At 44.7% G+C, this 72089-nt stretch overlaps 2 protein-coding genes across 2 annotated transcripts; one reads left to right on the forward strand and one right to left on the reverse strand.

The window, feature by feature from the left end:
• The first annotated feature begins 27880 nt into the window (after positions 1-27880).
• On the forward strand, positions 27881-42354 carry LOC138790087 (putative ferric-chelate reductase 1). The gene is made up of 12 exons (XM_069969041.1): positions 27881-28017; positions 28467-28558; positions 29937-29991; positions 30996-31026; positions 31519-31635; positions 32963-33075; positions 33882-33968; positions 37419-37516; positions 37759-37817; positions 37902-38036; positions 40363-40403; positions 41524-42354. The coding sequence occupies exons 1-12, from the start codon at positions 27955-27957 to the stop codon at positions 41611-41613; spliced, it is 981 nt and encodes a 326-aa protein (XP_069825142.1). The 5' UTR covers positions 27881-27954; the 3' UTR covers positions 41614-42354.
• A 7069-nt stretch (positions 42355-49423) lies between these two features.
• LOC138789046 (putative ferric-chelate reductase 1) lies at positions 49424-69021 on the reverse strand. The gene is made up of 16 exons (XM_069967561.1): positions 68878-69021; positions 65588-65789; positions 63946-64079; positions 62278-62369; positions 61213-61276; positions 59916-60101; positions 59104-59205; positions 58593-58740; positions 58380-58490; positions 58140-58252; positions 54270-54356; positions 53441-53532; positions 52505-52563; positions 52268-52405; positions 51536-51555; positions 49424-50128 (listed from the first exon to the last, which is right to left on the reverse strand). The coding sequence occupies exons 2-16, from the start codon at positions 65781-65783 to the stop codon at positions 50039-50041; spliced, it is 1632 nt and encodes a 543-aa protein (XP_069823662.1). The 5' UTR covers positions 65784-65789; positions 68878-69021; the 3' UTR covers positions 49424-50038.
• Positions 69022-72089: the final 3068 nt, after the last annotated feature.

The raw sequence follows: 72089 nt of genomic DNA on the forward strand, positions 1-72089 counted from the left end.
GATCAATTCAGAGGCCTGAGAAAGCTGAGTGATACAGGCTGCCATCTGACAAGTAGCTAAATCCATTGACATTACCACTTCATCTTTTCCAGGCTCCTGAATGGTATACCCATCTAGTAATAAAGATAGGGGGAAGGTGAAGCAGACATGGCATCACTTATCTGTCATTCTGTGATCAGGGAAAGCTGGATGATAACAGGAGAGAGGTGCTGGGGCTAGCCTTCAAAGCACATGGCCAAACCAAAAGCCATACATCCAATCACATAGCAGCTTGTTACCAAGTGCCCCCTCTGACCTGGAGCATGTACCCACACTTATCAGCAGCCTAAACTACACTTGCTGGGAAGGGGGAAACAACTAGGTAAGCAGACAGCCCAGCGGCAGCATGCAATGGGCCAGCAATCAGCAAGAAGCCCACAGCACACCAGGCCCCAGCGGCTGGTGGGCGGTCCTGACTCACAGCTCCTTCCCTCATTGGTGGAGAAGGAGAGCAGCTTGAGCGCTGCTGCTTCACTAATGGGAAGAAGGAGGCTGCAGTTTTGTCTGTGCGGCCTCCGAGTTACCACACCGAATTAAGGCTGCATTCACACGTTCAGTGATTTTCCCGGTCCGTGATTGTGGTCCGGCAGCTACCTCCGTGATCCGTGCAAAACAGTCCGTTTTGTATCCGTGTCCGTTTTTTTCACGGAGCAGCACCCCATAACAGACAGATACAGCGCCACAGAAAGACCCCCTCCCCCCCTCGCACACACACTCACTCATCCACCGATGCGGCCATAAGCAGCAGGCAGATAAGTGAGTGTGTATAAAGGTACCTAGTGGCAAATAGGGTCCTGCTCAGGGAGGCCCCTGTCATGTGACTTTATCCAGTGGGCCCACTGCACGTGCACCATGTGCCCTCTGGTTAAAGCGGCCCTGGATATGGCTACATTACTAGTTCAATTTTTTTCTACAATTAATAGCAGATCAGTTGCTCCCCATTATATTGTGTTATATTACAGCATTCTCTTTTGTTAGGACGTCCACCTGTGTAATAACCACATTAGTGATGAGGGTTTTTTATGCTATTTATCGGTATCTTTAATATATTAGAGAACAGTGTCTATATGATTTAACCCTTTGAGGACCAGGCCCAAAATGACCCAGTGGACCGCGCAAATTTTGATCTTAGTGTTTCCGTTTTTCCCTCCTCCCCTTCTAAGAGCTCCAGCACTTTCAGTTTTCTATCTACAGGGCCATGTAAGTGCTTGTTTTTTACAGGAATAGTTGTACTGTGTAATGGTGTCTTTCATTTTACCATAACATGTATGATGGAATTCCAAATATATTATTTATGTAGATATAAATTGGTGAAATCGTAAGAAAGAATGCAATATGGTAATGTTTGGGGGGTTCCTGTGTCTACGTAATACACTATATGGTAACAGCGATATGATACCATTATTCTATAGGTCAGTCCGAAAACAACCGCATGCAGGTTACACAGATTCTCTAATGTTATATATATATTTTTTAATGAAATCCTTTTTTTTGGCAATTAAATATTAATAAAATGGGCCTATTGTGACACTTATAACGGTTTTATTTTTTCACCTATGGGGCTGTATGGGGTGTAATTTTTTCCGCCATGATCTCTAGTTTTTATTAATACCATATTTGTGAAGATCGGACGTTTTGATCACTTTTTATAGATTTTTTTAAATATATAATGTAACATAAAATCGGTAATCCGCGCACTTTTTCCCCTCTTTTCGTGTACGCTGTTCACCGTTCGCAATGACACTTGTTATATTTAAATAGATCGGACAATTACGCACGCTACGGTATATTATATGTTTATATATTTATTTATTTTTATATGTTTTAATTATATAATAGGATAGGGGGGGTTATTTCAACTTTTATTGGGGGAGGGGTTTTGGGGTAGTGTATTAGTGTTTTGAACTTTTTTTTTACACATTTGAAGTCCCTTTGGGGGACTTTTACATACACTACTTTGATTTCTACACTGATGATTGCTCGTCCATAGGCATAGCATTGATCAGTGTTATCGGCGCTCTGCTCATTGAGCCTGCCTGTGCAGGCTCAGTGTAGCAGATCGCCGATAGGACCGCACGGAGGCAGGTGAGAGACCTCCGGCGGTCCGTTTCAACGATCGGGACCCCCGCAGTCACACTGCGGGGGTCCCGATCGGTAAGTGACAGGGGACTCCCCCTGTCACTTACACTTAAACGCTGCGGTCGCACCGCGGTCGCAGCATTTAAGGGGTTAATGACATGCGGCAGCGCGATCGCTGCAGCGTGTCATTACCGGTGAGGTCCCGGCTGCTCACTGCAGCCAGCCCCCACCTGCTATGAAGCGCGCTCCGCTCCGGAGCGCGCTTCATAGCGGGAGAAACACCCAGGACGTAGAGTTACGTCCAGGGTCGTCTGGGGACAGACTTCCATGACGTAACTCTACATCCTGGTTCGTCTAGGGGTTAACAGTGGATATGTTTTTTGCATTATATGTAGACATCTGTGATGTCACCGGATGACGCTTGTAATTATCCCCTTTTGAACTTTAACCCACTTTTGGAGTTTTTCTTTGCTCTTATATATGCATCCTAGCAAGGCAAAACACTTAAAAGGGTTAATGCAAAACACATGTCGAATCATCCCTCCTCCTGGAGAGTAACAATTCCTTACATACTTGTTATTATCTTTCCAGCCTACTTACCCCAGTTCTGAGCTGCTGCTGCTTTGCACTGAAGATACAGAAAATTGTATGTGAGCTGTTCTCTCTGTCTCCCCTTCCTCCCTCTCCCTTCCGAGACAGCTCACACAAACAAGTTCCTGGCAGGCTGACTCTGCACTCTGTAATGCCGGGAGGGTTTATCTCAGGTAAAGTTTCTGGTGACCTCACTGTGATTAACCCTCCCAGCATCACAGAGTGCAGAAACAGCCATCCAGAGACACTGTTACATTATCTGTCTCCGCTTGGAGTTATCTGCGCCATTTACTCAGTGTGCATATACCCTAAGAGGTCAATATTAACCACCTCACCTGATGGTGGTTTTAGGTTGGTGTTGTGTATTTTTTTAAGGCAGATTCAGAAGTGGATCCGACAGCAAGAGGTGGTATACCTCTGTCCTTTATACTTCACATTACTTAGGATGTACTTCTAGCTTTTGCCAGTCTGCCATTTGCAGTAACTTTTGATATGTCCTAGAAGTTACTGATTACACCGGGTCTCACTGCTTAATCCTGCTGCGATCCCACAGCCGGGGGGAGAGCGTGCCTGTACTCCAGCAGGGACATCCATAGACTCTAATGAAGGGAACAAGTTGGAGAGAGAAGCCCACTGTCCTTATGTCTATGTACTAGTTTGGGCCTCAAAGTATATGGTGTAAAATATAAAGGGTCCGGACCCCCTTTTATTTCAGAAATGAAAGAGAAAATGACGTACCTGATACCCCAACAGGTAATGGGTGAGGGGCCTATCTTTTAAGCCACAGTTAGGGAACCTTGGCTAAAGCTAAAGCTTTGGCTCTCCAGGCATAATGAGAGTTGTAGTTTTGCAACAGCTGGAGAGCCAAGTTTTCCTAGCCCTGCTTTAGGCTATGTTCAGAACATGGCTCTCATCTTGAAAGCCGCCATATTGGATCAAGGGTAAGTATTTCTAATGGTCAGGTGGTCATGTAGCAGAAAAGACCAGAATCGTCTTAGAACAGATTTGCTATATCTCTTGCGGTTCACAAGTAATTAAAAGTTCCTATCAGTTGGTTCCAGCACCTTCTCCTCAGTGTTCAGCACCATGGACAGCAACACAAAGCTGAAAGCGCTGCATCCAGTCATTCCAAATTACTTCTCATCTCCAACATCTGTGCTCCTCCTCAGTATCTCCCATACTCCTCCCTGCATCCCCACCATCCATCATGGATTCCTGAATACTGAAATACAATGCATTACACTGTGCAAAAATGTGTCCAGGCCCCCATGTGCAAACCAGGCCCCTCACTCCTCCCCCACCCAACAGCATAGCAAACAATGCACATCTATATCTGCTGACAAATTTTCACCTTTGTAGTGTTTTGTACAAACATTTCCTACTTTTTAACACTAGTATCAAAGTGCTCCAACTGTTCACTGTCTATGGTGGGGACCAGCTCTCTCACACACTCACTGACACACACACACACACACACACACACACACACACAAACGCCACTGACACACACAGAGGCTCCACATATATATATACAGGTACACCACTGACACACACAGAGGCACCACATACATATATACAGGTACACCACTGACACACACAGAGGCACCACATACATATATACAGATACACCACTGACACACACAGAGGCACCACATACATATATACAGATACACCACTGACACACACAGAGGCACCACATACATATATACAGGTACACCACTGACACACACAGAGGCACCACATACATATATACAGATACACCACTGACACACACAGAGGCACCACATACATATATACAGATACACCACTGACACACACAGAGGCACCACATACATATATACAGGTACACCACTGACACACACAGAGGCACCACATACATATATACAGATACACCACTGACACACACAGAGGCACCACATACATATATACAGATATACCACTGACACACACAGAGGCACCACATTCATATATACAGATACACCACTGACACACACAGAGGCACCACATACATATATACAGGTACACATTGACACACACACCTTTACACTGGAATGTGACTACACTAGTATACACCATGAATAGACTATGAATTTTGTAAACTTTAAAATTTAGGTAGACTAGGGATTTTGAGAGGGGAAAAAAAAGCCTTCTGAGGAATGATATGAACAGCAGATGTGAGAACACTCGCCATGGAAAGACCAAGTGGAGAAACATAATGGTGCAACTAGAAAGATGAGAATCAACGACTCCAGCTAAAAAACTGAAGGAATTCACGTTCCATTGAGTTTATCAAATTTAAAGTGGATAAAGTGTGCCCCTGCGGCCCTGGGAAACTGCTGACAGTAAGCTAGGGATGCCTCAGAGGGTAACCAATGTATGTAAGAAGGGACTAGCACATCTGCACCATGAGGATGAGGCAATAAGGCAACAATGTGTTCCTGCTATGGTCGGAACCATATTGACTGTGCAGCTGCTCTGGGGCTTGTGCGGCATGGTATGGGGCCCTCAGGCTGGCACAGCTTGGCTTACGGGGGCTGGGTGTTGCTGTGGCTGTGACAGCCCCCTCTGAAGGGCTGCTTCGTTCTGAGGGGGGCTGTTGCTGCCATGAAGACCTGTGCTTTCGGGGGGGTTGTGTGTGTAATACACCACCCTTTAGAGAGCTTGAGAAAGGCCCTCTCAGATTAGAGGGCAGAAACGCGTTGCTACAATAAATAAATTTTATTTTTTATATGGTTCACCACGAGCGGCATTAATCCATATAATACCGTGTTCACCGTGTTCTTAATGGTTACGGATGAGTTAAAGTTTGCCGCTTTCACCACCTGCGCCCGTTTGTGAGAGGACAATCCATTATCTGCTGGGTCCTGGCAGAAAACTACCTTTGGTTACACCACCCTTTAGACACTAGGAATCATGGAGGCGCCCGGCTACTATCAGCAGCTGGGATTGGCTGTTAAGAGCCAGCAATGAATAAGGTCTGTGCTGGCTATTTAACTATTTAACTGCTGCTGTCAAAACTGACAGTACCATTTAAATGGCCTTAGCATAGCTTCATTGGTGGTCCGGTGACTGAATCGGCTCCCCACAGCGAGACTTGGGGAACTGATCTGATATTAGTGCAACCTGAGGCCTGAGACATTGTTTCAAGGGAGTGCAGAAATGATGGCTCAATGCAATACATGTGTATTGCATTGATCACTATGAACAATCAATTATTATTGCTAATAGAAGGCTCCTAGGGGGTCTACAAAAGTGTGTAAGAAAAAAAAAAGGTTTTAAAATATAAATAAATCCATCCTATAATAAAAGTGTAAATCACTCCCTTTTGCTATTTTTTAAATGTAAACACCCCTCCAAAAGTTATTTGGTATTTCCGCATAGGGAATCACCAAAATCTTAATCACATTCATAAACTCACAAAATAAACAGTATAACCGCAAAATACCGCCAAAGTGTAAAATTGCTGATAGAAAGTATAGATCATGGTGCAAAAAAATGCCGCCTCACACACACAGCCCCATAGACCAAAAGCTAAAACATTATAAGGATCAGACTGGAATAAAATAAAAGTTATATAAACCGGCTATCAACATAATCAGGGGTGTCAAACTCAAATACACAGTGGGCCAAAATAAAAAAAAATTGGACAAAGTCGCAGGCCAACCTTAATTATTATTGAAAAGTGCATATGGCAGTCATGGCACTGTCAGAGCAGCGTGCAGTATTTCTGGTACTGTCAGTAGCCAGCCGTCCCCAATAGTTTCTTTAGTAACCAGCCCTCCCCAGTAGCCTCATATAGTAGTCAGCCCTCCCCCATAGTGCCATATAATAGCCAGTCCTACCCATATTCTCTTGTATAGTGCCAGCCCTCCCCCATAGTCTCTTATATAGTAGCCAGCCCTCCCCCATAGTCGTCTATATAGTAGCCAGCCCTCCCCCATAGTCTCATATAGTAGCCTGCCCTCCCCATAGTCTCATATGGAAGCCAGCCCTCCCCCATAGTCTCTTATATAGTAGCCTGCCCTCCCCATAGTCTCATATGGAAGCCAGCCCTCCTCCATAGTCTCTTATATAGTAGCCAGCCTCCCCCATAGTCTCTTATACAGTAGCCAGCCCTCCCCAAAGTCTCTTATATAGTAGCCAGCCCTCCCCCATAGTCTCATATAGTAGCCAGCCCTCCCCATAGTCTCATATAGTAGTCAGCCCTCCCCAATAGTCTCAAATAGTAGTCAGCCCTCCCCATAGTCTCATATAGTAGTCAGCCCTCCCCATAGTCTCATATAGTAGCCAGCCCTCCCCCATAGTCTCATATAGTAGCCAGCCCTCCCAATAGTGGCTTATATAGTAGCCAGCCCTCCCCCATAGTCTCTTATATAGTAGCCAGCCCTTCCCCATAGTCTCTTATATAGTAGCCAGCCCTCCCCCATAGTCTCATATAGTAGCCAACCCTCCCCCAATAGTCTACTATAGTAGCCAGCCCTCTCCCATAGTCTCTTATATAGTAGTCAGCCCTCCCCCATAGTCTCATATAGTAGCCAGCCCTCCCCCATAGTCTTCTATACTAGCCAGCCCTCCCCCATAGTCTCTTATATAGTAGTCAGCCCTCCCCATAGTCTCATATAGTAGCCAGCCCTCCCCCATAGTCTCCTATAGTAGCCAGCCCTCCCAATAGTGTCTTATATAGTAGCCAGCCCTTCCCCATAGTCTCTTATATAGTAGCCAGCCCTCCCCAATAGTCTCTTATATAGTAGCCAGCCCTCCCCCATAGTCTTTTATATAGTAGCCAGCCCTTTCCCATAGTCTCTTATATAGTAGCCAGCCCTCCCCCATAGTCTCTTATATAGTAGCCAGCCCTCCCCATAGTCTCATATAGAAGCCAGCCCTCCCCCATAGTCTTTTATATAGTAGCCATCCCTCCCCAATAGTCTCTTATACAGTGGCCAGCCCCTAGAACAATTGTTAAAGGGAACCTGTCATCCCTGGATACAGCTCCCATACTTACCCATGGCCGGATTAAAGGGGGGGCACAAGGGGCACGTGCCCATGGGCCTCCACCACTAGGGGGCCCCCACCAGCTGGAACCCGGAAGGGGAGTTCCGGAGCTATTTTTTTTTTTTTTGTTAAACCCCTCCGCCGCCCGAGCGCTAACGTCCGCGCCCGGGCGGTTTGGGGGGGGGGGGGGGCTCAGGGGAGTGATGGGTCGGCCGGGGGATCAGGCTGGAAAGGTCTCCCCCATGCAGGGCCGGCATGAGCTTCCGGTACAGACAGGCCGGAAGCTCACAGTGCGGCCCCGCGATGCCCGAACCTCTCTCCTGTTTGGCAGCGGCGTGATGACGTCACACGCACGCTGCTGAGCAGGGAAGAAGTTCGGGCATCGCGGGGCTGCACTGTGAGCTTCCGGCCTGTCTGTACCGGAAGCTCATGCCGGCCCTGCATGGGGGAGACCTTTCCAGCCTGCCTCTGTACCTGCCGCCCTGCTGATCCCCCGGACCCGCGGCTGGTCTCCCTGCCAGCCGGCTAATCCCCCGGACCCCCGGCTGGTCTCCCTGCCACCCAGCTGATCCCTCAGCCCCCCGACCGCTCACTCTTCCCTCCCTGCCTGTCACCTCAGCTGCCCCCACCCATCCTCTCCCCCTGCCACCCCAGCTTACCCCGATCTTCTCCCCCAGCCCCCCGATCTTCTGCCCCTGCAACCCCAGCCCCCCTCCCATCTTCTCCCCCTGCAACGCCAGCCGCCCTCCCATCTTCTCCCCCTGCAACCCCAGCTGCCCCCCATCTTCTCCCCCTGCAACCCCAGCTGCCCCCCATCTTCTCCCCCTGCAACCCCAGCCGCCCCCCATCATCTCCCCCTACAAAGCCAGCCGCCCTCCCATCTTCTCCCCCTGCAACCCCAGCTGCCCCCCATTTTCTCCCCCTGCAACCCCAGCCGCCCCCCATCATCTCCCCCTGCAACGCCAGCCGCCCTCCCATCTTCTCCCCCTGCAACCCCAGCTGCCCTCCCATCTTCTCCCCCTGCCGCCCCAGCTGCCCTCCCATCTTCTCCCCCTGCCGCCCCAGCTGCCCTCCCATCTTCTCCCCCTGCCGCCCCAGCTGCCCTCCCATCTTCTCCCCCTGTTGCCCCAGCTGCTCCCCCTGTTCCCCAGGTTCTCCCCCTCCCCCAGTCGCCCCAGCTGCTCTCCCTGCCACCCAGCTTCTCCCCCTGCCACCCCAGCTGCCCTCCCATCTTCTCCCCCTGTCACCCCAGCTGCTCCCCCTGTTCCCCAGGTTCCCCCCTCCCCCGGTCGCCCCCGCTGCTATCCCTGCCTCCCTTCCCCATTCCCTCCAGCTGCCTCCCTTCCCCAGTCACCCCCAGCTGCCTCCCTTCCCCAGTCACCCCTAGCTGCCTCCCTTCCCCAGTCACCCCCAGCTGCCTCCCTTCCCCAGTCATCCCCAGCTGCCCGCCTGCAGATGAGTTGTGGTCGGAGAAGTCTTCATGATGGCTGCTCCAGATGGAGAAGAAAGCGAAGTGTGAGCGACGGCAATAGGAGAAGACGTCACCTGTGAGTCATTAGTAACTGCACTATTATCACTTCTATAGTGTGCAGAGCCTGTGCACCATTGGGGTCTTAATGGGTCAGTGTATCGTTTGCGGTAGTGTACTGACACAGCCCCGGGGTCACTACAGTACACTAGCGCAAATTTTTAAACTAGGACCCAACTACAAGAGCTGCAGGCACTACAACTCCCAGCGTATGCTGAGGGCTGAGGGCTGCAGACTGTCAGTAAATGCTGGGAGTTGTAGTGCCTGCAGCTGTTGTAGTTGGGTCCTAGGTGAATTGTACACTGGATGCTTTGTGGGAGATCAGAATACATAGATCTGTGGGGGCTCAGTGTTGGGAAGTGACCCCAGAACATCACTAATAGGGGATAGGGGAAGATGTTTTTGTTCTGTCCCCTATTAGTGATGTTCTGGGGTCAGTTCCATACACTGAGCCCCCACAGATCTATGTATTCTGATCTCCCACAACGCCTCCAGGACCCAACTACAACAGCTGCAGGCACTACAACTCCCAGCATGTACTGACAGTCTGCAGCCCTCAGGATATGCTGGGAGTTGTAGTACAGCAGTACAATCCTCTCATAACTGTAGACAGATTTATTGCTGGACCTTCAGGGCTGATGGTAGTCACCAACAGATTGCAGCCACCAGGACACTCTGCACACAGTGATTTATTCAGAGACTACAACTCCCAGCATACCCTGAGTTTTAGTTCGACTGAAAATGTTATTTACAAGGGATCTGTCACAGATACAGATGAATCTAGGAAAGGAGCGGGTCAGCATGTTGCATTTTACTGGTTCTATACTGGTGGGCCCCAGGTGCCCCAGCCCGACACTGGACAGAAGCGGTCCCCAAATTAAGTCCCCGGCCTCCTTCCTTCCTCCATCACGTCTGTTTGATGAGAAGAGCGGGCATCAAGCAAAGCGACACCCCAGTACCTAGTACTACTGCCAGTCGGGGGGTGCCGCTCAGTAGTACTGGGTGCTGGAGTGCCGGCCTCCAGCACCCAGTATACACCATGCAGGTAACCTGTCAGTGCCGATGGGAAGGGGGGGGGGGACATTACAGCAGGGGTATATATACTATGGGGGACATTACAGCAGGTGGTATATATACTATGGAGGACATTACAGCAGGTGGTATATATACTATGGGGGACATTACAGCAGGTGGTATATATACTATGGGGGACATTACAGCAGGTGGTATATACTATGGAGGACATTACAGCAGGGGTATATACTATGGAGGACATTACAGCAGGTGTATATATATTATGGAGGACATTACAGCAGGTGTATATACTATGGAGGACATTACAGCAGGGGTATATATACTATGGGGGACATTACAGCAGGGGTATATACTATGGAGGACATTACAGCAGGGGTATATACTATGGGGGACATTACAGCAGGGGTATATACTATGGAGGACATTACAGCAGGGGTATATACTATGGGGGACATTACAGCAGGTGGTATATACTATGGGGGACATTACAGCAGGGGTATATACTATGGAGGACATTACAGCAGGTGTATATACTAAGAAGGACATTACAGCAGGGGGTATATATAATATGGAGGACATTACAGCAGGGGTATATATACTATGGGGGACATTACAGCAGGTGGTATATACTATGGGGGGCATTACAGCAAGGGTATATATACTATGGAGGACATTACAGCAGGTGTATATACTATGGAGGACATTACAGCAGGGGTATATATACTATGGAGGACATTACAGCAGGTGTATATACTATGGAGGACATTACAGCAGGTGGTATATACTATGGGGGACATTACAGCAGGGGTATATATACTATGTATGGGGACACATATCAGAGCAGGAGGTATATACTATGTATGGGGGCACATATCAGAGCAGGGGTATATACTATGTATGGGGTCACATATCAGAGCAGGTGGTATATACTAAGGAGGACATTACAGCATGGGGTATATACTATGTATGGGGACACATATCAGAGCAGGGGGTATATACTATGTATGGGGACATTACAGCAGGGGGCATATACTGTACTATGTATGGGGTCACATATCAGAGCAGGGGGCATATACTATGGGGGCACATTCGAGAAGGTGGTATATACTATGGGGGCACATTAGAGCAGGGGGTATATACTATGTATGGGGACACATATCAGAGCAGGGGGCATATACTATGTAAGGGGGCATATACTATGGGGGCACATATCAGAGCAGGGGGTATATACTATGTATGGAGACACATATCAGAACAGGGGTATATACTATGTATGGGGACACATATCAGCATGGGCCATATACTATACAGGCACATTAGAGCAGGGGGTATATACTATGGGGGCACATTACAGCAGGGGGCACAGCAGGGCTGGACATTATTACTATATGATGGCACAGCAGGGGGCAATATTACTATAGGTGGGCACAACATGAGGACTTTATTACTATACGGAGGCACAACAGGAGATAATATTACTATATGTGGGCACAGGGGACATTATTACAGGGGACAACCCACACACTCATTAAGAAAAAAGGGAAGGAAATTGAAGGAAATGTGCGGAGCCTGAGATGTTTGTCTTGCAGGTTGTAAAGAGAAGAATTGTAGCTGCAAGAAATCATCCTGGAGGTCCAGGCCAGATGGAGAGGAAAAGGAAAGTGACACCTGAGATTAAAGAAGACGTCACCTGTGAGTCACTGAATTACATGTTTTTTCTTAGTTTTTTTGTAGAAAACTATTTGGTAGGGAACCCTGAAGTGAAAAGGGAAATATTGCTCTTTGCCATAATACACACGCTGCTTTTTAATAGCAGTTTTACTGTATCAGCTGAAATTGTGGCAAAACTGCATGAGATAATAATTCTGTAGTCTGTGTGCAGCATATGGTATATACTGTATATAGTCTGTGTGCAGCATATAGTATATACTGTATATAGTCTGTGTGCAGCATATGGTATGTACTGTATATAGTCTGTGTGCAGCATATAGTATATACTGTATATAGTCTGTGTGCAGCATATGGTATATACTGTATATACTCTTGGTGCAGCTTATGGTATATACTGTATATAGCCTGTGTGCAGCATATGGTATATACTGTATATAGTCTGTGTGCAGCATATGGTATATACTGTATATAGTCTGTGTGCAGCATATAGTATATACTGTATATAGTCTGTGTGCAGCATATGGTATATACTGTATATACTCTTGGTGCAGCATATGGTATATACTGTATATAGCCTGTGTGCAGCATATGGTATATACTGTATATAGTCTGTGTGCAGCATATGGTATATACTGTATATAGTCTGTGTGCAGCATATAGTATATACTGTATATAGTCTGTGTGCAGCATATGGTATATACTGTATATACTCTTGGTGCAGCATATGGTATATACTGTATATAGTCTGTGTGCAGCATATGGTATACACTGTATATAGTCTGTGTGCAGCATATGGTATATACTGTATATGCTCTTGGTGCAGCATATGATATATAGCCTGAGAGCAGTGTATGGTATATAGCCTGTGTGCAGCATATGGTGTATATCCTATGTATGTCATATGCTGCACACAGGCTATATATGCCATATCATGGGCTGCACACAGCTGTGTATTTTAATCCTTAGGGTACCTTCACATGTACCATATCCGCTATATATTCTATAAGTACTTTCTGGTTGCTCCTTACTGCTTCAGCTAGTGTACATGGTTGGGAACTGCAGATGGGACTTAGACTTGCATGTCCAGGTTCCTTCAGCGATTCACATCTGCATCTGCTGCTGTGGGGGCTAACACAGGGGGCAAGAGAGCACAGAAAGTACTGAAGTGCTGTGTTCTCGCATTATGCATTATTAACATAAACACAAAGTGGGAACACACCCCGAGTGGGAATACACCCCTCCCCGTCCTGTCTCTAGGGCCTGGCATCTTCCTCTGGACTCCAGCCTGTAGTGACCATCATATGCAGAACAGAGGAGGATGCTGAGCCATACAGCCAGGAGTGAGGAGGGGTAGGTGCTAAGTCTGCTACAGTAAGTAGCCACCTGTATAGATCATTGTATGGGATATATTTGGGAAAAAAAATGGGGGGGGCCCACATCAAAATTTTTGCCCAGGGCCTCCACCAACCTTAATCCGGCCCTGTACTTACCCCATACTGCCGTGCAGATACGACCGCCCACTCAACTTCTCATGTAAGTATGGGGGGCCATATCCAGGGGTAGGGTGAATTCGGGGGGCCTTCCAGGGGTGACAGGTTGTCCCATTAGCTTGGGCTCACCCTTTTCTGCGGCCCAGAGGCAGTGACAGGACGTGTGTGATGATGTCACTGCGCTGCCGGTGTCGGGACTCCTAGGCCACTGCCTGTGGCCTAAAGCATTATAATATGGGTGGTCCGAGCGGCTGTCTGGATCGTCCGGACCACCCATATTATAATCCCATGTGATGTCAAAGGGCCAGATGCAATTCTGCATGAAAATCTGTGAATTGCCTGGCGGGCTAAAAATACTGGCGACGTGGGCCAGAGTTTGACATGAGTGATCATAATCATACTGACTTGAGATACATAGATAACAATGTCAGATTTACCACAGGGTGAACAGTGTAAAGTCGAAACCCACCTGAAATTTGAAAAATAGCATTTCACCCCCCAAATTTTATTTTTTGCTTCCGCAGCATATTTAATGGAGAAATAAAGAGTCTCATTACAAAGTACAATTGGTGTCACAAAAGAAAAGACTTTGGGTCTGTAGATAAAAAAAAATGTTGATCAAACTTGTGTAAAGTAGAATTGGGTCAGTTGCCCCAATCTGATTGGTTGCCGGGGGCCAACTGAGCCAGGGTCACTTTACACCATGTTTGATAAATCTCCCCCAGTGACTTGTTAAACACGAAGAGGAGAAAACGAAAATTGTCTCCGTCATGAAGGGGTTAATGAGTGTTGGCTTTCCCTTGGCTGGATGATTCCAGTTTGATAGAATCTATATCCTCGTACAGATTTGATAACATCTCCATAGGTTTTAAAATGGTGTCAAAGGTGTGGAGCTCCTGACCTTTCCCTTACACCTCACAGCTGCCAGGCCCAACCAGTCAATGGCAAACACATATTCCAAATAAGTCAAATATGAAATTAGTCAGCTATTAAAGAGGAGTCATTGTGCTGCAGATTACAGCAGGTTAAAGGAATACAGCGGTCAGATGGGTGAGGACTAGAACATTTCAAAAAATACCCAGAATAAATTGTAGAAAGCTCCAAAAATAAGAAGTAACCTGTATCCATGTTTTCCAGGACTCCCTAGGGCTGCGTCCATCTTCTTCAGCCACCGGTAATCAAATGCTGCACGCTCGTGTTCAGATGGACCAAAGCGTGCTTGAGATTAGTTCGTCTCTACCAGGGTCGGCCTAAGGGTGTATGGTGTCCTGTGCAAATTGAAATTGCTTTTGGCACCTCCCCGACATACAAACAAGCATCCGACTCAATCCCCCCGGCCCCCAGCTCCCCAGACATACAAACAAGCACCCAACTTAAACCCACCACCCCCCGGACATACAAATAAGCACTTCACTGAATCCTCCCAGCTCCCCAGTTATACAAACAAGCACCCAACTTAATCCCCCTGACATACAAACAAGGACCCGACTCAATCCCTCCTGGCCCCCCAGCTCCCCAGACATACAAACAAGCACCAGACTCAATCCCTCCCGGCCCCCCAGCTCCCCAGACATACAAACAAGCACCCGACTCAATCCCCCCCTGCCCCCCAGCTCCCCAGACATACAAACAAGCACCCGACTCAATCCCCCCCTGCCCCCCAGCTCCCCAGACATACAAACAAGCACCCGACTCAATCCCCCCCTGCCCCCCAGCTCCCCAGACATACAAACAAGCACCCGACTCAATCCCTCCCGACCCCCAGCTCCCCAGACATACAAACAAGCACCCGACTCAATCCCCCCCGGCCCCCCAGCTCCCCAGACATACAAACAAGCACCCGACTCAATCCCCCCGGCCCCCCAGCTCCCCAGACATACAAACAAGCACCCGACTCAATCCCTCCCGGCCCCCCAGCTCCCCAGACATACAAACAAGCACCCGACTCAATCCCCCCCGGCCCCCCAGCTCCCCAGACATACAAACAAGCACCCGACTCAATCCCCCCCGGCCCCCCAGCTCCCCAGACATACAAACAAGCACCCGACTCAATCCACCCCCCCGGACATACAAATAAGCACCCAACTGACCCCCCCCCCCTCCTGGACATACAAATTAGCACCTGACTGAATCCGCCCCCCCCGGACATACAAATAAGCACCTGACTGACACCCCTCCCCCCCAGGACATACAAATAAGCACCCGACTGAATCCACCCCCCCGGACATACAAATATGCACCCGGCGGAAAAACCTCTTCCCCCCAGGACGTACAGATAAGCAACCGACTGAATCCCCCCAGCTCCCAACTCCCCAGACATACAAACAAGCACCAGACTGAATCCATCCAATGTACAAACAAGCACCCGGCTGAATACCCCCCGACATACAACGAAGCACCTGACTCTATCCCCCCCAAGCCCCCAGCTCCACGGACATACACTACAAATAAGCACCCGACTGAATCTCGCCCAGCTCCCCAGGCATGCAAACAAGCACCCAACTGGATCCCCCCAACGTACAAACAAACCCCACGACTCAATCCCCCGCGGCCCTCCAGCTTCCCAGACATACAAATAAGCACCCGACTGAATCCACCTCCCGAACATACAAATAAGCACCCGACTGAATACCCCCCCCCCCCCGACATACAAACAAGCACCCAACTGAATCCCCCCAACGTACAAACAAGCACCCGACTCAATCCCCCCCCCCCACCCCGGCCCTCCAGCTTCCCAGACATATAAACAAGCACCCAACTGAATCCCCCCCCCACCTACCATACAAATAAGCATCCGACTCAATCCCCCCCACCTGGACATACAAATAAGCATTTGTATGACTGAATACCCCCCGGCCCCCAGCTCCCCGGACATATGTGTTATGTTCTTCTGTTTACTCCATTAACCAAGTAGTTTAGATAACACTATATTTTAATAATCAGGATAATTTCCACACACAACAATATCGGTTTATTGCTCCTTGTTTTTTTTTGTTTTTTTTTTGACTTTTTTTTATTTACAAACTTGGGGAAGATTTGAGTTTTTATTATGGAATGGATTTATTTAAAATTTTAACACTTTTTCAGTCTTTCTAGGAAACCTAAATGAACAGTTACTCATACAGATCACTCATACAGATCAACGCAGTACTTATGTGATCCATTAGCTCAGCACTCTGCCTGCTGTAGGAAAAGGAGGCCTAGCAAAGGCCTCAGGTTGCCCTGACCATGGATCGGCTGCCTGTGATTGTGCTCCAGCCACCAATGACATGGAGTGAGGCCATTAAAATACTGCTGTCAGTGAGTTCCGAGGCCCCCATGATGAAGATTAACATCATGGATCATTAAGGGGTTAAAGTAAAGGGCTGCTTCATCATTGAAATATATAAGAGATATTTATATTTTATGTGATTGCAATGTGATAACCTATAACAGGCTCCTATGTAAACCTTCCATACCTTTCCTCCTTTCCCGGCCTCTATAAGGAGGACCTGTGACCTCACCTGACCTTTCAGATTTACTAAACACTTGTATATTCCATAAATTTACAATTCTGGAGCATCTTTTTTGTAGCTTTGTGATGTGCTATTCCTGTTATTCTTACTAGAAATGCATAACTAAATAGCCAAGTGGGAGTTACTAAATAAGGGGCGTGTCCCTGCACTGTCAGCTTGGATTATGGGCAGTAAAGCACTAGAAGATGAGATAAGAACTTACCTTCCAACGCTCCTGTGACATCATCCGGGTTGGGGCATTGTCTCGGATCTCCAGGAGTGTGCGACGATGCTCCAGCAGTGGATGGCGCGCTGCAGGAGTGCACTCCGGGCCAGGTTCCCAGCCTTCTGCCGTCACGGATACCTAATAGCGACTCTGGTGGGGGATTTAAATCTCCCTGTTGGTTTCTTTGACTGGCAGCTCTCTCTGCCAGTCAGCGGTGTGATCTATCAGGTGTCCATGTTCAGGGATCAGGGGGCTGGTCCAATCACGTCCTGGACCAGATCCCTGACCTCCTATTAAGTATCTCCTGTGGCTTAACCCTTTGCTGGCTACTAAGTCTAATTCTCTTAACAAGCTTGGCGTTCCCTGTGTCTTCTGTGCAAGTTTTCTGACTTTATGTACCCCTGCATCTGTACTTTGACTATCCCAGTTTTCCGCCTGTCCTGACCTTTTGGCTTTTTTTTTTTTTACTATTCTTTAAATCTCGTTTTGGTACCTTTGCTGCCCTGTAGCTGTGACCTCAGCCTGTTTGACCATCCCTACTTGTTTGTCTGTGTTTTGGGTTGGCACATATCTTAAGTCAGGGACTGTCGCCAAGTTGTCCGCAGCCGCCTAGGGCTGACAGTTGCAGATAGGCAGGGACAGTGGGCTGGAACATGTGCAGGGTCCACTCTCCATGTTGTTCCCATCCTCTCCCTGAGTGTTACCACTAGCCAGTGACAGATATATTGTAAAAATTTTTATCTCTACTTGTTATATTGATCTCTGGAAAGTTCTTTACATGTAATAAGCATGTACTGTACATAGACACAACCCCTGCAGTACGTGCTGCTGATAAACCTATCTAAACTGATAAACTCTGTTCAATTAATAGAACAGACACACAGACACAGAACAGAACCACTCCTTGCATGTTCCCTTATCTAAATATTAGCCTGGGTATCATGAGCCCAGACTGCTGCTACATGCATGGTGATTGCATTCATGGGAAAGAGTTATGCTTGAATAAATAGGTGTGGATTAGGCTCTATGACCAAACCTCAACATTTCCCAGTAGACTTGTGGTCAAGGATCACGGCAAGAAGAGGTTACAGTTAAAGAAGAACTCCGGGCTGGGGTGATTTTTGGCAGAGTGCTGGGGAGGGGGAGGAGGAACTGTCAGGAACTGTCCAGCAGTAGTAGCAAATCCCCATAGAAAACCTCTACTGCTCTGGAAAGTTCCTGACAGCGACAGAGGTGGCAGCAGAGAGCACTGTGTCAGACTGGAAAGAATACACCACTTCCTGCAGGATATACATCAGCTAATAAGTACTGGAAGACTGGAGATTTTTAAATAGAAGTAAATTACAAATCTGTATAACTTTCTGAAACCAGTTCATTTGAAAGAAAAAGATTTTTGCCGGAGTACCCCTTTAAGGAGGTGAGCTCCCAAAAGGAAGGGGTATGAGCTCTTTGAAGGAGAATCGAATTCATTCTAATGGAGCCGTGTCACAGAGGGGCGGGGGTTTCCTCTCAATTGGGATTGGGCCGGCCCACCTCCAGCTGAGCCGTGACCGGGAACAGACAGGCGCTGTGCAAGGGAACTGGTTCAAAAAAAGGACCACGGCACTGGCATCCCCACCCCGGCGCCAGTCTATTGCTGTTGAAATCTTAAAGCGATCTACCTGCTGGTACATTCATACAACCAGTAGTCCATCATGTCCCTGGTTTGCAGAATCTAGGGTAATTTTTATGTCTTCAACATAAGAATTCGCAAGGTCGCATGGTCCAGGGGCCCAGGTTGCAGCTGCAGAGCCTTGGGAAGAACTATAGGTGCAGGTCGGAGGAGTGAAACCTACACAAGTACCCCTAGTGGTCTAAGGAACGAGGAAGATTGGCGACCCAGTGCCCCAAACCACCGAATTTACATATTGATTAAAATGAAGATTTACAAAAAACAAGGTAAAAAAGTAAAAAGCAAAAAACGGCCTTCTTCCCCGGCACTATGGGAACATAACAACAGGTTAGAGCCCTCTTACCTGCCACTAATATTCCTTCAATTAGGATGACACCTTGTAAGATAACTATGAATGATGGAAGAAACCAGGGCGCTGTCCGTGCTGAACACAGGGAAAACAAATGGAAAATGAGCAACCACTTGTTATATATAGAAAATAAACAGAGAATCAGCAGCCCGAGGCTGGATAAATATAATTACCAGGTGATTTCTACAGGTGTCATATGCAAATAGCTCCGTAATCTGATGCACGTTCATTATCAGACGGCCGAACAAAGGTCATCTCATTTCTGGAATGTATCCCGCACAATACGCAACAATGTTATTTACCATGGGCTGGAATTGTCTCCCAATGTTTTCTATTGGATGTCATTGAAAATTTTCATGGTTGAACAAATTGGTGAAAGTGCGAAAATGTGGAAAATATGAAAATATCAATTAAATAAATAAATAAATACATAAACAATTGAGTAAATAAATTAATAAATAAATACAAAAACAATTGATTACATAAATACTATAGGTAAATATTATTTCGGTTTTACAAAATTAAATAAAATTGTTGATATTTAACGCTGAAAGTCTAACCCCTGGATAAGCAGAATGAAGAAAGTGCAAGAAAAGGTATGAAGAGGCCCGTCCCCATTGTCCCCTACCGCCAGATGTAGAGCTGCACACAGTCTGCTGTTATCCCGTCGCCTGCCGCCATACCGTACGCTGTCCATGCTGTGCTGTATGAGAGTGCTGTGATGAGCTCTCCCTGGTAGCTGGAAGCTGCCATACCGTGCGCTGTCCCTGCTGTGCTGTACAAGTGTTCTGTGGTGAGCTCCTCCTGGTGGCTGGATGCTGCAACACCATCCCTGCTGTACAAGTGGCCCAGCAACTGCTGTGGGAGATCGTTACTGTCTCCAGACTGTACAGTATATGATGTGATTACTTGACAGAAAGCATGCAGCATTTAACCCTTCACCTTCTATCACTTCTGCATGTTTTTACAATCTCTTCATCGTCTTTGATGAATACACCAGCGCCAGCTCCATCCTAAACTGATATGTAACTCATGAAACAAGTCCTCTGCGTTATTTCAGGGATTGTAATCTCCTTTCTCGCTATAAAGCTTAATTTCTTACCATTCCTAACTTCTTCCCTGCAGAATCAGAGTTGGATTTCCATGACCTGCAACGTTTTATCTCTTCTCCATCTGAGAGACGTTGCAGGTGACGGGTGTTATCGGTTCTTCTCAGATTGGTTTTGCTGCCTGGGCTGGGTTATACTGGTATAATACTGCACTGTTCCTTCTAGGAAAGACTGAAGAACATAGAAAGTCACACAGACGTATCACTCGCTCACAGATAAGAATTCATGAACGAGCTCGGTGAGGGATAACCAGCGCGGCTGTATACATGGTATATCAGTATATCAGTATACAGTACGTGGTATACCAGAGCGGCTGTATACGTGATTGATTTCCATGGGAGCTACACAACCATGTACAAGACTGCTTCAGTAATTTTAGGGGTAATCCGGCAAAATCTTTTTTTTTTTTCAATTCAGAAAATTATATAGATTTGTAATTTACTTCTATTAAAAAAATCTCCAGTCTTCCAGTACTTATCAGCTGCTGTATGTTCTGCAGGAAGTGTTGTATTCCCACTTTCCATGCCATCACCTCCCATCTCTGCCCCTCTGACCAGGTGACCTGTGCTGGTACAGCAGCTCCTTGTATTCTCCTCCAGTCATTGGCTGCTGGGATTTGGGGTGTGGTAACTGTTCCCATTACTTACTGCCCCCTCCTCCTTATCATCACTGACATAGGATGGTATAAAGGGATGGTGAGAAATCCTCCAGGTGGCAAACACTGCAAGTACACAACTTTACCTGCTCTTTATGCAGCTGACCTGTAATACAGCAACAGTGATTCATCCTCCTCAGGAGCAAGGTGAGTGCTAGAGAATGGGAGGAGGGCATCTCAGTAATGGAATTCTAGCCTGAAATCCCCAACTATATCCTTGTATCCCTGTACTGTATCCCTGTATCAGTGTAGTGTATCAGTGTACTGTATCCCTGTATCAGTGTACTGTATCCCTGTATCAGTGTACTATATCCCTGTATCAGTGTACTATATCCCTGTATCACTGTACTATATCCCTGTATCAGTGTAGTGTATCCATGTATCAGTGTGCTATATCCCTGTATCAGTGTACTATATCCCTGTATCACTGTACTATATCCCTGTATCAGTGTAGTGTATCCATGTATCAGTGTGTTGTATCCCTGTATCAGTGTAGTGTGTCCCTGTATCAGTGTGCTGTATCCCTGTATCAGTGTGCTGTATCTCTGTATCAGTGTAGTGTATCCCTGTATCAGTGTGCTGTATCTCTGTATCAGTGTACTGTATCCCTGTATCAGTGTGGTGTAGGGCTGGGCGATATGGCCAAAAAATAAAATCTCGATTTTTAAAAAATTTTGGACGATTCTCGATTTAAATCTCGATTTTTTTGTTTTTGCTAAATAAATAGGACATTTTTCTCCCTGCAGAATCAGATACGATTTTATTGACGTTTGAGACAACTATATTGTTTCCCAGTGTAACAGTGCTCCTCCTGTGCCCCCATGTAGTAGACAAACACATTGTGTGCCCCATATAAGTAGTTTTCCCAAATATGTGCCCTATGTACTCTGTGCCCCCATATAGTATAGGCGATCTTCTTTGTGCCTTCATCTAGGTAGGGAGTAGTAGTGAGGGTATAGTGGATAAGGGGTGTAATAGTACAGGTAAAGATGAGGAGTGTGGTAGTAGTACAGGTATAGATGATGGGTGTAGTAGTACTACTGAGGGGGTATGGGGTGGACTGGGGGTCACTGAGTGGGTATGGGGCAGGCTGGGGGTCACTGAGGGGTATGAGGCAGGCTGGGGGTCACTGAGGGGTATGAAGCAGGCTAAGGGTCACTGAGGGGTATGGGGCAGGCTGGGGGTCACTGAGGGGTATGAGGCAGGCTGGGGGTCACTGAGGGGTATGAGGCAGGCTGGGGGTCACAGGGGTATGGGGCAGGCTGGGGGTCACTGAGGGGTATGGGGCAGGCTAAGGGTCACTGAGGGGTATGGGGCAGGCTGGGGGTCACTGAGGGGTATGAGGCAGGCTGGGGGTCACTGAGGGGTATGGGGCAGGCTGGGGGTCACTGAGGGGTATGGGGCAGCTGAGGGGACACTGAGGGGTATGGGGCAGGCTGGGGGTCACTGAGGGGTATGGGGCAGGCTGGGGGTCACTGAGGGGTATGGGGCAGGCTGGGGGTCACTGAGGGGTATGGGGCAGGCTGGGGGTCACTGAGGGATATGAAGCCGGCTGGGGGTCACTCAGGGGTATGGGGCAGCTGAGGGGACACTGAGGGGGTATGGGGCAGCTGAGGGGGTATGGGGCAGCTGAGGGGACACTGAGGGGGTATGGGGCAGCTGAGGGGACACTGAGGGGGTATGGGGCAGCTGAGGGGACACTGAGGGGGTATGGGGCAGCTGAGGGGACACTGAGGGGGTATGGGGCAGCTGAGGGGACACTGAGGGGGTATGGGGCAGCTGAGGGGGACTAGGCAGGCGTGGTAAAGTGTCAGGACTGCGCGGTGAGGTGCAGGGCCGGCAGTCAGGAGAGATGTGGTACCGGCGGCTCCAGCCTCTTCACAGAGCCGCGGCTGACCTCTCCCGCCCCTTACACGTTAGTGCCGCGCTGAGCTGCGTCCCGCTCTCTTCCTGTCACACGTGCAGGTCCCGTTCTGTGGAGGAGGCGGCAGGGATCGCAGCAGAAGGAGAGAACGTCGCTGCGGGTCCTGGAGCTGTACAGCGGGCAGCGACGTTCTCTCCTTCTGCTGCGATCCCTGCCGCCTCCTCCACAGAACGGGACCTGCACGTGTGACAGGAAGAGAGCGGGACGCAGCTCAGCGCGGCACTAACGTGTAAGGGGCGGGAGAGGTCAGCCGCGGATCTGTGAAGAGGCTGGAGCCGCCGGTACCACATCTCTCCTGACCGCCGGCCCTGCACCTCACCGCGCCGTCCTGCAACTCTCTCCGGACCCGACACTTTACCGCGCCGCCCGCAATGATTTTTTGTGAAAATCGAATTTACGATTTTCACAAAAAATCAAATCGATTCTAACTGTCTGGGCGATTAATCGAATTAATTCGATTAATCGCCCAGCCCTAGTGTGGTGTATCCCTGTATCAGTGTGCTGTATCCCTGTATCACTGTACTATATTCCTGTATCAGTGTGCTGTATCCCTGTATCAGTGTAGTGTATCCCTGTATCAGTGTGCTGTATCCCTGTATCAGTGTGCTGTATCCCTGTATCAGTGTGCTGTATCTCTGTATCAGTGTAGTGTATCCCTGTATCAGTGTGCTGTATCCCTGTATCAGTGTAGTGTATCCCTGTATCAGTGTGCTGTATCCCTGTATCAGTGTGCTGTATCCCTGTATCAGTGTGCTGTATCTCTGTATCAGTGTAGTGTATCCCTGTATCAGTGTGCTGTATCTCTGTATCAGTGTAGTGTATCCCTGTATCAGTGTGCTGTATCTCTGTATCAGTGTGCTGTATCTCTGTATCAGTGTAGTGTATCCCTGTATCAGTGTGGTGTATCTCTGTATCAGTGTAGTGTATCCCTGTATCAGTGTACTGTATCCCTGTATCAGTGTGGTGTATCCCTGTATCAGTGTGGTGTATCCCTGTATCAGTGTGGTGTATCCCTGTATCAGTGTGGTGTATCCCTGTATCAGTGTGGTGTATCCTAATATCAATGTGCTGTATCCCTGTATCAGTGTAATGTATCCCTGTATCAGTGTACTATATCCCTGTATCAGTGTGCTGTATCCCTGTATCAGTGTACTGTATCCCTGTATCAGTGTGCTGTATCCCTGTATCAGTGTACTGTATCCCTGTATCAGTGTGTTGTATCCCTGTATCAGTGAAGTGTATCCCTGTATCAGTGTACTGTATCCCTGTATCACTGTACTGTATCCCTGTATCAGTGTAGTGTATCCTAATATCAATGTGCTGTGTCCCTGTATCAGTGTGTTGTATCCCGGTATCAGTGTGTTGTATCCCTGTATCAGTGTACTGTATCCCTGTATCACTGTACTGTATCCCTGTATCAGTGTGGTGTATCCCTGTATCAGTGTGGTGTATCCCTGTATCAGTGTGGTGTATCCCTGTATCAGTGTGGTGTATCCCTGTATCAGTGTGGTGTATCCTAATATCAATGTGCTGTATCCCTGTATCAGTGTACTGTATCCCTGTATCAGTGTGTTGTATCCCTGTATCAGTGTGCTGTATCCCTGTATCAGTGTGCTGTATCCCTGTATCCCTGTACTGTATCCCTGTATCCGTGTGCTGTATCCCTGTATCAGTGTGGTGTATCTCTGTATCAGTGTGCTGTATCCCTGTATCAGTGTGCTGTGTGCTGTATCCCTGTATCAGTGTAGTGTATCCCTGTATCAGTGTACTGTATCTCTGTATCAGTGTACTGTATCCTTGTATCAGTGTATTTTATACTTGTATCCTTGTACTGAATAGTTCTCTTTTTTCTGCTTTCCCTTATTCCTTACAGCAGCACAATGCTTCCTTCCTAATTTCATGTTTCGCAGTATGAGGGAGGTTTCCTAGGATTTTATAAGCAGTCAATCAGTCAATTTTCTTTAATCATGAGTAAAAGTTCCCCCTGTTTTCCCAGTACACAGGGACAGAATCCCCCCATTATTGTGCTGCTGTTAGGTTTAAGGGAAAACAGATTAATATTAGAAATCAGTGCCTCTCTGATGGATCCGCCTATGGCTTCAGTCACACTTTAATCCTTCACGACATATAACAGGCTGTTACTTTGTGCATCATGATGTACTGGTACGCTATAATGCGCAGCAGCTTTATGAAGCCAGCTCAGGAGGGTGAGGTACTCACAGTCAATAATGGACAGCAGCAATCGCACTGCCGTCCGCCATTAACCCCTAAATGCCACACAGCACTCGCCACATGCCATCGGAACCCCAGTAAGGATCTCAATCAGTTTCCCTGATTGCCGGAGGTCTAATACTTACCTCCATGCAATCTGCTTATAGAGGTAGAGGGCCGCTATCACTGATCACTGCAAACCAATCTAGTGTCTGCTTGTAATAGTCCCCTAGAAGGACTTAAAGGGGTTGCTCACAAAATTTTTTTTTACTTTCAAATCAACTGGTCCCAGCAAGTGGCAGAGATTTGTATTTTACTTGTATTAAAAAATCTACAGCCTTTCAGTACTTATCAGTTGCTGTATGTCCTGCAGGAAGTGGTGTATTCTCTCCAGTCTGACACAGCGCTCTCTGCTGCCACCTCTGTCCATGTCCATGTCTAGAGCAGTAGCAAATTCACAAAGAAAACCTCTCCTGTTCTGGACAGTTCCTGACATGGACTGAGGTGGCAGCAGAGAGCAGAGAGTGTCAGACTGGAGAGAATACACAACTTCCTTAAGGACATACAGCAACTGATAAGTACTGGAAGACTAGATTTTTTTTAAAACAGAAGTAAATTACAAATCTCTGGTAGTTTCTGGCACCAGTTGATTTGAAAAAAAAAAAAATGTTTTTGGTGAACTTTCCCTTTAAAAAGTATTAAAAAAAAAAGGAAGAAATTTTTTTTTATTCCCCTTACTAAAAATTCTAACCAGCATGAATTCACTGGAAAATGCTGTGTAAAAACGAAGGTATTTATTGGCAACTTTTTTTTTTTTTTTTTTAATGAAAAGAATAAAAATAATACAGATTGATGGGTGTTTGACCATTGGAGATGATGGATGATCAATATCAGTTAGAGGAGCTTTCTAGGTCTTCTGGGTTGGTGGACTATTTATTATTTGGATTGACCCCAAATACTGTACCCATCACCCGTTAGTCAGAGAGGCTGCACTGGCATATATAAGTGTATTGGCAGACAGCGCTGTACATGGTGTAGTGGCCATACACTATTACTACAGCTCAGCTTCTGTTCCCTTCCATCAGAGCTGAGCTGCAGTAGCGCAGAGCGGCCACTATGCACTGTATGGAGCTGTTTCCTTCCAGCTCTGTCCTCTGTCTGTCTATGTGTTGGTGCTGTGGTTTGGCCAATAAGATGATCAGTTCGGGTGCCAGGACTTGATCCCCACTGATCAGATATTGATGACCCATCTTGAAGGTAGATCATCAATAGAAAACCCCTTTAACTGATATTTATTATCTACACTTAGTCATAGGTATAATTATATTACACAGATGATATCAAATCTTTTAAGACATATCCATTTTTCTAGATGGAAGGTCATGTGTTTGGATTATTGGTTCTTGAATTCCTGGCGTCACATGTGTCCACGTTAAGCAACGGACTGGTCCATAACGCAATGTGTGACGCAATGACACCGCAACATGGCAGCTCAATACCCCAGACATCAGAACCGCCATATATTGTGTCTGCCTCCAGCTACTCATACACACCTAGAGAAGAAATCACTGGTAAGGGCTGATATATATATATATATATATATATATATATATTATGTGTTAAAAAACCTTAATTGTTCATTTGGTTGTAGTTGTAATTAAAGGGGAACTTTAAGGGATCTTTTAAAGCAGCTGGATTCAGAAAGTTATACAGATTTATATAGATTCATTTAGAATCTATTTAAAAATTTAAAATCTTACAGTACTTATCAGCTGCTGTATGTCCTGCAGGAAGTGGTGTATTCTTTCCAGTCTGACACAGTGCTCTCTGCTGCCACCTCTGTCCATGTCAGGAACTGTCCAGAGCAGGAGAGGTTTTCTATGGGGATTTGCTGCTGCTCTGGACAGTTCCTGACATGGACAGAGGTGGCAGCAAAGAGCACTGTGTCAGACTGGAAAGAATACACCACTTCCTGCAGGGCATACAGCAGCTGATAAGTACTGGAAGATTTTAGATTTTTTAATAGAAGTTAATTACTAATCTATATAAATTTCTAAAGTCAGTTGATTTAAAAGAATTTTTTTTTTTTTTACTGGAGTACCCCTTTAAGCACCAGAGAGAAAACATATGTCATAAAAACTGAGTGGCAATCCACTCAAAATCTTAGTCTTCATTAGCACAATTTCACAAGGCAAACCCACAGACTATTAGCTGCTATACAGTATTCATCATGACTCCAAGATAAAATATTGCACTGAGCCCAACGAGTAATATCCAAAGTGAGCAAACCACATCTATATATATATATATAGGGGGAGTATAGGGGGAGATTTATCAAACATGGTGTAAAGTGAAACTGTCTCTGTTGCCCCTAGCAACCAATCAGATTCCCCCTCCCATTCCTCACAGACTCTTTGGAAAATGAAAGGTGGAATCTGATTGGTTGCTAGGGGCAACTGAGCCAGTTTCACTTTACACCATGTTTGATAAATCTCCCCCATAAAGAGCAAATGCAAAAAAGATTCCAAATGTGAAAAAATGGTAAAGGCAAAATTACCATCAATGTTTATATAGAACAATGTGGATTCGAGGTTCGCTGAACCCACGTGTTACATCATATAACACCGACTTCTTCAGGGAATGTGCCATTTTGTATGTCATTTTGGTAGCAGTACAGAACGGTACTACCTCTTTGGTAGTAATAGCATCACCTTGTACATTTTTTTTAATTCTTCTAATTTTAAGTTTTTTAGAGACTATGGATATATATCTATATATATATATATATATATATAATTCTGTTCCGTTTTCTCAGTCACTCTTCAGGCAAAACCTGGAACATATTTTGAAGGGTTTCTCCTACAAGCCCGCTCTGTACCAGGAAATGACATGGTCGGACATTTCATTGTGACGGACCCTAAGTCACAAATTCTCAACTGCAGAGAGAAAGTGGTGAGTAACATGTGTCCATCCTCACTGTTCCTTTAGTTAAAGGGGTAGTTCATAAAAAAAAAAAAATCTTTCAAATCAGATAGATTTGTACTTTACTTCTATTAAAAAAATCTCAATCTTTCAGTACTTATCAGCTGCTGTATGTCCTGCAGGAAAGAATACACCACTTCCCGCAGGATATACCGCAGCTGATAAGTACTGGAAGATTTTTTTACCGAAGTAAATTACAAATCTCTGGTGCAAATCTCAATTTGCAACAATGGCTGTGATTAATTGATAATTTACGTTGTGTGAAAGTAGCCTTAGATAGCAATCTATAAGATAACTGATACCCAGACTATAGATACCTTTAGGGTATGTTCACACACGCTGGAGTTCCATTGTGTTACTGCATGTGTGCACACAGCCTCAGGAAAATGGAAACATTTCATTTCTTGTATCTTTCCCAGAATTCCATGGTTTACGATAAAGATTCAAGTATTAAATCCAAGGTCTGGGCAGTGTGGGTGGCACCGGCATCAGTCAGCAAGGTTATATTCATGTGAGTATTATTCTATCTTTAACAATAAAAAGCAAAAAAGTGCAGACTCCATCTGGCTGAGGTTCATCCTACACTGTCATCTCCTTCCTTACAAGCGACAAACTACACACAGTGACCCTTAGGCCATGTTCACACAACGTAAGTTCCGTACTAATCACGGTTGTTGTTGCAACGGCCGTGATTGGTACGGAACCTACGTTGTGCTGCAGGCCGAGGGAATTTCGACCGGACTGTATACACAGGGTATACACTCCGGCCGGGATCCCTAGCGGTGCCGTAGAAAACTGACAGGTCAATTTTCTGCGGCTGCTATTCATTGAATAGCGGCCGCAGAAACTCTGTCAGTGCACACAGTGGAGAGAGCGGCTCCGGACGCATGCTACATTGTGTGCAGTGTGGAGTTCTGATGCGGGTGTGCACGGATACGCCCGCATCAGAACTCAGATCATCCAGTCAGTACTGCAGTACTAGCCGAGATGATCTTTTCTGAGACCAGCCGTTCCGTGACCCGGATGGGTCACGGAACGGCTGGTCTCATACAGCGTGTGAACATGGCCTCATAGTGAGACAGGATTGGGGTTTTTTGGACACTTTATTGTACCATTTTGCAACATGTAGGATTCTGATCACTTTTTTTCTTGATTTTTTTTCAGTGCACGCTCCATTGTGTACACTGACAGGGTTTTCTGCGGCCTCTATTCAATGAATAGCGGCCGCAGAAAACTGACATGTCAGTTTTCTTTGGCGCCACTAGGGATCCCGGCCGGAGTGTATACTATGTGTATGTATATATGTACTATGTGTATACACTCAATTCTCTCAGCCTTCAGCACCAGTAGCGGATTCCAATAGGTCTGTTTTGGGCGGTAGCCCGGGGCCCTGAGCTCCTGGGGGGCCCATGGTCCCCCAATCAGACTTATACTTTCAGTGGTGTATTGTCTCCTGGCTACAGTTCTGACATGATGTGCAAAAAAAAAAAAAAAAAACACAGCTTTTTTTTTACAGCAATTTTACACTAATCAGGGCGAAACCAAAGCCCGGAAACAATGAAGCAACATTAGAGAACATACAGAAGGACCTTAACATGTGACTATGATGTCACCACAGGTCCTGTACACAGGAAAAAGACTAACACTATTGCTGCCATAGTTACAGTGGGGTAGGAGAGGGGCCCAAGCTTGGTGAACAGCCCGAGGCCTATGGTAAAGTTAATCGGCCCCTGTTCAGCACAACGTTAGTTCCGCACTAATCACGGCCGTTGCAACGACGGCCGTGATTAGTACAGAACTTACGTCGTGTGAAAATAGCTGGAGAATGCGAGAATGTTCAGTCCCACATGTTCCCAATGGATAACATATTTTTTTTTTTATAAATTTAGAGCGAGATTTCTGCAATCAAAGAAAACCTTCTGGGTGGAAAGTCCGGAGCTTGTGGTAAGTGCTTTATGCTGTTTCTATAGTATATGCTATAGACATTGATGGGACTTTTCCACTTGTAGATCTACTTGTTAACTACAAATCCATTTATGGAGAATTTTCTTAAAGGGGAGCTCTACTGTTGCACTAATTTAGGTGGTCTTAAATACATGGTATTGGATGGTGCATGGGTGATGGACAGATCACTGTGCAGCTACATGGAGGATAGGACAGGTTGTTCTTCATGGATGAGATGGTAGACTGAAGGTCTGGAAGAAGTATGACATGGGTTCGTAGAGACTAGGGCAATATATTGGGAAACCCATTAGGCAAAAGCTGTACAGTTGTATCGGTATGTTGTTTAGTTCTGTCACTATGTTGGTATCGCTATGTTGTATAGTGGTATCGCTATGTTGTATAGATCTATTGATGTGTTATATAGATGTATCACTATGTTGTATCTCTATGTTGCACAGTTTTATCGCTATGTTGTATCTCTATGTTGTACAGTTTTATCGCTATGTTGTATCAATATGTGGTATAGTTGTATTGCTATGTTGTATAGTTGTATCGCTATGTTGTATAGTTGTATCGCTATGTTGTATAGTTGTATCGCTATGTTGTATAGTTGTATCGCTATGTTGTATAGTTGTATCACTAACTTGTATAGTTCTATCTCTGTGTTGTATAGTTGTATCACTATGTTGTATAGTTGTATCGCTATGTTGTATAGTTGTATCACTAACTTGTATAGTTCTATCTCTGTGTTGTATAGTTGTATCGCTATGTTGTATAGTTGTATCGCTATGTTGTATAGTTGTATCGCTATGTTGTATAGTTCTATCGCTATGTTGTATAGTTCTATCGCTATGTTGTATAGTTGTATCACTATGTTGTATAGTTCTATCTCTGTGTTGTATAGTTCTATCTCTGTGTTGTATAGTTGTATCACTATGTTGTATAGTTTTATTATATTCAGTTTGTTCCTGATAATATCTGAAGTCTTTTATTCCCTTTTCCAGGTTTCCTCCAGTGCAGCGAGCAGCCTGATCGGTGGGTGACGTCTCGTCTGATGTGTATATATATATATACTACTGTAGTTTGTATATGTATACAGCTTCCCGCTATGCCCAGTGTTCAGTAGACCATGAACAGAGCGACAATGTGTATGTGCATCCCACTGCTCAGATTTTGGGACCCCCAGGTGGTAAATTGAGCCCCTGGGATCTCTTATTTATGCCCCATCCTGTGGATACTATGTATGGGGCATAATTTGTCAAGATAGGAAAATCCCTTTAAGCACCTACGTAAGACTGTCACTAGGGGGAGCCAACTGGACACCAGTTCAGTCAGTCGGTGCCTTTGTAGTCATAAGGAAAGTTGTATTTAAAGGATTTCCCCCCCCCATCTTATGACCTGTGACTATGTGCACCTGTATTCATACTGTTGCTTCCTTCTAGCTATTACCTATGCTGAAATCTAAGTTGGAGGGAGCGTCCGGCTTTTTCTATACGAAACCAGTTCTAACTCTGTCCTATTCTTCAGGGAGGATCCAGTTACACAGGTCGGATGTGACCCTCAGTGACACCAAAGCTGACGTCTCTGCCGCTTCCAACGTGACCCACAAAAAGCACAAAAGTCACATAATAGTAAAGACTCACGGTTAGTATGACGTCCGCCGCCATCGTCCGTACACAGACTCGGACCCTGTGCCACATAGGAGGGAAAAATACACAAAGAACCCCCTAACTCTAGGGCCTCTCCCCACTTTGGGGGAGATTTATCAACCATGGTGTAAAGTGAAACTGACTCAGTTGCCCCTAGCAACCAATCAGATTCCACCTTTCATTTTCCAAAGAGTCTGTGAGGAATGAAAGGTGGAATCTGATTGGTTGCTAGGGGCGACTGAGCCAGTTTCACTTTACACCATGTTTGATAAATCTCCCCTGCTGTGTCTTTTTATAGGACACCACACAATAGACTTATAATGTGGACTCTTTGATCACATGACATGATGACAGTGCCCATTTAAAGGGAATGTGTCATAAAGCAAGTTGGTAAATCAGAGGTTCACCTGTAAAGTACAAATGTGCTCTTTTTAAGAAAGTAACTTACATCCCTGTACTCCCGTGTCTTCTCCTCCATGGATCTGATCACTTCCTGGTTTCCTCTCTGAACTCTAAACCTGCCGTTGCCATGTAACAGTGCAGACACTTTCCCACAATCCCTCTAGCTTGCAGGCTCAGTGGAGACCAACTGCCAGTACTTTCTGGAGATTGCAGTTGAACTGAGCATGCCTGACCCATCTTAGCGGGTCGTAACCAAGGGCAGCAGGTTGTACATTTGAAATATGTTTCATTTCCCAGACTGTATCAGTTAGGCCTTACATTTCTTAATGACAGTAACTCCGACCATCTGACTAAGCATCTGACTAATGATGTATCACTTACATTGTTCTGTGCAGCTGATCCAGAGAAATCCTCCTGAATAACATTGACAATAAGTAGTCCTTCCCATTATGTGCATGAGCTCAGTAGTCCTGGATATTCATGAGAAGCAGAAAACTCCACACTCCAGCTGCTGATTGGCAGTTATCTATCCATGCTGTGTATGGGCAGTCAGCTGTCAATCAGCAGCTGGAGGGCGGGGGGAGGGGTGTGGCAAGAATCCTATTCTCCTGCATATTAGGAGAACGGTTGAACAGAATGATGTAAGTAATACACCGATCTGTTCAACATTTCTGTCACTAGTTTGTGCTGCCCTCATTTAAGGTGGAATAAACCTAGTGACAGATTCCCTTTAAAGCAGATGAAAGTCATAAAGGAGGGTCCTCCTGCTAGTCACCGGGTTGGCATCCTTGTACATATGACTTTTTTTTTTATACATACTGTCTATAAGTTTTTAGTACTTTAACTAGATGTTTGATGTAAGAGAATTGTCCATGAGAGAGAAGGTGACTCCTGTATGTGATATCCTCTCCTGTCCGCAGGGGCGCTCATGCTCATCGCCTGGATGACTACAGGAAGTTTAGGGATGATCATGGCTCGATATTTCAAAACTGCTGCAAAGAGACCAATTCTGGGCAAAGCACTTTGGTTCCAGGTAAAGAAAAGCCACAAAATTCACCAAAATTTTTTGTAATACCCCCTGTTATTTTAGAAATGAAAGGGAACATGACTTATCTCGGTGGTGTCAATACAGGGTCGGACTGACCCACCATAGTACTAGAGAATCCTCCGGTGGGCCCCCAGCTTTAGAACCTGAACAAACACTGACTGGCATATTGTTTATCACTGGTTCTTCATTGGTGGGCCCCCAGGATCCTGTTCTCTGGTGGGCCCCAGGTACCCCAGTCCAACACTGTGTCTATATATTAGGCCATGACCCAAACATGGCTGCCATATGGGATCAAGGGCAAGTTTTTCCTCTGGGATGGGGGTCATGTAGGATATCAAAGAAGACAATAAAATTTGCAATGTATTTTGTGGATAAAAAGGAAACCAAGACAGAAAGTTATAAGAAACGAGAACGTTCCCTGTGATGCACAGCTATTTGACGTGTTTAATGTGTTGTTAACGGTGCTGAACACAAAGTCGAAGCTGAATACAAAGCAACTGTCCTGATATCATGGAGCGATAGACAATGGGGGAGATTTATCCAACATGGTGTAAAGTGAAACTGGCTCAGTTGCCCCTAGCAACCAATCAGATTCCTCCTTTCATTTTCCAAAGAGTCTGTGGGGAATGAAAGATGGAATCTGATTGGTTGCTAGGGGCAACTGAGCCAGATTCACTTTACACCATGTTGATAAATCTCCCCCTATGTGTGTTATTATAGTGTTCAGTACTTGCTATAATTGTCTTCAGGTTTCCTTTACTAGGACTAATATCCTTATTGTTATATTGCAGGCTCACATAGTGTTCATGGTTTTGACGGTGGCTGCGACAATAGTATCTTTTGTGTTGTCGTTTGTGGAGCATCGAGGATGGGCGTATGTAAGTAGAAACAATATACCAATATCAAATTGTGTATACATTATAAGCCTTTTAGGCTATGCTCACACACCCTTGAAATAACAGACGTTTTTATTGAACGGAAAATGTTTTTCTTTAAAATCAACTGATGTCGGAAAGTTATACAGATTTGTAATTTAGTTATAAAAAAGTTAAACCAATCCCGCTCCTGATATAAACACTAATAGTAGTGTGTGTACTGCTGCGAGCTACAGCTAGTGGTAACTGCCTCCACTAAAAATAAGAATAAATCTAAGTAAAAAATGCAGTGCCGCGCTAAGTACTGTTATCTTAAAAACAAGATCGTTAATATCAGTGCATAATAAAGCCAGTGCAAGATATTGAACCAAAGCTGCTTACTGTTAGTGTGCGAGTGGGCTGGCTTGGATCTGTAGTCCTCCACGTCCGTGAACCTGTGTAACTTTCTATTTGAAGTCACGGATGTCCTGCTATGGTCGGTGAATCACCGGTCACTGTGTTCTTACTGATCTTTGCCACAAGGTCCTTTCTGCAAAGTTTTCCTGCGAATAGGGCATGCGCCCCGGCCGGTAGCGCGTGAAGCCCTAGGTACGGGAATCCCGGATGAGAATCTTTCTGTGATGTCACAGATTCTACGGGTCGCCACGTGAGGCAAGATACTTCCTCGACGCGTTTCAAAGGATACGTCCTTCTTTCTCAAGAGGATCTTGCTCATGTTCATGCTTCTCCTTTATAGGTACGTATTCTCATCTCAGGATTAACCCGTTTCTTTCCAAGTAGTTTTTTACAAGAAAACAAACAGTTCAAATTCTGCATTTAGCCCTGCGGGCTGCATACTATTAAATAGGAAAATATATTCGCTCTCTTTTTTGGACATTTTGTGGATATAGTTTCCACCCCGCCGTTCTGCCTTCACTTGCTCCAATGCTCCAAATGTCGACTCATCAATCTGGCCATTATGATACTCTCTATAATGCCGTGATAAAGGATGGCCATCAAACTGTCTTTTTATATTGTATATATGTTCCGAAATTCTTCTATGTAGGGTTCTTTTTGTTCGCCCTATATATAATTTATTACAAGGGCATTTAATGAAATAAATCACCCCTTTGGTCTTACAAGTAATATGACCTTTTATGTTGTGACTTACATTATGGGGAACGACTTTATTTGTTCTTTTTACATTCACCATGCTAGTACAGCATTTACATTTTCTACAGGGGAAAAAACCTTCCGCATATGATATTATACCTGTATATTTCTCCTTATAGTCAACATAATCTTGCCGGATAGTAGGAGCTATTTTATTACCCAGGCTTTGTGCTTTCCGATAAATCATTCTGGGTTTGTCCGGAATGAGTTCCCCTATAATCTTGTCCTGTTTCAAAATATTCCAGTGTTTCTGTACAATTTGTCTTAATAAATATTAATAAAAATGATTTTTATCTTAATTTTACACCCACATACAGTACTACTAGTATTCATTTTTTGGATCTGACTATTTATATAGAGGATGGCCATTTATGCACAAAAACCTATCATAAACCCACTGACAGTAATAGCTTTATCTCACTTGCCAGTTGCCATCTCCCGATGTGGCTCTTAAATATTCCAAGAAGTCAATTCTTACGATTAAGGAGGAATTGTACGCACAAAGAAATATACGAGGAAGAGGCCCACACTTTACGAACCAAATTTGTGCAGAAGGGATACAAACTAGGTCAACTAGAGCTAATTAGAAAAGAAGTGGGGGAAATAGAGAGGGAACAACTAATAGTGAACCAACAAAAAGAAAAAGGAAAAGAAGGTTATAACATTCAAAATAATCAATTTAATATTCCATTGATCTCCACATATTCCAATCAGGCCAAGAATGTAAGACAAATTGTACAGAAACACTGGAATATTTTGAAACAGGACAAGATTATAGGGGAACTCATTCCGGACAAACCCAGAATGATTTATCGGAAAGCACAAAGCCTGGGTAATAAAATAGCTCCTACTATCCGGCAAGATTATGTTGACTATAAGGAGAAATATACAGGTATAATATCATATGCGGAAGGTTTTTTCCCCTGTAGAAAATGTAAATGCTGTACTAGCATGGTGAATGTAAAAAGAACCAATAAAGTCGTTCCCCATAATGTAAGTCACAACATAAAAGGTCATATTACTTGTAAGACCAAAGGGGTGATTTATTTCATTAAATGCCCTTGTAGTAAATTATATATAGGGCGAACAAAAAGAACCCTACATAGAAGAATTTCGGAACATATATACAATATAAAAAGACAGTTTGATGGCCATCCTTTATCACGGCATTATAGAGAGTATCATAATGGCCAGATTGATGAGATTGGAGCAAGTGAAGGCAGAACGGCGGGGTGGAAACTATATCCACAAAATGTCCAAAAAAGAGAGCGAATATATTTTCCTATTTAATAGTATGCAGCCCGCAGGGATAAATGCAGAATTTGAACTGTTTGTTTTCTTGTAAAAAAAACTACTTGGAAAGAAACGGGTTAATCCTGAGATGAGAATACGTACCTATAAAGGAGAAGCATGAACATGAGCAAGATCCTCTTGAGAAAGAAGGACGTATCCTTTGAAACGCGTCGAGGAAGTATCTTGCCTCACGTGGCAACCCGTAGAATCTGTGACGTCACAGAAAGATTCTCATCCGGGATTCCCGTACCTAGGGCTTCACGCGCTACCGGCCGGGGCGCGTGCCCTATTCGCAGGAAAACTTTGCAGAAAGGACCTTGTGGCAAAGATCAGTAAGAACACAGTGACCGGTGATTCACCGACCATAGCAGGACATCCGTCACTTTAAATAGAAAGTTACACAGGTTCACGGACGTGGAGGACTACAGATCCAAGCCAGCCCACTCGCACACTAACAGTGAGCAGCTTTGGTTCAATATCTTGCACTGGCTTTATTATGCACTGATATTAACGATCTTGTTTTTAAGATAACAGTACTTAGCACGGCACTGCATTTTTTACTTATATTTGTTATTTACTTCTATTTTAAAAAAATCTCCTATCTTCCAGTACTTATCAGCTACTGTATGTCCTGCAGGAAGTGGTGTATTCTTCCCAGCCTGACACAGTGCTCTCTGCTGCCACCTCTGTCCATGTCAGCAACTGTCCAGAGCAGCAGCAAATCCCCATAGAAAACCTCTCCTGCTCTGGGCAGTTCCTAACATGGACAGAGGTGGCAGCAGAGAGCACTGTGTCAGACTGGAAAGAATACACCACTTCCTGCAGGACATACAGTAGCTGATAAGTACTGGAAGGCTGGAGATTTTTAAATAGAAGTAATTTTTTACATCTGTATAAATTTCTGACACCAGTTGATTTGACAGATATCCCACATGCAAGTTGGAATTTTCCAATAGAATTTACATTTTAGTAACGTTTGGTTAGTGATTGCCTCTCCTTGTGTCTCAGGATGTCAGCACTCATGCTATCCTTGGATGCCTTGTGATGATCCTGGCTATTATCCAGCCCTTTGTTAGCATCTTACGACCTTCACCGCAGAGCGACATGTAAGTTATTCAAGAAGGGGTTATCCGAGATTAAAAAACACAGCTACTTTCCTGCAAAGACAGCGCTACCCCTGTCCTCAGGTTGTGTGTGGTATTACACTGAAGCTCCATGGAACTGAGCTGCAAAACCCGGACACCCAACCTGAGGACAAGAGTGGTGCTGTTTTTGGATGAAAGCCGCCATGTTTTTTTTTTTTATAAACCTGGATAATGAGTACAATTTTTTTTTTTATTTTTTATAGGAGATTCTTTTTCAATTGGTTTCATGCTGTCAATGCGCTCCTGATAAAAGTCCTGGCAGGTGTGTGCGTCATTCGCCACAGAAATGAAAGTGTTCTCTCTGTATTCGTTCAGCGAGTCTCTTAATATGTCCGATCTCTTCCAGTGACCAATCTCTTCCTGGGCTTCCAGTTCATTGACTATAAGCTCGGCTGGCTGGTGAACACCATGGGAGGCTTCGTCGGCTGGGAGGCTTTAGCCTTTTTTTGCTTAGAGATTAATAGCGACCTGGCACGAAAAGGTAAAAAAAAAGACTTTCATGACTAGAGTAATACAGATAACCGGGGGCTGGATAAACCAGAAACCCAAACCCTGATCCCCAATACTGACACTGGACGCTGTGTGATGGGGGAAAAATAATAACATAGCTAACCTTAGAGGGGAAGTCCCTACATTTTTTTTAAAGAGCCGGGGAGGAGGTGGCTGGACCTAACTACATGCACCTACTGTACCTCCCTGATTTAAGCGCTGGGGTCCACTGTCGGCCCCTCTGGTTCACGGTTAGCTTTCTGGTCTGAATGGGGACTGGCCTTGGGAACGGGAACTGGAGAGTCAGACAGCTTACCCCAATGCTGGAACCAGGGAGGTAGGTGCATGTAGTTAAGTTCAGCCACCTCCTCCCCAGCTCTTTGAAAAGAATATCGGGCGCCGGACTTCCCCTTTAATATACACATTAATATTGTAACTAAACATGAGCGCAACTGGAGCGTGCTCGAGTCAGATAGTTCACCATTTGATTGGCTAAAGAAGTTGGATGCAGCCCTAAAGAGTAAAAGAAAATATGGATATGGCCTATGACTGTATCCATGTTTTCCAGGACTCCCTGGGGCTGCATCCAACTTTGTCAGCCACTGGTAATCAAATGGCGAATGTTCTGATTCAAGCGTGCTCATGTCTAATTGTATCTAGTGCAATCAAATCCCTGAGGAGGTCATGGGTGGCCCAGAATAAGCAGAACCGAGCAGTCCCCAGTCACACCCTGATCCTCCAATCACACTCCCTCTCCTCCCGTAAGGGAGTGATTTATCTGACAGATTTCTGAAGCCAAAGCCAGGAACATGTCATAAAGTTAAGACTGATATTTCTCCTCTATTCAAATCTATTAACGGCTTTGGCTTCATAAATCTGTCAGATGATCCGTCTGTGTAAACACACCACTAGACACACTAGAGCTTAGGGCTGACTCATAACCCTCCCACTGACCTGACCTAACTATGGTCCATCCTCCTATAACTATTATGACCATAACCCCCTATCGCCCCCTGTCCTGTACAGGCTCGACTATGCAAGAAGAAAGGGGGGGGGGTCTGAATTTTTATTCTGTTGGAGATTTTTTAATATATATTTTTGAATTTAAAGGGAAGCCGTCAACATGTAAATGCTACCTAATCTATAGGCATCATGTTATAGAGCAGAAGGAGCTGAGTGGATTCATATATACCTTTATGGGGAAATATGCAGTATAACTTGTAATTTATTGATTGATGTTTTCATGCTAAAGAGTCCGATCCATTGAGTTACACCGCCCACTGGACTCCTTATAACAGAAAGAACAACCAATGGGTTATACTAAATCTTTGCCTACAATGATATATATCAATCAGCTCAGCTCTTCCTGCTCTATAACATGATGATGATAGATTAGATAGCATTTTCTTGATGACAGGTTCCCTTTATATACAGTTGAGAGAACTTCGAGCATACTCCTGTTTTTCTAAACCCAAGTGTGCAGCTTTTGATTTTTGGTGGCTGCCATAGGCCATAGTCCAGGCATTATACGGATTCAGACGTACCGGAGCATACTCGATGTTCGCTCAACTCTAATAAGCAATCATGATTGCTTACACATGTCAGTGCAATACTACTTGTATTCATCTGTGATCTTGGCACTCTGCTAGTATCGTCTATCTGAAGCAGACTCTATTAGTAGTGTCTATATGGCAGCACTGGAGGCCTAACCAATCAGTACCCCTGTGATGCAATAAGGACCCTAACAGTTGTGGCATCTGTTATTTAGCCTTTTAAATGCTGTAATGAGTCTTGTGGTTTTTTATATTCATCCCACCAGTAAATTGACCAGATATTGTTCTCCATATCATTTATCTGTCCAACTTTTTCCTCTTTAATCTGACCCAGGTATAGAACGGCGCCGTCACGGGGAAGCCGGTTCCGCGGTGCGATTTTTGAACCGCGGCCCGGTTCCCGTGTACGGCGATGTTCTATCTACGGGTACCGGGCCGGGGCCGAAGCACAGTAGGCGGGCTGGCCCGCCCCCAGTGGGAGGGAATTCCCTCCCCTCTATGACGCGGCCCGTCTCCAGTGCTTCAGCTCCGGCCCGGGACCCGTCGATAGAACAGCGCCGGACATGTGAACCGGGCCGCGGTTCAAAAATCGGACGCGGCACCGGCTTCCCTGTGACGGCGCCGTTCTATACCTGGGTCAGGTTAAAGAGGATGTACCTGATGGTATGCCCTCTTTAAATTTACAAACTGCAGTGGGTATAAGATGGTCTTTATCACTAGCCTGGCTGCTAACTCTCATTTTCTACTTTATCTCTTTACCTTTAGAAAAGCAGAAATTAGGAGACTCGGAAAGCCCAGAAGCCTTGGTAATCATTTCATATATACAGTCAGATTCCACTTTTCATTCCTCACAGACTCTTTGGAAAATGAAATTGGAATCTGAGCCAGTTTTACTTTACACCATGTTTGATAAATCTCCCCCAATGTGTATTGTCTCCAGCTCCCTTCTCTTCATAGACAACACATTATACTCTGATGTCACAGGAGGCTTAGTTGATTCTTGTCTCTAAGATATAGCCCCGCCTCCTCAATGATGTCACCATCTCTGACCAGCCCCTCCAGCCTACATCACCATCTCCCTGTTATATACATGCATAAAATGGCAGCATGTTTATGCACTCTGATGCCATACTGCAGGATTTAGTATTACTTAAAGGGAATCTGTCACTAGGTTTATTCCACCTTAAATCAGGGCAGCATAATCGGTGTATTACTTACATCATTCTGTTCAGCCGTTCTCCTAATATGCAGGAGAATAGGATTCTTGCCACACCCCACCCCCACCCTCCAGCTGCTGATTGACAGTTAACTGCCTATACACAGCATGAATAGATAACTGCCAATCAGCAGCTGGTTGGTGGCGTTTTCTGCTTCTCATGAATATTCAGCTCTACTGAGCTCATGCACATAATGGAGAGGACTACTTATTGTCCATGTTATTCAGGAGGAGATCTCTGGATCAGCTGCACAGAACAATGTTAGTGATACAGAATTCTGTCCAGCATCTCTGTCACTAGTTTATACTAAACAAACCTCTAAGGGGTATTTTGATTTAATTTAGACTTTTCACATCTGTTTTAATACCTACTTGTATTCTCAATAAAATAACTCGAAAAACGTTGCCATTTCCATTTGTGTCAAAGGGGCGTGCCCCTACACAGTCTGCGCTAGTTGGACAACATGAGGGTTATGTATAGACACCCCTCCAACTTGTAACACCCGGTTGTCAATTTGATCATCAATGGACCGTCCAGTTGGGACAACCCCTATAAAGTCTATTGTACTCGAATACTAAGCAATACCCCGCGTTTCTTTGAGGTGGCGAGGGCTCCGTGTAATATTTAGAGAACATTTATGTATCATTGTATGTTTTCATATTTTTTTTGCCTTTTATATATTAACTCTATTTCATCATGGTTATTTTAGGTGAAGGCTGAGGTTTACCTGCTGCTCATCTACCTGTGCGGGAACATGGCCTTCCTGGTGGCTCTGCTAGTTGGAATCGGGATCTCATAGGAAAGATTATTGGAGACGGCGCAAGGGGGACCAGTATCCATTTCAGGACTCTTACAGGTTTGCCTTGACTGGCATGAAAAGGAAATAATATGGTGAAGCTTCCAGGATGGTTTCACCTTCTATTTCTCATCTTTCCTATTTTTTTTTTTTTTTTTTTTTAAATCGACCATGTGCAAATTTTATGGATTATATTTTTCTAGGCCAAAATCTTCTATTCAAATAATTTATTCACAAAATACAGAAGCCAATGACTATTTACCGCGGGTGACGCCATTCTATCCACGGCTTCATATAATATAACAACCAGTTGTATATTGCTATTAGTGCCCCAAAATAATATTACTGGAAGATGGAAGCAGAGATATAGGAAGACACCATTTCAGTGATATTAGACCTACTCGGGCTCCTAGCCAGGCCTAGTCCGAGTCATATATGTAGCTGTGACTTTCAGAATGCTACTGCTGTTTAGTGACATTAGTCTATGGCGCCTGTTATCGGTCAATCGGCATCACCTAAGTAAATAGAGTGAGTGGGCATGGCTGTTAGGGCACCCAATGTTGTCTGCATTTCTCAAGCAGGGTGGTAGAAAAAGAGCTGCGAGGAAATAATAGGTAAGAAATAGAGACGGACAGATTTGTCAGCTGAACAGGGGCAGGGACTCCTTTCAAATGACACTCACCTCAACCCGGGTTGTGAAGATGTAGCACATAGGGGGAGATTTAGGGGGTGTAAAATTTAGACTGATGCAAACTGTCCACAGCAACCAATCACAGCTCAGCTCTCAGCTCTGATGAAAGGAAAGCTGAGCTGTGATTGGCTGCTGTGGGCAGTTTACACCAGTCTAAATTTTACACCCTTTGATTAATCTCCCCCATAGTCTTGCTGCTTAGGGTACAGAGCAGGGACTCCTGTCTTTAACAGGAGCTCATATCTAATAAAGATTTTTTTTTTTTTTCCATTTTATTTTATCCTCATCATGTGACTCTGTTTAGGGACCGGATAGTCACTATAACAAGCAAGTTTATTGTACATTGAATATTTCATTTTTCCTTGAAAATACACACTTACAGTAATTACTGTACTTACCACTAAAAGGTTAAAGAGGTTGTCTGGGAAAAACTAAGTTTGTCCCTATCCACAGGATAAGGGAAAAGTAAGAGAACACGGGGGGTCCGACCACCGTACCTCCTGCCGTTCTCCCTATGGGGCCCCGGGTTTCTTTGTTATGAATACAGCTGTGGGTACGGCATGTGACCTGCGGTTCAATTCTTTCCTGTGGAGCTGCCGAAGAGAGCCGAGTAAGCTTACTCTACACTTACCGACGGCTCCATAAGAATAAGGGTGTGTTCACACTGAGGAATAGGCGAGTATTCAGCGAGGAATTAGGGTATGTGCACACTGAGGAAAAGGTGAGGGATTGGGTGAGGAAATGAAGAGGAATCCGCTCTTATGTCAGCTTGAAATTCCTCCCGTTAGGGTATGTGCACACCGAGGAAAAGGCGAGGAATTCAGCTTGAAATTCCTCCCGTAAAATATGTACAGAGCAAAGTCCCATTGTGTTCAATGGGTTTTCTGCTCTGTTGTTCACACTGCAGAATTTCCGAGCAGAATTTTCTGCTGTAGATCTGCTAGAGGAATCCTATAGTAGTCAATGGGGGGCTTAAATTCTGCTTGAATTCTGCCTAAAAACTTTCTGCTTCAATTCCTCGAGAATTGCTCAGTGTGCACATACCTGAAAGTAGCAATGTTGCATTTACACGGGCGGAATTCTGCGTGAATTCCGCCCGCTTTTTATGGCGGAATTCCGCTAGAATTGCTCAGTGTGCACATACCCTTGCTCAGTGTGCATGAGCCCTAAGGGTACGTGCACACTGAACAATTGTGACAAACTCCATAGCGGAATTCTCAGCTCGCGCCCACTTGCGGACTGTGGCGGGTGCGCGCGTCTCCACACGTGTCATAGACTCCATTCTATGCCCGGGCGGATTCTTTCATCCGTCCAAAGAATAATCAAGTTCATTCTTTGGACAGAGGGCGGAATCTGCCCATGCATAGAATGGAGTCTATGAGACTGGCGGAGACGCGCGCCCGACGCAGTCCAGGAGCTGAGAATTCTGCGACGGAGTTTCTGCCACAATTATTCAGTGTGCACATGCCCTAAGGCCCCGTTCACACTGAGCAAGAACGTCGGAATTCCAAGGGTGCGCGTGCGTCCGCTTCCTTGCCTCTCTGCTCAAAGAAATAACATGTCACTTCTTTGAGCGGAGAGCGGCGGCTGCAGAGGAGCGTGCACCCTCTCATTCACTCAAAGCAACACACTGAGCACGGCGGGATTCCGATGTTCTTGCTCAGTGTGAACGGGGCCAAATGGTCGGTTCACATTGAGGAATTCTCGCGGATAAACTCTGGAATACCGCTGGCTGTACACACTCACGGACACGCGCCTTTTCGCCGGCTCCATAAACACCATTCTATGGGCCGGCTGATTCTGCATTCCGTCAAAAGAACTGACTTGTCAATTCTTTCGGCGGAATCAGCCGGCCCATAGAATGGTGTCTATGGAGCTGGCGGAAAGGCGCGTGTCCGTGAGCGCATACAGCCGGCGGAATTCCGGAGTTTATCCGCGAGAATTCCTCAATGTGAACCCACCCATGCATGTGCACACTGAGGAAAAGGCAAAGAATTAGGTGAGGAATTGAAGCTTAAAAATTCCTCCCGTAAAATATGTACAAAGCAAAGTCCCATTATGTTCAATGGGTTTTCTGCTCTGTTGTTCACACTGCAGAATTTCCGAGCACAATTTTCTGCTGTAGATCTGCTAGAGGAATCCTATAGAAGTCAATGGGGGGCTTAAATTCTGCCTGAAAACTTTCTTCTTCAATTCCTCAAGAATTGCTCAGTGTGCACATACCCTTTAGGTCAGACCCCCTGCGATCTTTTACTTTTCCCCTATCCTGTGTATAGGGAAAAAGTTAATTTTTCCTGGACAACCTCTTTACAATCACTGAACATGTGTTACTTTACCTTTGGTTGAATGGGTGGGAACAAGCAGCAGTATGCCGGTACATAACCTGCTCCCATTGAAGTTGGCGGTGGTCGCAGTGACGCCACAATGTCATATAATCTCTCTCTGCTGTGAGTTGCCTTTGTATTTTAAATCTACCGTGAAGCTGTTTTATTGTTGCCGAATGTGCGGCAGTAAAGGAGTGTCCCTGTTATGACATCATCACTGGCGTGTCTCCATCATTACACCACAGGATGGGGGATACCTGTGACCATTAGATGAGTTGGACGACTGGAAACCGCTATGATTTTTAGATTGGGACAGTAACTTTTTTGTTTTGAAGGGAACAATGACTTGTACATGAGATTTCTCCATCTGTTCTGCCCTATAGATGCTGTTATTACAATGACCACAGCATTTAAAGGGTCACCTGCTGGGAAACGAGAACATCCTGAGCGAGAATGCACTGTAAGAATGGAAGTACAGTTACATCCTTTGTCCTTAAGGGATTAAAGGAGTATACTTACATGGGACACTTATGGCATATCCACAGGTGGTGCCCCCAGAGGTGCCCACATATACTAATAATGCCCCCAGAGGTGCCTCCATATACTAATAATGCCCCCAGAGGTGCCCCCATGAACTAATAATGCCCCCAGAGGTGCCCCCATATACTAATAATGCCCCCAGAGGTGCCCCCATATACTAATAATGCCCCCAGAGGTGCCCCCATGAACTAATAATGCCCCCAGAGGTGCCCCCATATACTAATAATGCCCCCAGAGGTGCCCCCATATACTAATAATGCCCCCAGAGGTGCCCCCATGAGCTAATAATGCCCCCAGAGGTGCCCCCATGAGCTAATAATGCCCCCAGAGGTGCCCCCATGAACTAATAATGCCCCAGAGGTGCCCTCATGAGCTAATAATGCCCCCAGAGGTGCCCCCATATACTAATAATGCCCCCAGAGGTGCCCCCATATACTAATAATGCCCCCATATACTAATAATGCCCCCAGAGGTGCCCCCATGAACTAATAATGCCCCCAGAGGTGCCCCCATGAACTAATAATGCCCCCAGAGGTGCCCTCTATGAACTTATAATGCCCCCAGAGGCGGCCGCAGCTTCTCGGGATGCTTAAAGTGACAGCGCACATTTCCCACCGGGATCCCGCGGCACCCCTGGCGGGTTCTCCCGGCACGCCAGTGTGCCACGGCACTCCAGTTGGGAAACGCTGGTCTAGGTAGTAAGACCACGGCACTCCTTAAGTAAGCGCTTATGGTCTCTCGCCCTCATATATTAAACATAACGGTCGGAGTACAATCATGTTTATTTTCACTGTACAATAAACTTTCACTTATTCGCATTACTTAAGGAGTGCCGTGGTCTTACTACCTAGACTAGTACTTGGGTTGAAGAACCTGTTGACCAAAGAGCACCTACCCCAGTGGGCAGAGGTGTGCAGCACTGATCCGCAGAAAAGGGAGTTTACACTGTGACTGAGAAACAATACTCTCTGCTGTACATTTGTACATTTAGGTCTCAAGTCTAAATTTCATGTCAGACACTGCTCACCACCTACTCCATACCATCCATACAGTGAAGCCAGTGGCATAGCTACCATGAAAGCTGACCACGCAACTGCTACAGGGCGTGTGTGTGTGTGACCCTCCCTGGCAAGGTGTGTTCTGCCGCCATGGTACTAGCAATGGCACTGACAGCAACCAACCCCCACCCCAGACAGTGCCTCATACCAGCACCACCCAGGACAGCAACTCACACTGGCACCCTCACCCCAGACCAGCATACTCATACTCACCTGGCCCAGCGTAGTCCCCTGACCTTCATTCTGCCGGCTGCCTGGCGCACAAGGGATGTAATTTGTGCACCTGGGAGACTGAAGTAATGCTGGGGGACTGCGCTGGGCTGGGTAAGTATGGGGGCGGTAACCTACAGGATTCATGGGGCCCCATGAATCCTAGTTATGTTCCTGAGTGAAGCATGGTGGTGGCGGCATCTCACAGATGGGGGAGAGGGAGACTGATCAGGGTGCAGGGAAAACGGAAAGGAGGAAAGTACAGAGATTTCTAATATCTCTCTGGACCTCAGACTGGGCTGAAAGTTCACCTTTCAATATGACAATGACCCTAAGCACACAAGCAGAACAGCACAGGAGCGGTTCTGTTCTAGTAAAAAAAGGTCCACAGTCTCATCATACAGACCCAGTGACTGATCCGCCCCTGCAGATATACCTCAGTGCTATTCTAGGACTGACCCTCAATGTCCTGCGCTCCTAAAGACTTTTACCAACCAAACAGAGAACTACATGAAAATATATCGGGTTTAATTTAACAGAAACACAAACAATAAAAACAAGACATAGAAACATAAAAGATTGTCCGCAGAAAAAGACCCCCTGATCCATCCAGTCCGCCCTCTTAGGAGAAATACATTTGGACATGATGGCGAAGAGACACTAAACGTTTTCTTATTTGGATCAATTATCAATGACAAGATGACGAAAAAGATCAAATGCATAAAAAATCTTTACATTTACAGATATACAGTGTATAGAAATCTTTTTACCTTCTGTTATAAGACTAAAGTGTTAGAACCAACAACTGTGCTTAGAAGAACTGAAGTTGAAGAGTCCTAGGCTGTCCAGCAACATGGTGGATGAATAATGACACCGATAAAACAGAGAACCTTAAGGGGGGATTCCACTCAAACATATGTTGCTGCCCATGGGGAGACTAACAATTCCTTCCATACTTCTTATTATCTATTCAGACTCCTTCCCCCAGTTCTGAGCTGCTGCTTTCTGCTGAAGACACAAAAATCTGTGTGTGCGCCTCTCTCTGTCTCCCCCTCCTCCCCCCCTCCCTTCTAAGACAGCTGTTGTAAACATGTCCCTGGCAGGCTTTATCTGCAACTTTGTAATGCTGGGAGGGTAATCACAGTAAGTTCATCAGCAACTTGACCTCAGAATAACCCAGAATTACAAAGAAGCTACAAGTTGCAGATAAAGCCTGCCAGGGAACTGTTTACATCACTTGTCTCAGAAGGGAGGGGGGGAGACAGAGAAAAGCTCCCACACAGATTTTTGTGTCTTTAGCAAAAATCAGCAGCTCAGAACTGGGGGAAAGAGAAGGAATAGGTAATAATAAGTATGGAAGGAATTGTTACTCTTACCATGGACAGCAACACATCAAGTTATGTTTGAGTGGAATACCCCTTTAACTCTTGGCCATCAAGAGTAAAAACTGACGTGATGCCCCTTAAAGGGCTTCAGTAACTCCTTCTTATTAGCTCTAAGGATGTGATCTCTAATTATGGCCTTTTCCTTTTCAGTGATATCATAAGCCACAATCATCATTGCCATCAGCCCTCGAGCACCTTCAGCAGACAAAAAAATAATGAAAATTCAATTAGTCCACCCCTTTAGGGCAGGTTCCAGACTGTGTGGGGCAATGCCCTATTTCATAAAAATAAGCGACTTTTGGGTGAGTTTACACTTTGATCGCCACTTCAGAAGTAGTGGTCGGATTAAGGTGCAAAAGGGAGGTGGCCATAGTGGCCCTTCAAATTTACCATGATTTAAAGAGGTTGTCCAGGAAAAATGAGCTTGTCCTCTATCCAGAGGTGCGGCACATGACCGGTGGCTCTATTCAGTCCTATGGAGCCACCAGAAAGAGCCACGTGCCAGACCCGCAACTCTATTCATACCAAGGAAGCCAGGGGCCCGATACAGAGATCGGCAGGGAATACGGAGGTCGGATCCCCCGTGATCTCTTACTAGGGGACAAGTTCATTTTCCCTGGATAATCTCTTAAAAGGGGTACTCCGGTGAATTTTTTTTTCCTTTAAATCAACTGATTTCAGAAAGTTATATAGATTTGTAATTTACTTATTAAAAATTTAAAAAACTATTTAAAAATCTCAAGTCTTCCAGTACTTATCAGCAGCTGTATGTCCTGTGGGAAGTTGTGTATTCTTTCCATTCTGACACAGTGCTCTCTGCTGCCACCTCTGTCCATGTCAGGAACTGTCCAGAGCAGCAGCAAATCCCTATAGAAAACCTCTCCTGCTCTGGACAGTTCCTGACATGGACAAAGGTGGCAGCAGAGAGCACTGTGTCAGAAAAGAAAAAAAGTATGCAGGACATACAGCAGCTGATAAGTAAATAACAAATCAAATTCACATTATAAAATTCTGAAACCAGTTGATTTGAAAAAAAAAAAAAAAAAAGAAGATCTGGACAACCCCTTTAAGCCAGTTGCCTTTTCTGCCTTTATGATATACAGTATACAGCGATATCCCTATCTTGTTATCCCCTATGCATAGAATAGAGGACAACATACTAACCACTGGGGCCTCTACTGGGATCCTTAAGAGTCTTGAAAACAGGCATGCAATTGTCACAGCAATACATGGAGTGGTCACCGACCACCGCAGCCTGCGTTCCATTCATTCTCCCTGAGGCTGATGAATGTTTTCAGGTTTAGCTCTCAAAAACATTCAAAGGGTTAATCTAGTACAGGCCCAGGTGGCCACTAAGGCCCGGTGAATGTTTCATTTATTGCGGGGACAATTGCGTCCCCATCTCGGGATCGGTGGGAGTCCTGGCATTCGGACCCCCAGCGATCATCTTGTTATCCTGTAAACCTATTGGTAAATAAAGTTATGTTTCTATTTTCTGAGGTTTTTCACTCTCCTTCTGCTTTTGATACGAACTGTCTGCTTGTTGTCTTCAGCCCACCATCCTGTCTGTCTATACGATCCTGTAATGGACTTCCTGTTCCTGTATACACTCTAGCTGGGAATTCAGCCAACACTTTCTCCCTTCCACTATGTGAGAGGGGTTATATAGCCAAGAAGGTGTAATGGAGGGGGGAGGAGATAGAGTTGGCTGAATTTCTGGCTACGGTGTACAACAGGAATAGGAAGTCCATTACAGGATATATACCAGACAGGATGTTGGGCTAAAGACAAGGGGACAATTTGTACCAAAAACTATGAAGGTTCCTAGAATGATAGTAACATAACTTTATTTACAAATAGATGTTCATTTATTAGACGGATAAATATAGGTTTCATCATCAGACAATTCCTTGAAGACCTTCTCATAGTTTTAGAGGAGACTTTCTAAACCAGTCAACCAAAAAAAAATAAAAATACAAAAACTCCCCAAAAAGTCCCAGACGTTATCGGGAGTTGTGTAGGTCCCAGCATGTTTTCTTCTGTCCATCGTACACGTCCATGAATCCATCACTGTAACATCTCACGAGCGTCCGCCGCACACACAGTATTCTCTATATTAACAAGAACAGCTTTTCCGGGCCATGATCACGTCCGTCATTGGTGAATTATTTGGCAAAGAAGAGTCAGTCAGCTTTCCCCAGGGTCACACGGCACCAAGGCTTAAGACTGTCCGATGCCGACCAACAGAGCGATCAGGAAGGCCAGATTCCCAGAGAGGAAGATCATAAACGCCCCTTTCTCAATATACACCTGCAGGAGGGAAGGAGTTGTAGTATCAGCTGCTGCATGTCCTGCAGGAAGTGGTGTATTCTTTCCATTCTGACACAGTGCTCTCTGCTGCCACCTCTGTCCATGTCAGGAACTGTCCAAAACAGCAGCAAATCCCCATAGAAAACTTCTACTGCTCTGGACAGCTCCTGACATGGACAGAGGTGGCAGCAGAGAGCACTGTGTCAGACTGGAAAGAATACACATAAATACTGATAAGTACAACAAGTACTAATTTACAAATCTATATAACTTTCTGGTACCAGTTGATATGAAAATAAACCTTTAACTTTAACATCTTGTCTTTATTATATGAAGTAAATTGCTCTTTTGGAGCATTAAAATTTATCTTTTTCAGATTTATTATACCTGAACTTATGCCATTGCCAAGACATTATTGGTCACTCCCACTTAAAGGGACAGCACAGACGTCCTGATAACCAAGACTTGTGACAACCCTTAATATCCAATACTTCCAATAAAATAAAATAAAAATACCACAGAATGACATAGCATTGCCTACCTGCCTGCCCTTTGTTTTATATGTTTGTGGGTCTCTTCCTATGTCAAATAATCACTACAGTTCCTGTTTGAGCAGCTGTTCCATACTACAATTCCCAGTGTGCATTGCTTTCCCTCACAGCCCTCCCACCCTGCTTACTCCCCTCCCACAGCACTTCTGCCAGTTCCACACCCAGAGCTGATGTGGGACATTGCTCTACACAGCAGACTATCACTTTATGTATGGAGCTGTTATTTGATCACTCTAGGATTGTACTTATTGAACACTAGATGGTGATACTGTTTTTTAGGCAATTGTTTTAGGGCCACAGGGCACTGGAGGGACACTGAGCATCCCTCTGCCATCATCCTCTCCAGCAGCCACAGCCCGCACAGCTCTGGGAGTCGGGTCATGACATCATCATTTTATCCAGGAAGTGACATCACCATGTTTCCCAGGAAGTGACATCACCATGTTATCCAGGAAGTGACATCACCATTTTATCCAGGAAGTGACATCACCATTTTATCCAGGAAGTGACATCACCATGTTATCCAGGAAGTGAAACCTTGATGCAGTAGTAAGTGCAGGGAAAAAAGCACTTTATAAGCATTTCCCGTAATAAGTGTATATTGGTGATTTGTATAACTTTTGAGGGGCAATACAATACTTTAATAAAAATTTTCGCTGGACTTCTCCTTTAAAAATAAATTAATTATAGTGAAGGTTTTAGCAATGTGATCCTGTACTATACTATGCTGTGAGTGATGCAGGAGAGCCACGTGTTGTGGAGCATTGTGTTGGTTATTGTTTGAGACACAATAGATGATATAAGGTGCAGTAACATCCAAGGCTTTAGCTTATAACCAAACTATTATGTCTCTTACCTTATTGTCTTGATTTGCTTCTGTGGGAAAAAAAACAGAGAGCAGGACTATTATTGGTGTCTATACTGCAGCCTCACAATCACATCAATGGTAATGGGCCCTAATACACAAAGCCATTATCCGCCCAACAGGCCTATATAGTGTAATAGGGTAGAAGGGTCATTCGGCAGCTGATCAGGTGATCTGACCCCTCATATAGTGCAAATATCTTGTTCTGAACCTTCAGACCAGGGGGGTCAAACTCCAGCCCTCCAAGCCGTTGTAAAACTACAATTCCCATCATGCCTGGACAGCCAAAGCTAAAGCTTTGGCTGTCCAGGCATGATGGGAATTGTAGTTTTACAACAGCTGGAGGGCCGGAGTTTGATCCTCCTGCTTCAGACCATTGTATGAGAACTCATGGGTCATGGATTTAGTAGAACATAGTGATTAGTTATGTCTTCATCAGAATACTACTGATGATTGATGTTGAGCGGACTCGCCAAACTAATCTGGTTTATCAACCATCTCGGCATTTGCCTCTTGGAGAAGTTGGATGCCGCCCTAGAGAGTCCTGGAAAACATGGATACAGTCATAGTCCTGTATCCATGTTTTCCTGGTAGCCCTAGGGCGGCATCTGACTTTTCCAGCCGTATCGATTCAAATGCCGATTGGAGAACATTGGCGAACCCGAACTCTTTGGCGAGTCTGCTCACTACTAATAAGGATTAGAGATGAATTCCATTACTGACCTTTCGTATTTAGCCGCATGTTGGTTTCCAGGATGATATAGAAAAGAACTTCCCATGCAAAAAATCCTCCCATCACCTTCGGCATCCATTGGTTTGATGATGAATCCACTATTGTAAGTCCAAGAAAGATGGCGGCCACTAGAGGTGACGGAACATGGCGTGGTTAGTGGTGGTGGACGTGAAGTCATGTGACCAGTTTACTATACTATATGACCTCGTATTACGTTCTTCTCTTACCTGCCAGGATTTTTATCACCAGGGCATTTATACTGTGTCCCCAGTTGAAGATGAATCGTCTGTAATTACAGAATAAAAAAGGAATATGACCTATTGTTTATTTTATTTTTATTTTAAAAGAATATAGGGATTTTTTTTTCTAATTCTCCATCATACCATCTATATTAAAATAATCTTGAAATCTTGCACTAGACTTAAAACTAAACTGGAACTTCCTGTCCTGCCTGTGATGATAAGGAGGAGACTGCTAAAAAGTGACCTGGACAGAATTACAGTGACAGGTGACACCAGTAGATAAAGACAATAGATGAGTTCCTTTTCATCGTTCTCTATGTTTGTGGAAGCATATCACTAAATACTAATAAAAACAGCTCGGGTAAGATGGCTGCCCCCATAATGATGTACAAAAATGAAAAAATTATAAGTAAAAATTAGTAAATTACTTCTATTTAAAATCCAGAGTCTTCCAGTACTTATCAGCTGCTGCATGTACTACAGGAAGTGATGTATTCTATCCAGTCTGACACAGTGCTCTCTGCTGCCACCTCTGTCCGTGTCAGTAACTGTCCAGAACAGGAGAGGTTTTCTATGGGGATTTGCTGCTGCTCTGGACAGTTCCTGACATGGACAGAGGTGGCAGCAGAGAGCACTGTGTCAGACTGGAAATAATGCACCACTTCCTGCAGGACATACAGCAGCTGATAAGTACTGGATGACTGCAGATGCTTAAATAGAAATAAATTACAAATCTATATAACTTTCTGACACCAGTTGATTTGAAAAAATTTTTTTTTATTCTCTGGAGTTCCCCTTGAAGTGCCTGAAGTTTCCTTTCCAGTTTGCTTAACCCTTTCCATATTCCGGTCATCACAGGAGAAATGTTGGATAAGTCTTAGCACAGAACAGAATAATAATTACATGCGGAGAATGACTTACTTCTCACTCTTTGGATCTGGTCGGAAGAAAGCGAAAATGGGTTGGAAGAATGAAAGTATCATAACTATACAGCCAAGGACTGGGTGGGCTCCCTGTAAGGAAGACGACAAAGACCATTGTTTAACAGGACTGCCTTACAAGCCAAACCTTGCAGAGAACCTGTGACCTCTTTCAAAAAAAATATTATATATCAGCCACATGGGGCGCCCTTCCACGGATTCCCAAAATGTAAAGTTAAAGGGGTTATTTTCTTTAAAATCAACTGGTCCCAGCAAGTGGCAGTGATGTGTAATTTAGTTCTATGAAAAATCTCCAGTCTTCCTGTACTTATCAGCTGCTGTATGTCCTGCAGGAAGTGGTGTATTCTCTCCAGTCTGACACAGTGCTCTCTGCTGCCACCTCTGTCTATGTCAGGAACTGTCCAGATCAGCAGCAAATCCCCATAGAAAACCTCTGCTGCTCTGGACAGTTCCTGACATGGACAGAGGTGGCAGCAGAGAGCACTGTGTCAGACTGGAAAGAATACACCACTTCCTGCAGGACATACAGCAGCTAAAATGTACTGGAAGACTGGAGATTTTTTTTTAACAGAAGTAAATTACAAATCTCTGGCATTTTCATTCACCAGTTGATCTGAAAGAATTTTTTGGGTGAACTACTTCTTTAAGTTACAGTAACCCAGCATGGCCGCTGGATAGAGCTGTCTGCTTGTGGTAATCGGCGGGGAGACAGATGTTGGCATGCTATATTAATAATCTATCTAGAGGAGAAGTCATCAATAAACCTAGATTGAAAAAACCATTGAACGTTATTGGTAGACGATACTTACCCCACTCCAGTCCCCGGCGCTCACAAACACCATGATGAATGCTATTATGGTGAGAATGACGGTTAGTATCATGAGGAAGAAGTGAGCCTGCAGAGAGAAGACAAGAGAATGGTAGGTAAAGCCTTATATATGGACGCCACCACCATATGGACACAGGAAAAGAAGTCCTCCTGACAGGTACCCTGTGACATCAACCTGTCATATCCGTGACAGCATAGTGCTAGTATATGCCATAACTTCCTGTTTGGTGGGGTCCAGCCTCTGGGATCCCCCCTAATAAACCTAAGAATCAAGAGAAAGAAGCACATTGGAGACCCCGGCCATCTGTACCGAAAACTGCAACCAGCCCCATTCACTTGCATTACACTCCCCTGAACAGTTTTATACTTCTTGACTATAAACCTGCCAACTACTCACACACAAACAAGAAACTTCAGTAAAGTGGGAGGGAGATAGAGTAGATTGAATTCCTCCTCCCTGAGGAAGCCGCTAGACGGCGAAACTCGTGGGGTGATTTCTTATCCCATCTGACTCTCATTCTGTTGTACTGTATATGGTGATCTTTTCTTATTTTTTTTCTATTCTTCATTATTTGTGGTTATATTTTGTTTCACTGAGTCTCTGTCTAGGTAGAGATGTTGGATTTTGTTATTGTACATACGGTCCAGGGTCAGAGTGGTAGATTAGCCCCGGCTGGTACACCAGCAGGACTTATGGTGACATTTTAGTGTTTTTAATGTAGAGCAGTATTTGGGGTGTTGTCTCCCTCATTTTACTACTCCTGTACATTCATATATTTATGTGGTATTTTTGTATCTATGTCAGTGTTAGGCTGGGTTCACACTGCGTTTTTAGCATATGTTAAACGGATCCGTTTTTTTTTAACGGACAAAAAAAATAGTGTCAGCAACGTCAAAAAAACTCATCCGTTTTGATGGAAAAACGGATCAAAACGGATGCACACAAATGCATCCATTTTTGCAATCCGTTTTTCATTCTTTTTTTTTTTTTTTAAAAACAAAAAAACGGATTGCAAAAACGCAATAAATTTTCGTGATGTGCTACCATTTTTTGTGCATATGCTTTTTTTCTTTTGAGAGGATGATGTACTACTTATATGCATTGATTTAGCACTCCATGATTATTAGTGGTGCCCACTAGCATTATATATATATATATATATATATATATATATATATATATATATATATATATATATTTATTTATATTATATATAGAGAGACTAAATTCCTGGCTAGAAAAAGGAAGACCATTACTGGATGTGCACTAAGCAGGAAGTTGAGCTAATGGATCCAAAGCAGAGATAAAGCATGATAGACATATGTTTAAAAGGGGTAGTTCATTTTTTTTTTTTCATATCAACTGATGCCAGAAAGTGCCAGAGATTTGTAATGAACTTCTAGTGAAAAATCTCTAGTGCTCCAGTACTTATCAGCTGTTGTATGTCCTACAGGAAGTGGTGTATTCTCTCCAGTCTGCTGCCACCTCTGTCCATGTCAGGAACTGTCCAGATCAGCAGCAAATCCCCATAGAAAACCTCTACTGCTCTGGACAGTTCCTGACATGGACAGAGGTGGCAGCAGAGAGCACTGTGTCAGACTGGAAAGAATAAACCACTTCCTGCAGGGTATACAGCAGCTGATAAGTACTGGAAGACTTTAGATTTTTTAATAGAAGTAAATTACAAATCTATATGACTTTCTTGCAACAGTTGATTTGAAAGATTTTTTGTAGGTAAATATATTCCAGGATATATTACTATGATGAAACATTTTTTGCATATTTGTACAATCAGTATCCATCAGCATTAACACTGTTGTCGGTAAGAACTTCTAGAACCTCCGTAGTTCCTTAGTGTAAGTGACTATACAGCATTAGTCATGGTGTGACTGAGTAACACTAAACCGGCCTGAGAACAAGAGCTGCCTGTCTGCAAGTCATAATATGCAAAGAGTTTGCTGTAGAATTCATTTCATGTTCAGAGCATACTCTACAAGAAAAAAACACTTGTGTACAGATAAAGGGGTGTTCTGACAAATACATTTTCATATGTGCTTAATAGAGTTATATAACATTGCAATATAACTTTATTAAAGAAAGTGTTTTTTGTTTTTTTTTCTAACATTTTTACATTGAGTGGCAGCACTAACGGGAGACATGGCCTCTCTGCTGCCATCAGTGGCTGTATCGGGAACTGCAGGGCTACATAAGCCCTGGTTCTGGCACAGTTACATATCACTAGCACTGCTGAATGCAGATACTAAGCCTCTCTAATAAAGGTTACCATTAGAATAGACATTACACTGGGGGAAGCTGTCTGTGTCACTAGTGCTGTAGCCTCCCCTGATGTCTATATAATACATGTTACTATTACAATAGACATTACACCGAGTGAGCCCTCTGTGTCACTAGTGCTGCAGCCTCCATGATGTCTATATAATACATGTTACCATTAGAATAGACATTACACTGGGGGAAGCTGTCTGTGTCACTAGTGCTGCAGCCTCCCCTGATGTCTATAATACATGTTACCATTAGAATAGACATTACACTGGGGGAAGCTGTCTGTGTCACTAGTGCTGTAGCCTCCCCTGATGTCTATATAATACATGTTACTATTACAATAGACATTACACCGAGTGAGCCCTCTGTGTCACTAGTGCTGCAGCCTCCATGATGTCTATATAACACGTTACCATTAGAATAGACATTACACTGGGGGAAGCTGTCTGTGTCACTAGTGCTGCAGCCTCCCTTAATGTCTATATAATGCATGTTACCATTAGAATACACATTACACTGGGGGAGCTGTCTGTGTCACTAGTGCTACAGCCTCCCCTGATGTCTATATGTTACCATTAGAACAGACATTACACTGGGGAGCTGTCTGTGTCACTAGTACTGCAGCCTCCTCTGGTCTCTATATAATACATGTTACTATTAGAATAGACATTACACTGGGGGAGCTGTTTGTGTCACTAGTGCTGCAGCGTCCCTGATGTCTATATAATACATGTTCTAATGGTTACATTTATTATATAGACATCAGGGGAAGCTGCAGCACTAGGGACACAGACAGCTCCCCCCAGTGTAATGTCTATTCTAATGGTAACATGTAATATATAAACATCAGGGGAGGCTACAGCAGTAGTCAAACAGACAGCTTCCCCCAGTGTAATGTCTATTCTAATGGTAACATGTATTATGTAGACATCAGGGGAGGTTGCAGCTCTAGTGACACAGACAGCTTTCCCCAATGTAATATCTATTCTAATGGTAATATGTATTATAGACATCAGGGGAGGCTGCAGCACTAGTGACACAGACAGCTTCCCCCAGTGTAATGTCTATTCTTATGGTAACATGTATTATATAGACATCAGGGGAGGCTGCAGCACTAGTGACACAGACAGCTCCCCCAGTGTAATGTATATTCTAATGGTAACATGTATTATATAGATATCATGGAGGCTGCAGCACTAGTGACACAGACAGCTTCCCCCAGTGTAATGTCTATTCTAATGGTAACATGTATTATATAGACATCAGGGGAGGCTGCAGCACTAGTGACACAGACAGCTTCCCCCAGTGTAATGTCTATTCTAATGGTAACATGTATTATATAGACATCAGGGGAGGCTGCAGAACTAGTGACACAGACAGCTTCCCCCAATGTAATGTCTATTCTAATGGTAACATGTATTATATAGACATCAGGGGAGGCTGCAGCACTAGTGACACAGACAGCCCCCTCCATTCACATACATATTGTGGACACCAAAACAAGTGTGTATATAGGCATATCAAGAGCGATATAACCAACTTAACCCTCATGACCCTGTAGGTTACCTGGAACCATACTGCCTTCCCAAGGACGGGTTTCGCCGCTGCGCTCTTCATATAACGCGCCATAATCATCCCGATACTCCCAGTGGTCATCCAGGCGATCAGCATGAGGGCACCTGAAAAACACGCGGACCTTATTATCCGATTTTCCTTATTCCCCTGTATGAAAACTTACGCTTATGTTTCCATATTACTTGAAGACAGCAGTAACGTTCAATCATTACATCGATGGTTTACACTCACCATGACCGCGAACTACTGGATCCAGTCCGCTCTGTGCACCAGATGTGGAATAACTTGACAGGTCCACCTTACTGCTGGATATGGACGTCTTGGTATGTACCTGGATTGTTCCTGTAGACAATACAGTCCATTTACCGGATATAATATACCTGAATACTGAAGCTGAACAGACTATGTCAGTGAGCACACAGGGACGCCCTTTCTCTTACTCACCATCTGCATTGGATGGGCCGTTAACCAAGAAGACATAGTAGGTGGGATTACTAGTTGCTCGTTGTTGTAAGGAGATGGCGGTTTGACTAATGAAGGTGCATTGTAATACGCCATTGTTATAGGATGACACTATCGATCCGGCCGAGTTCTGCCGCAAAAAGAGAAAACTGCATCAGAACTGCCCTATGTGACCAAGGACTAAGGGTTTTGTAATTCACAGCAGTCAGTTTGGTTGATGGCCGGCTATGAGTATCATAAAATAAGGCCTAACTATTTGGCAACTTAAAGGGATTAACCAGAAAAACACAGATCATTTCTTGCAAAAACAGCGCCACCCTGTCCTCAGGTTGTGTGTGGTATTACAATTCATCTCCATTAACTTTAACTGAAATGAGCTGCAATACCACACCCAAACTGAGCGGTGCTGTTTCTGGAAGAAAGCGGCCATGTTTTTATATGCCCGAAAACCCTTTAAGAGCCATATAAGTCACTATTTTCTCTACAAACTCACATTGCTTCTGATGGTCGGAGCCACGGTAGCTGTGTTATAAGCTTTTTGCACCATAATGTTCCCTGATGAGTTCCTGGTGCAGATATAAACATCGTCATTTCCCTGGAAGACACAAAGGAAATACCTGAGTATGAGTTTAATTATAATACAATATGTCCGCACCGCATAATGCACGGTGTTAAGTCTATACGTCTTCACGCATCTTTATGGCGCTCTCCTCAAGGAGAAACATAACTCTTTTGGTCTCCGGAGAAACAGGAGTCACATTACATATGATACATGTGATAGCTCAGGCACCAGAAGCAGCTTCAAATTGCTAATTCCAATACTTTGGTCATCCCAGTTTGAAATTATGACATGACAATCCAAAAAATTTTTAAAACGCGTTTTTAACCAATATATATATATATATATATATATATATATATATATATATATATATATATATATTATAAATATATATTTTTTTTAAGGGCTGGAAAATAGACGGCTTTTAAGATTTGATCAATCGTTTCACTTACTGACACAAGATCTGCAACAGCAGGACCTTCTTATGTCACCAGGGCACATGCGCCCCCTTGTGGCTGTTGTTCAAAGCTACAAATATATTAATGTTAAAGGGGTTATCCAGTGCTACAAAAACATGGCCACTTTTCTCCAGAGACAGCACCACTCTTATCTCCAGCTTGGGAGTTTAATTGCAAACCGCACCTGAACTGGAGATAAGAGTCTCTGAAAGAAAGTGGCCTTGTTTTTGTAGCACTGGATAACCCCTTTAATAATAATCATAATAAGTAACATTTTTCTCTCACCATGCTAGTGTCATCAGAGAACCCAATGGCCACATATCCAGGTGTGGCGGCGCTAATTTCGAACACATATCCATCGCCAGCGGGAGCCGAGGACATGAAGTTGCAGGAGCTGTCATTAGGGTTGCAGTTTGTCGGATTGGTGAGACAAAACTTCTGAGAACCACATGTGGTGCTCGATATCTGCAGCTATGAGAAAGGAAGGATATGATGATGAGTTGTCACTCCCTATTCCACCGGACAATTATCGTTCAGATTATCGTTAAATCGTTCGAATCTAAACGATAATCGTTCGGTTGAAATGCAGTTAATAATTAACGACCGAACGAGAAATCGTTGATCGCTTTATAAGACCTGGACCTATTTTTATCGTTGCTCATTCGCAAAGCGTTCGCAAAGTGTTTGCATTGATTAAGACGTCGTTTGGTCTTTCGCAGTAGATACGAACGCAATAGCGAAGAAAAAACGATCGCAATTACGATCATAGGTAACATTTATCGTTCCATGGAAATGAGTGAATGTTTTCAGGTCTTTCGCAATAGCGGTCGTTAACGATTATGCGAACGGTAATCGTCTGGTGGAATAGGGCCCTTAGACTTCTTGGTGCAAACTTATGCTTCTAAAGAATAGGCTGGTGGATTGGAGGCTGGAGGACGGTGTGCTAGTGAAGTGACCATGGTGGGGCCACTCTAGTAACAGAGGGAACGACTTACACACTTCTGGGTGGGCTGTTGCTTCTTTGGGAAGTCCTCCGAGTCTGGGTAAGTACAGTATGTCTGATGCAGGGGAATAAATAGTGGTGCGCTCAAACCCAAGGGAGGCTCTCGTTATATGTTTGGGGGCTGAGAGGGAATCTCTGTTACTCTGGGCCGGTAAATAGTTGGAACTGACTTTGGTTGTCTTGGCCAGAAAAGTCAGGCTTGAATTTTGACCTCTTTAGTTGTAGGCCTAGTTAGGACAGTGCTAAGGACACTCAACCTGGTCCACTAGATAGATAGATGTGGATTTGGATATGGATTTGTTTAACTGAGAACTATATAGGGGGAGATTTATCAAACATGGTGTAAAGTGAAACTGGCTCAGTTTCCCCTCGCAACCAATCAGATTCCACCTTTCATTCCTCACAGACTCTTTGGAAAATGAAAGGTGGAATCTGATTGGTTGCTAGGGGCAACTGAGCCAGTTTCACTTTACACCATGTTTGATAAATCTCCCCCTATATCTATACATTGCACCAGTCATATAGTCTTATAACCCAGTAACCTATAACCACAGTCCGGCGCACCATCTATACACTTACTGCTTGTATGATGTCGCTCTGCACCCCTGTCCAGAAAGTGTTGAAACTCTGCACAACTGTCGCTCTGAAAATGAAGATAATAATTACTGACAAGCAGTGACAATACAGCTCTACCGAATATACCGTCTGGTTTTATATGTGTTACTATGGGAAAAAAAAGTTACATAACATAAAACTGGTACTGGTGTCAGCAAGTTATACAGATTAGTTACTTCTATTTTAAAAACTGGAGCCAGTAATCAGCTGCTGTATGTCCTGCAGGAAGTGGTGTATTCTTTCCAGTCTGACACAGTGCTCTCTGCTGCCACCTCTGTCTATGTCAGGAACTGTCCAGAGCAGGAGAGGTATTCTATGGGGATTTGCTGCTGCTCTGGACAGTTCCTGACATGGACAGAGGTGGCAGCAGAGAACACTGTGTCATACTATATACTATATATACTATATATATATACTATACTACTGGAAGACTGGAGATTTGCTTTGTCTCTTGACATAAGTAATGTCTTAAGACGATAGGGTTCAAATGTGCAAATTTCCGCACTGTTTTGTAACAGACCACATACGGTATTACTATTGCACTCTGTCTGCTTATACAATGTATGATACGTAATATCTCCATTGCATCAGTGCAGAAATGAGGAAACATCCTACTTTTCAAGCAAAAGCTGTCACAAGTACCCCGCTGCCCGTACTATTTCACAGAAATCAGAGTCATCAGGGGAATCCCCCGGCCCTGACTGACCGATCTTTCCCTATTTATGGAGCAATCTACCAATCAGAGCCTGAGGACGCTTGTTCCCAGCTGAAGTTATATGGACGATTCCCATGAAACGGCGCGGCCACTCAGCCTGACTCATATCTCATCGGGAACCAGTGACAAGTTCCTTTGAAATGCAATAAAAAGTTTACATAAAGTTTATGTACTCAAATATGAACCTACAATGGAGTGAAAGGAAATCTATACAATCTTATCTTCATAGGAAAGGCTTGTGGGTTATACAGGAGAATGACTGTGATAGCTAATCTCCCATAATCCCGGCACGGTGCTAGATTCCCGCTCCTTACGTGAATTGTACAGGTCCCGCTCCCTCTGGAGCCGTCCAGGAGGCCGTAATGCTGGTTTTCGCGTTACTATTCCTATGACTGACGGCTGAGTTCTAAACAGAAGAAAAATCTAGATTATATAAAGCAATGAGGTGCTATTTCTATGAGTGGCCATACACATTAGATTGAGGCCAGTTAACCATCTAATGTGTATGGGGACCTCCCAACTCTCCACTGAACCTTCCAATGTGTATGGGGACCATGTAATCTGTATGAAGACCTCCCAACTCTCCACGGAACCATGTAATGTGCATGGGGACCTCCCAACTCTCCACGGAACTATGTAATGTGCATGGGGACCTCCCAACTCTCCGCGGAACTATGTAATGTGCATGGGGACCTCCCAACTCTCCGTGGAACCATCAAATGTATATTGGGACCTCCCAACTCTTTGTGGAACCATATAGTGTGTATGGGGACCTCCCAACTCTCTGAAGAACCATCTAATGTGTATGGGGACCTCTCAACGCTCCGCATAACATCTAATGAGTATGGGGACCTCCCAACTCTCTGCGGAACCTTCTAATGCCAGTGCCAGTCACTCTCTAAGTGTGATCACTTCTATGGCCAGTGATTGGCGGCATCTCATTTCACCCTCTGTATGTTGATATGGAAACCAGGAAGTGGAGCTCTCTACTTCCTGTCTCCCTCTAAACACACAGGAAATGCCCTCTCAGTCCATCACTGCTAGAGGCGGGTCAGCAAAGTAGCCACGCATTGGTTGACTGGGCCTCTCCTACTACTTCTTGTGTGTTGATCGGAGGAAGAGGAGATCAACAAGGACTGGGCATCATTGGGAAAGAGCAGCAGGAGGATGGGGCAGGTATAACTTACCATTCATTCGTGTACATAGGTCGTCACATAGGTGGTCCTATTCAGTGATTAACTGCCGTGTTTATAGAGCGAGCTGTCAATCACTGAGTAGGACTGCCCACTTGACTATGTAGCCCAAAAGGAGAAGAGGTTTAAACAAATAATTTTTCCCTTCAAAATTATATATGAATCGGCTCAAATCCTTTTGCTCTTATAACATAATGACTTCCTCTGGATCAACACAGCAAGAACAAAAGAAAGACCCTGGATAGAAAGTAAATAAGGCAGGAATGGGGAACTTTCGGCCCTCCAGCTGTTGCAAAACTACAATTTCCATCATGCCTGGACAGCCGTCTACATTGTCTCCGGGGACAGTGCCAGGCATTAAGTAGTGGCTGTTCCTGGTACTATATGTAGTATATCCTTAGGATCAGTGGGTTAAACTTCCTAAACCCTCATGATCAGCTGATTAAGGGGGCTGCAGCACCCCAGCAAGTGTTGATCCTCTTCATTGTCTCCGGGTACAGTGCCAGGCATTAAGTAGTGGCTGTTTCTGGTACTGCAGCTTTAAAATGAATGGAAGTAAACAGAAATGCCAAATATATGGCGGCCGACCTGGTCAACAATGAACGGGACGCGGATACTGTCGTAACACCACAGCGTCCCTTCTGTCAGATCGTTGATGGAGCTGTGTGTGTGTGGGGGACACTACCATCCATTTAATATTGATGACCTGACCTAAGGATATGTTAGCAATAAAAAAAAAAAAAACTTAAAAGCAAACTAAATAAATTAAAATGTGTTACTACAACTTACGGATTGTGAGCCACATATTAGCTGAGCGTTAGAATCGGAGGTGGTAAAAGTTCCAGTCATCCAGTTTCCTCCCACCGCTCGGGCTTGAAGGAGAAACCCTTTAAATGAGTTTGAACCAGATGCGGTTATAGTCACTGTAATGGAAGAGAATAGAAGGACTGAGGGTCAGTAATGGATGGATGAGACATCACCCTGTAAAGCTATTAGCTGCAGAGCGCTGTAATATGGCATCCATTGACTTCTGCTGGGTTATAATGCAGTTGTAAAGGCCTCCAACTTTATATAGATACAGTAGGGGAGATTATCAAACATGGTGTAAAGTGAAACTGGCTCAGTCACCCCTAGCAACCAATCAGATTCCTCCTTTCTTTCCTCACAGACTCTTTGGAAAATAAAAGGTGGGATCTGATTGGTTTGCGGGCGGCAACTGAGCCAGTTTTACTTTTCACCATGTTTGATAAATAAACGCTAAAGAAGTAGGAAGGTTTTTGTGGTCATTTACTTCAATAGTTGGCAGGTCACAGCAGACAAGCAACACTTTAGTGTTAGAAGGTGGCACTATGTTAAATCATTTCCCCTCCTGGAGACTAACAATCTGCTCCATACTTGTAATTATCTATTCAGTCTCCTTCTCAAGTTCTGAGTCTGCTGCTTTCTGCTGAAGACACAGAAAACCATGGGGGAGATTTATCAAACGGGTGTAAAGTTGAATTGTCTTAGTTGCCCTTAGCAACCAATCAGATTCCACCTTTCATTCCTCTTCTTTGAAGAATGAAAGATGGAATCTGATTGGTTGCTAGGGGCAACTGAGACAATTCTACTTTACACCAGTTTGATAAATCTCCTCCTATGTGTAAGCCGTTCACTCTGTTTATGCTCTGAACTCCCTCTTTTCCCCTACCCTTCCAAGACGGCTCATGTAAACAGAGTACATGCTACAGTATCTGTCTCTGTACTTTGTGATGCTGAGAGGGTAAATCACAGTGAGGTCACCGACTGTGCACTGTAGAGCGGACTGTGCACTGTAGAGCGGACTGTGTGATATAGAGCGGACTGTGCACTGTAGAGCGGACTGTGTGATATAGAGCGGACTGTGCACTGTAGAGCGGACTGTGTGATATAGAGCGGACTGTGCACTGTAGAGCGGACTGTGTGATATAGAGCGGACTGTGCACTGTAGAGCGGACTGTGTGATATAGAGCGGACTGTGCACTGTAGAGCGGACTGTGTGATATAGAGCGGACTGTGCACTGTAGAGCGGACTGTGCACTGTAGAGCGGACTGTGCACTGTAGAGCGGACTGTGCACTGTAGAGCGGACTGTGCACTGTAGAGCGGACTGTGCACTGTAGAGCGGACTGTGCGATGTAGAGCGGACTGTGCGATGTAGAGCGGACTGTGCGATGTAGAGCGGACTGTGCGATGTAGAGCGGACTGTGCGATGTAGAGCGGACTGTGCGATGTAGAGCAGACTGTGCGATGTAGAGCGGACTGTGCGATGTAGAGCGGACTGTGCGATGTAGAGCGGACTGTGTGATGTAGAGCGGACTGTGCGCTGTAGAGCGGACTGTGCACTGTAGTGCATTACTGTTGCTGGATCACACACTACTATCACTAACAACATTTCACACCTTGTTACTTACCTGTGATAACGTCCCCAGGAGAGAAGTTTTTTCTAGACACTGTGATGCTGTATGGTGATGTAGTTGTCTGGGCGCCATTGCCCTGGTGACTTGGCATCATGGTGTCACAGGCCGGGGTGACCTTTCCATCTGAGTATCCAGAGACTGTAATAAAACTTCCAGCCAGGCAAATGAGAAGTGTTATAAACTGCTCCATCTCTACCTATAAGGACACAGAGAGGAGACCTGCCGTGAGGTGCAGCCGGAGGACCATCTGCTGTGCACATACACCTGTAGTATATGTTCCATCAGATATCAGGAAGAAAAAAAATTCAAATGAAAGTTATTTCAGATCCCATGCAGCCTCTTCATGTAGATTTTCTTAATTTAATGTCTATAGGAAGCTTATAGGTAGAGATGAGCGAACCTCAAGCATGTGCGAGTCCATCCGAACCTGAACTTTCGGCATTTGATTAGCGGCGGCTGCTGAACTTGGATAAAGCCCTAAGGCTATGTGGAAATCATGGATATAGTCATTGGCTGTATCCATGTTTTCCAGACAACCTTAGAGCTTTATCAAAGTTCAGCAGCCCCCGCTAATCAAATGCCGAACGTTCAGGTTCGGATCGACTCGAATCCGAATCCGGTTCGCTCATCTCTACTTATAGGGTCACTGTCACTTTAAAAGAACACTTCGACAGGTCACAAGTTTTGTTTGATCAGGGACAGGACGCTCCGACCCCACCGACTGTCTGACTGCTTCTCCCCCTGACTCTCTCATTCTATAATTTATGGGGCCCTTTCTCCCGACTCATTCTAGCAATCGGTGGAGGTCGGAACATACAGAACTCGATTAATCCAAACTTTTTATATCTCTTTGATGTGTCTAAAGTTACTTTATTAAGTGACACCTTAAATCTTAAATCCCAGACTTTACTTCATTTGTATCCAGGATATCTGTAAGGCTCTGATCACATGTTGGCAAATGATCATATTTGGGGGAGATATCCATACGGCCCCATGTACCTAGACTATCCCAATATAGTGTCCTTTTCTCCTACACCATGCAGGTATATACAGAGTCCACACTTGTCTATACAGGAGTATACAGATATGGTATATTTTACATTGAGAGTCCATAGGCTATGTGTGCCTGTGTGTGCCTATAGACCAGTATATGTTGCAGCTTCCTATAGGAGGCATACACTGGGGAATATTCCTGATATATATATATCTGTGTGTGTATATATATATATATATATATATATATATACACACACAGATCCAATATGTGAACAGAGTAAAGTAATTCCATTAACAGCAGGAAGAGAATTTCTTATGTCCTAATTAGAGATGAGCGAACCGGGTTCGGGTTCGAGTTGATCCGAACCCGATCGTTTGGCATTTGATTAGCGGTGGCTGCTGAACTTGGATAAAGCTCTAAGGTTGTCTGGAAAACATGGATACAGCCAATGACTATATCCATGTTTTCCACATAGCCTTAGGGCTTTATCCAACTTCAGCAGCCACCGCTAATCAAATGCCGAAAGTTCGGGTTTGGATGGACTCAAGCATGCTCCAGGTTCGCTCATCTCTACTAACAACCTTACCTATATGGTATTGCCATTGTATCAGAGCAGATAATAATAATAATACAACGTATCAGAGCAGATAATAATAATAATAAAATGTATTAGAGCAGATAATAATAAAAGTATTAATAATACAATTTATTAGAGCAGATCATCATCATTATTATTATTATGATACAATGTATTAGAGCAGATCATTATAATAATAATAATAATAATAATAATAATAATAATATATATTACTGCAGATAAAATGTTTCAAACCCTGAATACAACTGTGGCAAATTCTCACTTTCCATTATTATCTCTATAGAGAAGTACAGCTTCTGGCTATAATAATAATAATAATAATAATAATAATAATAATAATTTGTTTCGCCAACTCCAGACACAGATCTTGGAAAGACATGCAAGGATACAGAAGTTTTCATTGCACAATAATTCAGCTTCATTTACATAAAGGCAGAGAGTCCCTATCATCCCTATCATCCCTATTATCCCTGCTTTCCTGAATTGTTCATTGCTCCTGTGTCTCTGGTATATAGCGTGCATATTCCTTCCATGCTTCTGGACTATAGCCCCTTATATAAACCCTCAGAAGGTAAGTGACCTGAGAACACTCACCGGAGTGCGGTCCTGCCTGTATATAGTGTACGACGTGCAGTACATAGGAGATGTAATGTAATACAGTGGGAGGCTATGGGAGGATCATCCCCAGGTGCAGGAGGCAGGAGCTCACACCCTGCAGGTTCTCTCCTCCTCCTCATAGGGAGTGGTATTGTAATTATTGGGGAAATCCCAGTGACAGCTCATCTATTATATCCATTAACAGAACTAAGGAGAGTCTTCTAACCATGCTAATACAGATCACATAGGGATTGTGCATGGTAACTATAAGACATGGATGAGATTTCTCATCATGTGAAGTTTTAGTATCAGATTCCATGAGGCTCCTATCTGTGACATCTGCATTGTCTCCTATAAAAGCCCTCACAGCCCTCTATTCTCTGCTGGGTGAGAGACGTCCGGGAGGTTTCAGCGGTAACTGGTTCTACGTGTTCAGTATGTCCATGCTGAAAGTCATTGTGTTAGGCTATGTTCACACTGCGTACAAACAACAGTAATAAAAAATTGCATTGAAATCTTTGGACAACGGCCGGAAGTAATTGACATGATCGTTATTATCAATACATTGTGTGAAACAACGGCCGTGGTTTGCACTGACTTCGCTGCAAATCATTGAAGCATGAAAAGCATGGCCGTTGTTTTCATAAAAAGTACGTTTTGTGAACATACTGTAGCCTTGGGCTATGTTGAAATTTAGTGGATGACCATTATTTAATGGCAAATAATTAACATTATTTTAAAACAGTGGCCGTTATGTGCCATTAAATGACGGCCATCCACTAAATTTCAACAGTGTGTGAACATAGCCTTTCTGTAGTTACAATCCACTCCTGGTTTTAGCTGAAAAATACTGAGCAAAAATACTGTGTGTGAACATAGCCCAAGGAAGAAATCCACCAATGCTGCCATGATGTTCTTACATTGCTTACTGATGGGAAGTGATGTGATGCAACGACAAACCGCAATGCAACCTGCTGGAGTAACCATCCGACCCACCCCCTCCCCCACTAACCCAGCCAGAAAACACACATTCATATACTATACTGTACATGTATTAGCAAAAAAAAAGTCCCTGGGGGGAATTTTTCAGACCAGTGTACGCCTCCTCTCCTCCTTGCTGCGTCCCCTGTCCGACCATCAGGCAAACTTGCTTGGTCTTTGCAAAACTCTGCCCCTTTTCCATGAAGTACGCCCGTGTGCCTTGTTCTTCTTTAGGCGATGGTCACACACATGGTATCTCCATCAGTCTTTTTTCAACCAAAACCAGGAGTGGGCTGAAAACACAAAACTGTGCAAATCTTCTCATTATCATTTTGCCGTCAGTTCCATTCCTGGTTTGAAAAAATATGACGGAAATGTGTGTGGGATCATAACACTAAGGCTATGTTCACACAACGTATTTTTTCATATTTCTAAGGCCGTGTTTAATACTAAAAAAATACGTTGGCTTGCTGTCTATGGGATCCTGGCCGGAGTGTATACACATAATATACGTTCCGGCTGGGATCCCTCGCGGCGCAGCAAAGAACTGACATGTCAGTTTTCTGCGGCTGCTATTCATTGAATAGCGGCTGCAGAAAACCATGTCAGTGCACACTATAGAGCAAGAGGCTGCGGCCGCAAGCTTCATTGTGTGCTGTGGGGAGTTCTGATGCAGGCGCGCACGGAAGCCCCGCATCAGAACTCTGCGATGTGAAAGATCATCCGGCCGGTACTGCAGTACCAGCCGGGATGATCTTTTCAGAGACCGGCCATTCCGTGACCCGCCGTTTCACGTCATGTGAACATAGCCTAACACTCTATGGTTCTCAATGACATTGGCTGGATGTTGGGAGTCGTTGTCCTGCTGCAGAGTAATAATGCGGAGGACAGAGGGTGTCTGACCTTGCAGCATTTCCTCCACACCTGCCTAAAACTTTTGCACAGTCCTGTGTATTTTGAGGGATTTCTCTGAGGATTACTCATAGTAGTATATGTTGTACTCCTGAAGTCTCTAATGTGGATTAGTTAGATCTGACAGCCATAGTGGAATCTCTGGTATCATGACAGTAACTGGGAGGGATGGGTGGATGACTGCAATCCTCCTCTTCTTCCTCCTCACTAGAGATGAGCGAACCGGGTTCAAGTTCGAGTCCATCTGAATCCGAGCATTTGCCATTTGATTAGCGGGGGCTGCTGAACTTGGATAAAGCTCTAAGGTTGTCTGGAAAACATGGATACAGCCAATGACTATATCCATGATTTCCACATAGCCTTAGGGCTTTATCCAAGTTCAGCAGCCGCCGCTAATCACATGCCGAACGTTCGGGTTCAGATGGACTCAAGCATGCTCCAGGTTCGCTCATCTCTACTCCCCACCTTATCAAGGGAGGATGCTACTGCTGTTAGCTATAAAGTTATACATCCACCCCTACCCACAACACAGGGTTAAGCATAGTTTGTATTTACACCCCCCCCCCTCCACCCTTCGCACACATGCACCATCTTGTTTTAATCTCCCTACAATCCCCTCTTTAGCTTTCACATCAGCAGCAGAACCCCTTGTGTTCATCCTCCCACAGTCTAGTTCAGGGGTAGGGAACCATGGCTCTCCAGCTGTTGCAAAACTACAACCCCCCATTATGCCTGGACAGTTAAAACTACAACTCTCATCATGCCTGGACAGTCAAAACTACAACTCTCATCATGCATGGACAGCCAAAGCTTTAGCTTTGGCTGTCCAGGCATGATGGGAGTTGTAGTTTTGCAACAGCTGGAGGGCCGAAGGTTCCCTACCCGTGGTATATACTATACTTAGCAGCAGCATGGACGTCCGCTCAGCCCTCACTAACAAACTCAGCAGAATAAAACTTACTTGTATTCTTCTCCTTACATCCCTCCTCCTCAGATAATAACACAGACTATGTCCTTCCCCTTCCCTCCCTCCTCTCCTCCTCAGCACACACTCATTCCCCCACACCCCCCTCCTCCGCTCCCACACTGTCATCAGCTGCAGCACTGACTTCTACTAACTCCTAAGTCCTCCTGCCCTCCGCTCATACCACTAATGTGATGGGTCTAAGGGGGTAATCTGTCTCCTCAGGGAGTATGGTGACTTATAGACCAGGCAAGGCTCTCTGGGAGAAAATATGCAGAGTAGCTTCCTGAAGAAGAGTTTGCTCCTTACTGCCATCTATAGGAGGTAGCTGCCTTGTCAACAAACAACCCCGAAAGATCCTTGAAACCTAAGTCTCCTATAGAAGAAACCCAGCTGACAATACCCGCCTGATCATCTAAGTGTATAAAAGAGTATATAAGGATGTGGTCTATCACACGGCCCCTCTTAAAAGAGATAGACCCCTCTAAACCATTTCCTTCCTGGGTGAGTAGGCTTCAGCAAGGGTCCAAAAATGTCCTCCTAATGTTGAAGCTTAGGGAGAACAATAAGCTTCTATCATATACCTGGGCTACCACCCCATTGTCCATCAAGGACCTTCAGGAAGGAAGGGCACCAAACCCTTAAAGGGGTACGTCAGCAAAGAAAAAAACTAATTTTATTTTAGATAATTGCAGCCCATACTTACCTTCCTCGCTCCACCCCCCCCCCCCCCCCACCATTCTGGTCCTGCTTTGCGTACATCAGAGGTGGGCTGCTCAGCAAATCAGTGGACACCACAGTACAGCGATGAGCAGATGGCCCAAGAAATATCAATACAAACAGATAAATAGTGTGTGTACTGTGCAGATTTCCCAGCAGGAAAAGGATAGCTAATGTGTGTGCCAAATCTATACCCAGGATATCATTGTATTGGGCGCTTTAACCAGACAATGTCTTCTTTGGCTGGTGTCAATGAGATCAGTGATTTTTGTGTTTTGTTTGTCTACTAGACATTGCTCCCACCTAGCCAGAATATTGCTCCACGCTGATGAGGGGCAACACCCTGAAACAGCTGTATGTGGAGGGATACCTGGCCTTGGCATTTCCCTTGTCATAACCTTGATATTGACTGAAGGGGCCAGTTAATATGGTGGTGTGGTGGTCTCCGTACAGGAGCCACCCCTTTGCTAGGTTCTTCCCTGGGGGGATATCTGGCTGGTCCTGTGTTTTAAGATTTGTAACTGAAGCTCTACACACTTTTTTGCAATTCTATATCAGCACCAAACAATGTAACACCGAGTCCAAGAGGGAAGCAATCTAAAAGGAAAAGTCCAAAGAAAATGCAGAGCGGCAGATAAAATTGAAAAAAAAATTATAATAAAAAAATTAGTCAAATGAGAATTCCAACGACTATTATTTAGAGGTTTCACAAGTGCTTGAAATTCTG

This window comes from Dendropsophus ebraccatus, chromosome 4, assembly GCF_027789765.1.
Source record: "Dendropsophus ebraccatus isolate aDenEbr1 chromosome 4, aDenEbr1.pat, whole genome shotgun sequence".
Taxonomy (NCBI): Eukaryota; Metazoa; Chordata; class Amphibia; order Anura; family Hylidae; genus Dendropsophus; species Dendropsophus ebraccatus.

Coding starts and splice junctions, on each gene's coding strand:
- LOC138789046 (XM_069967561.1), bottom strand. CDS start 65,783: ATGGAGCAGTTTATAACACTTCTCATTTGCCTGGCTGGAAGTTTTATT. Junction 62,370..63,945: donor TAATATGTGGCTCACAATCC/GTAAGTTGTAGT, acceptor TCTTCTGTTTAG/AACTCAGCCGTCAGTCATAG. Junction 58,741..59,103: donor CTCCGACCATCAGAAGCAAT/GTGAGTTTGTAG, acceptor TTTTTGCGGCAG/AACTCGGCCGGATCGATAGT.
- LOC138790087 (XM_069969041.1), top strand. CDS start 27,955: ATGGTCGGACATTTCATTGTGACGGACCCTAAGTCACAAATTCTCAAC. Junction 33,076..33,881: donor GCAAAGCACTTTGGTTCCAG/GTAAAGAAAAGC, acceptor GTTATATTGCAG/GCTCACATAGTGTTCATGGT. Junction 40,404..41,523: donor CGGAAAGCCCAGAAGCCTTG/GTAATCATTTCA, acceptor TGGTTATTTTAG/GTGAAGGCTGAGGTTTACCT.